The sequence below is a fragment of the Castanea sativa genome, chromosome 4 (assembly GCF_040712315.1).
Source record: "Castanea sativa cultivar Marrone di Chiusa Pesio chromosome 4, ASM4071231v1".
Taxonomy (NCBI): Eukaryota; Viridiplantae; Streptophyta; class Magnoliopsida; order Fagales; family Fagaceae; genus Castanea; species Castanea sativa.
In genome coordinates, this window is record NC_134016.1 from 5,746,956 (window position 1) to 5,819,044 (window position 72,089).

General features: G+C 35.5%; 3 protein-coding genes and 2 long non-coding RNA genes across 10 annotated transcripts; 2 read left to right on the plus strand and 3 right to left on the minus strand.

Annotated features, from left to right (window-relative positions):
* Positions 1-21,337: 21,337 nt before the first annotated feature.
* On the minus strand, positions 21,338-35,782 carry LOC142631448 (protein THALLO-like). Of its 5 annotated transcripts, XM_075805620.1 has the most exons (18): positions 35,455-35,777; positions 34,925-35,322; positions 34,697-34,789; positions 33,750-33,835; positions 33,142-33,193; positions 32,145-32,293; positions 31,638-31,790; positions 30,826-30,965; positions 28,860-28,947; positions 26,849-27,028; positions 25,356-25,526; positions 25,161-25,238; positions 24,736-24,875; positions 24,518-24,653; positions 22,307-22,575; positions 21,885-21,948; positions 21,721-21,789; positions 21,338-21,636 (listed from the first exon to the last, which is right to left on the minus strand). In XM_075805620.1, exons 3-18 carry the CDS (start codon positions 34,785-34,787, stop codon positions 21,505-21,507), a joined length of 1,998 nt encoding a protein of 665 aa, XP_075661735.1. In that variant the 5' UTR covers positions 34,788-34,789; positions 34,925-35,322; positions 35,455-35,777; the 3' UTR covers positions 21,338-21,504. The 5 variants fall into 5 exon arrangements, with proteins under 5 accessions (XP_075661735.1, XP_075661736.1, XP_075661738.1 ...); XM_075805621.1 differs by lacking the exon at positions 34,925-35,322 and having other exon boundaries at positions 26,849-27,019; positions 35,455-35,782; XM_075805623.1 differs by lacking the exon at positions 34,925-35,322 and having other exon boundaries at positions 35,455-35,778.
* Positions 35,783-37,859: 2,077 nt separating this feature from the next.
* On the plus strand, positions 37,860-38,586 carry LOC142631451 (uncharacterized). Its single transcript, XR_012843611.1, has 2 exons — positions 37,860-38,171; positions 38,260-38,586. It is a non-coding gene; the product is annotated as an uncharacterized LOC142631451 (long non-coding RNA).
* A 4,488-nt stretch (positions 38,587-43,074) lies between these two features.
* Positions 43,075-45,531, minus strand: LOC142632316 (uncharacterized). 2 transcript variants are annotated; one of them, XM_075806755.1, is made up of 4 exons: positions 44,993-45,531; positions 44,568-44,794; positions 44,125-44,185; positions 43,075-44,008 (listed from the first exon to the last, which is right to left on the minus strand). In XM_075806755.1, exons 1-4 carry the CDS (start codon positions 44,996-44,998, stop codon positions 43,370-43,372), a joined length of 933 nt encoding a protein of 310 aa, XP_075662870.1. In that variant the 5' UTR covers positions 44,999-45,531; the 3' UTR covers positions 43,075-43,369. The 2 variants fall into 2 exon arrangements, with proteins under 2 accessions (XP_075662870.1, XP_075662871.1); XM_075806756.1 differs by lacking the exon at positions 44,993-45,531 and having other exon boundaries at positions 43,075-44,015; positions 44,568-44,609.
* A 3,605-nt stretch (positions 45,532-49,136) lies between these two features.
* Positions 49,137-52,082, minus strand: LOC142631121 (uncharacterized). The gene is made up of 3 exons (XR_012843522.1): positions 51,939-52,082; positions 51,111-51,253; positions 49,137-49,223 (listed from the first exon to the last, which is right to left on the minus strand). It is a non-coding gene; the product is annotated as an uncharacterized LOC142631121 (long non-coding RNA).
* A 10,328-nt stretch (positions 52,083-62,410) lies between these two features.
* LOC142630828 (uncharacterized) lies at positions 62,411-64,947 on the plus strand. Its single transcript, XM_075804880.1, has 2 exons — positions 62,411-63,859; positions 64,724-64,947. Exon 1 carries the CDS (start codon positions 62,608-62,610, stop codon positions 63,853-63,855), a length of 1,248 nt encoding a protein of 415 aa, XP_075660995.1. The 5' UTR covers positions 62,411-62,607; the 3' UTR covers positions 63,856-63,859; positions 64,724-64,947.
* The last annotated feature ends 7,142 nt before the right edge of the window (positions 64,948-72,089 follow it).

Genomic DNA, 72,089 nt, shown 5'->3' on the forward strand with positions numbered 1-72,089 from the left:
AATACCACTATTTTTCGAAATTATTTGAGATAAACTTTGTGCATGTAAAAATAAAATTCTTCATGGATGAGATTTTTTCTATACCTCATCTTGACTGTTCGTTCGTTCTCTGTGTGAGATTTTTTTTTTTTTTAAATGACAAATCCATGTGAGAGTTTAAGAGTTCACAACTCATGTTCTCCCTCATAAATGGAAAAATCTCTCTATCTCTCTCTCAATAAACCAAAACTGAAAACCAAATGCAAAAGAATACCTCAAACCTCAGATTTTTGTACTCAACGTTGGGAAACATTGCCATTCTCTCCGTTCAAAGCATGAAGAAGAGATTTTTTTTAATCTTCCTTTGGAGCTGCTTTAAATTCATTATGCTACACACTATTCTTTTAGGTTTCTTGATTCTAAAAAAATTGTAGATCTATGTTATGCCTCTCTCCTCTATTTCTTTTTTTTTCTATGTAAGCTAAGAAAACATTGCTTTCTCCGATTTATCTGATTGGTAGTGGTTGGAGATAGAGAACAATGCTGCATATTGGAATATTATTTTATCTATGTAAACTTTGAATTAGAATGTGGACAGTAAATTACCAATTATCCTAAAATTTTAAGCTATTAGGAGGTGATAGATTTAATCATTTAATTGTAACAATCACCCTCACATGTGGGCTCAAACTACCTAAATTAGAGTGTGAACCGTTAAATAACCAACATTAGAGTGTGAACGATTAAATTATCAATTCTTACAAAAGTTTAAACTATTAGAAGATGATGGATTCAATCATTTAATTCAACACTCACCCTCACATGTGAGTCCAAACTACATTTTAATAGGTGGGCTTCACATATGGGCTTAAACTAGGGGTGTCCACGAGTCGATCGAGTATGTGCCCAACCTGGACTTGACATGACTAACTTCGAGTAGGGAAGAAAGGAGCCCACCACCAACCCACCAGGCACATCAGATCAAGCCTCACTGGGTGGTGGTCGAGTGTTGGGTTTGTCAGGTTTATGATAAAGGGGGGTGATTTCATCAAATTTGGCCAAGATCTCCTTATATTAGTGGAGAGAGAAAAATATTGCTGAAATGAGACAAAGCCACCGATATCTGACCAAAATATTAATGCAGATGTCAAAGGAACCTTCAAATGGTCGGAGAACTTGCCCAAAAAAGGGTGGAAGAGATGGTTTTTGGACGGGTTAAATTTGTCGAGTCTCAAGCTCTCTCACCCATCACTCGAACCGACTTCATTAGGTTTACAGCTTTCAAAACTATCGCCAACCGGTAGCTTCATCAGTCGGATGGCGGCAAGTCAGTCAGTCTTAGACAGTCCTAGGCTCAAACTACCTTTTAATAGGTAAGGCCTAACACTTGAGATTTTAAATGGAAGATAAAGTAGAGAAGACAGTGATTGAACTCAAGTCCTTTTGCTTTAATACAATGTTAAATTATCAACTTTCCTAAAATTTTAAGTTATTAGGAGATGATGGATTTAATCATTTAATTTTAACATGTTAGAAGTATATAGTTAAATAATATCATATCCAAACAGTTTAAGTTTTTGGGAGAATCAGTAATTTAACATAGTATTAGAGCAGAAGTTCCTTAAGTTCAATCCTTTTATATATATACACACTTTTTTTTATACAAGATAGAATTTCTACTCTAGCCTAATCTAAGTGTATATGTGTGTGAAACTCACTCCTAGAGACTTGAACCCCGGCCTTTACCCCCCACACCCTACAAGCATTTATACTTGTGGAGTGACCACCACACCAAGGGTGCGCAGTGATATATATACACACGTTTGAATTGTATTACTATTTATTATAATTTATTGCATAGATTTTCCACTGCCACATAGCACCACCAATTCGGCCACCAATCCAAACCCATAACCACTGATTCAAACCCACAACCACTAATTCAAAACCACAAAGAGAGAGAGAGAGAGAGAGAGAGAGAGAGAAGACAAAACCCATGCCACCACCAAACGTGGATCTGCCAAAAGATCCATGACCCACGATGGTTAACCCACGCTAGTGGCAAGGTCTGAGGTGGGAGAAGAACTAGAGAGAGGAGAGTTAGAAATAAGATAGAGAGAGAAGAGGAGATAGAGAAGGAAGGTCATAAATAAATAAAGAGAGAGAAAAGAGAGACAGTAAAATAATATATATTATTTTACAACCACTAGTACAGTAATTCCTAAAAATACCAACTCATTATTAACAATTGCTAAAAATCTTTAGCATTATCAACCCAAAAAAAGTTGTATTTGAGAGTATTTGGTTGTAAAATAGTAATTTGGGGATTTACAAATGCTTTTATTTAAGAGAGTGAAAAGTATAAAATGATGGGAAAAACATGTAAATTATCATGACTTGGAAGAGTTAACTGTCACTTTGTTAGCCTTCAAATTTTCAAAGAAAGCATGGTTCCTTTCCATTTCCGCCCAATTTGGGTGGATTGCAAAAAGTGGGTCAAGCAGAAGTTATATACTCATTTTTATGCATTTCTTTCCTACTTATCAGCCAAAAAGAGGTTACCCCTACTATTTAACCTATGTGCAAAATTTATTGATAGTATTTTTTTTTTTTTTTCCGCATAAAACTGGAAACTTTATGAAACTAAACACATAACAGAGTTTACAAATTACAACTACACATTACTGAATAACACAGCACATAAACAAAAACTAAAACAAAGACTAAACAGAAACCACAACTACACATTACAGTACAACACAGCACATAAACAACAGCTAATCCCTTGCACAAACTACACAGGATGAGGCAAAGCCCATGGAATCCCAGTAAATACATTGCAGCAAAAAAGCGGGGCATGTGTCATATAAAATTTCTCTCTCACTTTGAGATGCTTCCCTTTTTGCCAACCGATCTGTACATTGGTTGGCTTCCCTCCAAACATGCTCAATGTGTACCGTCCAAGGTCTGGCTAGGAGCTACCTGCAATCCAAGATTAAATTAGCGTGTTCAAGTGGGCACTCTGTATTTTCATCCTTTAACCGGGTAGTTGCTAAAAGCGAATCAGTTTGTAGATAAACATATCTGTGCCCCCTGTTCCATGCTTGAATTAAAGCCTCACGAATGGACCAAAGTTCTGCCACTGTGTTGTTTGTGTTACCTAAATGCAACGAGAAATCCCACAACCAGTTTCCGTTACGAGTACGAGCTAATCCCCCAGCACCAGAATTTCCTGGATTACCTTTGGAGCTGCCATCCGTGTTTATGGAGATATAAGGTATTGGACCGGAGTCCAGGAAAATAGGATCCTTGTTGAGTTCGTTGCAAAGCTGGTAGGGACATAGCTCAGGAAGTAGAATTCTGTAGCATGGGACAAAGCATTTTTCTTTATGATCTGATGAGGTATATCTTGATTATTAAAAACCAGTGAGTTGCGTCCTAGCCAAATAGACCAGATAGTGAAAGCAAATATTGTATTCCATGGAGTGTAGTTTGTAACAAAAGTGGAAGGAAAATTTAGTTTGCACCAGAGATTAATAGAAAGTATGAAGAAGTTAGGAATAAGGAACTGAGAAGGAAATGAAAGCCAAATATTTCGAGCAAAGATACAGTCCCTAAGCATGTGGATGGGGCTTTCACAATCATTGCAGCGTGGATAAGATTGGTTGGTGGAGTTTAGGTGAGGGAAGAGATGGCTCTTGTAGGAATTCTATTGTGAACACATTTCCATATAAATATTTTGATCTTGGGAGGTAGTTTAAGGTTCCAAATCCATATCCAAGATTCATCTCTATTTCTTATAACCTTTGTGTTCAGATTTTGGACTAGATGATAAGCAGATTTCACAGAGCAAATGCCTGAATGCAAATTCCATATTTGTTTGTGCTGAGAAGAGTTAAGAGTTATTATAGGATAAAGGTATAGCATGAATGAATTGGGTCACTTCATAGGGTAATATTATGCTAGTAAGGGATAAATCCCATTGGTGATTATCAGTAATCTGAGGACGGCTTTCCATGAGTGGGAGCCTCTGGTGGAATTGGATAGAAGAAATTCAGTATTATGGAAGTGTTTATGTTTTAAAAAATTTGTCCAAAGGCTGTTTGAGTTTTTCCATAGGCACCACGCTTGGTTGGTAAGGAAGGCATCATTACCGTATTTTGTATCTCTAATGCCCAAACCCCCAGAACTTTTAGTTTTGGTTATTGTTTTCCAGGCAAGAAGATGCACATGTTTTTGTGTTGGTGTATCCCCCCAAAGAAAACTACGTATTGACTTATCTATAAGTTCCAAGACTTCTCTTGGAAGAGTAGTAGTTTGCATCCGGTAATAGGTTAGTGGTGATAAAACTGATTTGATGAGTGGAAGTCTGCCCACTTGGGTCAAAAGTTTGGATTGCCAATGCCCAACTTTGTTGTTGATTCTATCAACTAGAGGTGCGAAAGCATTATTTGTTTTCCTAGTCGTAAGCAGAGGCATCCCTAAATATTTTCCGAAGTCTGTAACTATTGGCATTTGAAGATGGGTGGCAATGGTTTGTTGCACCTGTGCTGGTGTGTTCCTGGAAAAGAAAATTTTTTATTTTTCTTTATTACAAACCTGACCCGAATACAGAAATTATGAAAAAAAAAATTAGGAGAGTGTTGCAATCAGGAATGGTGGCATGAGAGAAAAGAAAAATGTCATCAGCAAATAATACATGATTAAAAAGGATAGGATGTCGACCAACTCTAATTGGTCTTACATGTTTAGAATGAAGAGCTTGATCAAAAGTTAAGGATAACTGATTTAAACAAAGAATAAACCTATTCTTTGAAAAAAACCAGATTGAGAGGGATGAATCATGGCAGGTAGAAAAGGTTTAAGCCTATTTACTAGTAGCTTGGTCAGGAGTTTGTACAAGGTATTACAAAGACTTATTGGTCGTAGGTGAGAGACAGTTTCCGGATTTGAAAATTTTGGAATTAAGACAATTTTAAATCCGAGTTAAATCCTCTGGGATACGAGTAGATATGAAAATAGTTTGGATAAATTTGCCAACATCATTTCCCAAACTATTCCAGTTGCATGCTTTGAAAAAATTGTGCATGAAAACCATTCGGCCCTGGAGATTTTAAAGGATGCATGTTCCATAGAGTAGCTCGGATTTCATTTATAGTAGGGAAATCTAACAAGGGGTTGTGAAAGTTTTGAGTATTAAAATCTGAAGAAGAATAAAAACTCTGGGGAGGAGAAAGTAGCGAGCGGGAAGAAGATTGGAAGATGCTTTTTAAGGTATTGAGGATGGGGGTGTGAAGTGTTGTTTCCTGGACCCAAAGGAGCTCTCTTTATTTTCGTTTGAACATGGAAAAACTTTGTGTTAGCATCTCCATAAGAAAGCCATAATATACGAGATTTCATTTGCCATAAGAATTGTTCCTGATAAAGTATAATATTGTATTGGTGGATGAGGTGCTGTTCCAGTTGCATTAAAATTGTAGAAGGCCTGTGACTTAAAGCTTTTTAGGCTCCCACTAATCTAGACCGGATTCATTTTTTGTTCAGGCCCACTTGACCAAACGTGTTAGAATTCCACACTGTGAGGCAGTCTTGTAAATGATGGATTTTTTTTTTTTTTATATATATATATATATATAGAAATTGCCAGTAAAAGTATTGGAGTTCATGACCTGTGGCTCACGATTGGTCCAACAGTTTTCCAGCGCTTGTTTAAAAAGAGTGTGAGTTTGCCACATGGGCTGAAAAAGGAATTGTTTGTAAAATTGGCAGTAAAATTAATAGTATTTCTTGACGCGTAAAGACCTCGAAAGGTTCACATTTCATCAAAAAAAAAATAAAGTCCTCAAACGTAATTTCGTGGAAGTTTCTAGCCGATTACCTCGCAATTGATTTGAAGTGTGTTGTTATATTGTTTGGTCAGTTCACTCTGGGGTCCACAAATGTAAAATGGTCGTACTATTTGCTCAGCCTTTTGCTTTCTGATGTCGGAAAGCAACAAAATTCCTACAATAATCATATTGTTAAATATATATCAGAGACTCACAAAAGGATTGCAATTCTTTAGCCCAAAGTTTAGTTGCACAGACTATAGCGATCCTTCGATAAGTCCGCAACTAATTGGTAAGTTAGAAAAAGCATGAAGTCTTCGGCACCATCGCTTCAAGAAAGACTTCTCCCCAGTTCAAAAAGATTTGTGCTTTCAAATTTGATTACCATATGCCCCATAGAATCAATCGTTTGCATCTCCTCCACCGCAGCTTCAATTTTTATGGTTCTTCCCCAGGTAAACGTGGACGGTAAGCCTGTTCCAGTCTTCTTCAGTGACCAACCATCGCTCTATCACATATTTATAATCTGTACCCTGTTCGCATTTTTGGGCGCCTTCAGTTCCCTGATGATCCAACACAAGCCAAGGGTTGAAAGGTTTTGCAAGATTTATGCAATGGCTTTCATTTTATCGGCACTAGCAATAGTCCTCTACGCCGCAGCTCTTTCTGCTTTCACCTAATTACTATGAAGATGAAGAAGATTTAGTAGAGTGAGAATATGGCGAACCCCAGTGTGTTCCAACCGCCTCTTAAGGTCAAACTATGGGTGGCCGACGTATGTGTCTCTGGTTTTTTTAGCCCCGCTCGTCAAAAGCAAATCAAATCCAACACCGCATCTGGGCTTGTTTAAAAGAATTGTAGTCCATTCTTAAAAAAATTTGCTCAATTACTATGAGCCATGTTTTTTTTTTTTTTTTTTTTTGGGGGTTTCCTAACTTGTCTTTTTCTTTAAGTTTATTGCTCAAGTGTTGGAACTTGGCAACGCTCTGTTTGATGTGAAACTATATGTTTGAATGTTATTAAATAATTTGGGCAGATTTTCACTGTACCTTGTGTGAGTCTAACCAATTTGGTGCCTCCGAATTAGTCTTAAAAAAAAATAAAGGGGGCATTTAAGAGGGTAGTACCTTCAAGATGAGACGAATGGCCATCTGTACAAATGGCATGTGGCAGCAACGATAAGTCATGTGAGAGCAGTGTCCAAAACGGTTGAATTGATGGGGAAGCTCGGACGAAGCACGAATGGTCGAGTCATTTTGGCAGATTATTGTTTACGGGTAAGTATATATATAATTTCTGATAAGTTATTTGGCTAAATACGGCCATTGTAACACCACAGTGTGTTCGAAGGAGACTCTAAATTAACTATTAGGTCCATAACAGTGGGAGACTCTCCCCTCTCACTCCTTGGTAACCTTGTTAAAGACTTTTAAGTCTATTGCTGGTTTGTTAGAAATCTACTTTATCTCTCGTACTAGGAGGCAGAAATTTTGTAGCCCATATCTTGGAGAGTTCGATTATCTTTCCATTCTTCAATCTCGATGGAGGACGCTCTTCTAGTCATTTTAGCTTTTGTTGTAATTTATTTCCCTTCTTAATCAATAATATCAGTGATACTATTTCTATAATAAAAAAAAGTTTTTCTAGAATTCAGTCTTCCGCTGCCAATATATAGAGCATTCGTATCATATTATACAAATCATCTATTTTATCATAAATTTTTATTTTTTTTGTTAACCATTTTGCAAGACAAACACACATTTAATTGTCTATTCTAGACTCTATTGTATTAGATTATTATTTTTTCAATTAATTTAAATTTCAGTCAAACCACATGTGAATATATTGTAATTTGCTATTTTTTATATAAACTTGATGAAAAATATATGGTAATTAGCCTCTAAAATAAATTGGGAGTATAGCCACCTCCAATGACATCTTCTAGACCTCATAAAAGTGGGAGTTTTGTACACTAGATATAAGTTAATTAAGAATATATTTATATAAACTTAAAATTAAATGTTTAAGTTTCTAAATAATTTCATATGATATTATTGATAATATAGATAGTCCCTTCATTGGAAGAAAAAAAAAATCATAGATTTGTGAAAGGATAAAATACTTTAGTAACGGGTTTACTGTGTATAGGAAAAGAATAAATTAATCAAGTATCTTGTGAACAATCTCAGTCTTTCTCGACAAGAAAATAAACCAAACTTGAACATGTTTAGTGATGAGTTCAAATTTTGCCTGTGTTCAAAATAGATATATACGAAGAAACCAAAAATTATAGTACTCGGCTCAAATAGATTTAAATGAAGAAGCTAAATATTATAGTACTCGGCTCATTTAAAAGCAATCACCAAGCAACAACACCAGACTCACCTATAACACTAGCAACAACCACGAGACCGTATTGCCATTAACAAAGCCAACGACAACAAGATGAAAATAAGAACAACAGTGGAGTCATCGTGACTAGGTTTAGTGAGGGCTAGACCATCACCACTTCTACTTCGAATTAGGATAAGGATGGGGAGGTATCACCCCTTTTCACTACTGTGATGTCTTTGATAAATGGCATCAATGGTTCTGGCAAATTTAAATGGGTTTAATGAATTTGGGATATAGGTTTAAGATTTGGGTTTTTGCCAGTAATTTGATCTTCAACGTTGGAAATGATGATCTCTAGAGGCCGCTATGTCCTGCCTGCCGAAGGAATTTTTCAACAATGATTTCGATTCCGCAAAGTTTTTGGGATGAGTGAGAGAGAGAGAGAGAGAGAGAGAGAGAGAGAGAGAAAATCTGACGAGGTGAGAAAATGAATGAATAAAAAAATTATTTGCATAAGCTATAGTGACTCTAAATTTGGACTAGAACTGTAGTAGAATCTCATTTTGCCTCACGGGTTCATTATTTGACGTGGGTGATCTTTTAGCTTCACTGGCTAAATTTTCAGTTTTAAGTTATTTTGCACTAGCTAATGTGAATGCTCTGATGTTATTTGGTGGAAGGAGGGGACATAAGGAATTAAATAAAAATAATACTAAATAGATGAGTCAGTTCGGAATTGACTATTGAAAATAACGCAATGGTTCCATTTTAAGTTGGCATTCGCAACGTATAATAAAGATTCAATGATTCTCTTACAATTCAACTGGTTGACATCTTATGGTATTTCTAAAATATCTTGGAGTTCAAATTTCTCATCACTTGTTATAACTAAAAAAAAACAAACAAACAAACAAACACTAAGCACTTATATTTTTGCCAAGAAAAAAAAAAAAGAGTAGGCATCTCTATTGTACAAATGTGATTATAATGATGTCAAGTATTACAAAACACTGAGTCCTTTATTATGGAACTTATAGTTCCAAAGAGAAGTTCCTAGCTAGTTGTTAGAGGCTACTTGCCCTATGTAGATGCAAATAAATCAACATTTTTTTATACCAATTTATGAAATGATGGAAAAATAATTAAAAGTTTGGCAACAATTTAGCCGGCCATTATTTTCGACTAGTGGATAGGATTTAGTGAAAATAAATTTTGTTATATAGTAACCACCAAGGTAAGGAGTGATACTAAAAGCAAATTATTTTATTGGGTATATGTATTGTTTTGAGATGGTAAATAATGTATTGTGAATTTTGAAATATAAAATATGTTTTTGTTAAATCCATCTAAATAAGCCTATGAAAAAAAGGTTGGTCGTTCAAAAATGTTAGGTTCATAGAATTGTATTGGCAAACCACCAATAACTGTAACACTTAGAATCTTATTTGGTCTTGGTTTAGTATTGAAAATCTATCAAAGAACTAGACAATAGAAGATTCAAGTTGTGAAGGACTCAAGAAAAATACATCTAGATTGTCACTGTGCTAGAATTCTACACAAGCTCGATCGATCGAGATTCATGTAGAATAAATTCTAAAGGATTTTCTATGAGCTATTTATTCTAGGGTTACTTGCATTTTGTTGAGGTACAATTCTTTCACTCATGCCACATGCCTCAATCCTATTTAATCACATTTATTTATTCATCAAAAAAATACCAAAATATCACCCATAAATTATTTTCGGCCTCTATGAATATTTCTCATCTCATTGGTCCACAAATATTTCATATCTCATGATCTAAATTAGATCATGGTATAAACTATTACAAAAAGCCCAAAAAACTTATATTTTATCAAATTTTATTATCATTATTTAGCTTAACTAAAAATCGGCCCTATAAACCCAATGCACACATTCCATTTTATTTAAAGTCCAAAAATACTTATGCTTGACAATATTTGAAAAGTCCATGATTCAAGTCCATAACAAAACAATTTTATTAATGGAATTCAAATCCATAATCAAAGCCCATGGGTTAAACCCATGGCAATTTTACCAATGGAATTCAAATCCCATAAGCAAAGCCCATGATTCAAGCTCGTGGTAATTTATTTATCAAAAGCCCAATTCACATTGGCAATATCAAAAGCGCAATTCTCATTAGCAATATAAAAGCCCAATTCTCATTGACAATATTAAAAACCCAATTCACATTAGTAATATTAAAAGTTCAATTCACATTGGCAATATCAAAAACCTAATTTACATTGGCACTATTAAAAGTCCAACCTAGTTACTTGTCACTATTTTTTTTTTTTTTGAGAAATACTTGTCAATATTTAGTAAAAAGCCCCAGGTTATCAATACTTGACAAAATACTATATCAAAAATATTTCACTTAAAGTCCAATGATGAACAATATTTTAAGTTCTTAAATCTATTACTATAATACTAAAAACTCATGGAATCTATGACAATTATCTAATTACAAAACCCATGGCAATTATCTTATAAAAGCTTATAGAAAGTTATGATTATTTATCTTAAACCCATAAAATATATTTATTCCATACCATATTATAAACTCATGGTAACTATTTATGTTACGTAACACTATTCATTTTTCTAAAACTCATGACAAACATATATCAAGCACATGGAGAATTATGAATTTGTGTTGCTAATATAAAAACTCATGGAGAATTATAATTATTTATCTTAAACCCATGACATTTATTTATTTCATTTCATATTATAAACCCATGGAATTTATATAAGAACCCATGGTCACTATTTATCTTATATTACAAAATTTACGATATTTATTTCCAAATCTCATGATAATTATTTATCCTACAAGCCCATTATGATTGTCTATGTAGATAATTAAACTTATATCAAATATTAAACTACACAAATTGTTATTTAAAACTCATGGAAATTAATATCCAAAACCTATCATAAATATTTATTAAATCTCATGAATATACTTCATTTTTACTAACAACTAAAGCCACAAGGATTAAAAATACATGATAATATATGGTAACTTTGTCCATTTTGTAGGGCTTACAATGAGAAAGCAAAATGATAGGCCTAAATGGAGAGAACCAACAAGGCAGCAGCCCACCAAAATACTCAGCCCTCATGGCTAAGCCCAAATTGAAATCTCAACCAAAACAATCCATATGTGCAAACTGGCCCAACAGGAGAACTCCCTTCAGCTCTGCCTTCCACTGAGCACCTTAAGAAGCAACTAAGCTCTCAAAAAAAAATTAGGAGCTAGCCACCAATCCCATCAGCCTCTCTACCACTGCCAATTCTAATGCAAATAGTACCAAAGGCTGGGTTAACACCTAAAAAGCTAATGAGCAATAAATACTTTTCTTCTCCAAGTTTTGGTCACAATTCAAGGAAGCTATAATCAAGACCTCCAAGCTCATAAAATCCTCAACTAAATAGTTTATTTTATTACTAAAAATGTATGTAATTGATTCATGAACCAAGCCCATGAAATCCTAAAAGGGAAATTTAGGGAAATGTGGTTTGGAGGGCATAAAAAGATCTCCAGCAGAGCTCCCTAAAGTAGGCTAAAAGATTGACACTTGGCTTGGGGTGATAGCTCCTACTCTTTGAAGCTCAACTTAGTTGTAGCAACCAAGTTCTAGGCCCATGTCTGTCTTGACCTTATTGGCTGAGATCAATCTCTAAATCCTAGCACTTAATGACATTACCCACAGAAAATAAAATAAAAGCAAATCACAATACCAAATCCTAGGTTAGATGCTTTGAATTTCAGCTCCATCTGACATTACCCAAAGGAGATAAACATTCAAAAAGGAGCTCACACCATTTTTGGCCAAATCTCATGATGGATACTCTGAAAATTCTCTTATTGATCAAACCCAAAGTTTTTGGATTTTGCTAATTGCTCCCTAAGGTTCACTATAAAAGAAAAGAACCATTACTCATCAGGGGGGACAAAATCCTCTCAAAGTCTCCATCAATCTTGCTATTTTTAGCCCTTAATTCATAAATAAATTCCTTTTTTAGTTCATAAAAGCCTATACCCATCAAGTCACAAACATTCCATCTATTTTCTAACAAACCTAGCACCATAAAGGCCACAACTAGTCTTTCTTCACCATGGCAAAAAATAGCCAAGTACCTTTGCCATTTTATTCCCACTTCACCATATATTTGCTCACCCACTCATATAAGAGTAATTTCTATCATTTACATACATCCTTCCATATATTCTATCATGGGCATAAGAACCTTAGATAATATTTGTTGCAGAAAATTGGGGGTCTTTCTCTTCCTTCATTCCATCCTAATATTTATTGACACAATTTTATGGTAGATTATAAGTGGTAAAAAAAAAGTAACAAATTCAAATGATAAGCTGATTTAGGATTACAAATTTTTGTTCCACAATATTTTTTATGTGATAAATTGTTAATAGAAAAAAAAAAAAATTGGATATCTCACTTTCATATAAATTTACAATTTATTTTTTCTACCACTCACTGTTTATCCCGGTAAAATTGTAATAAAGTTATTATAGCACAAAAAAAATTGTCATCCTAAAATGGGTCAAGCCGCGTTATAGCTAGACTTGACTCGGAATTTTCGCGGATAAATTTCAAAGGAAGTTTCGGTCCGTCAATGCTGGCCCTTGCGGGGTGCGTACTTTTGAAAGGTTACTTGTTCATTCATTAAAAAAAGTGGTTACTTGTTCAGTTGCAATATACTTTCAACTACAGCAAAAGAAATTTCCGCAGTTTCAGTACTTCCCATTCAAGAAAGCCTTCTTCCCCTTTCAATGAACGTCGTGGTGCACAAATCCTTGAACTTGTGCCCGATGAAATCTATATTGTACATAACCTCCACTGCAGCTACCATTTCTATAGTTCTTCCACATGAAAACGTAGACGGAAGTCCAGTTCCGGCTCTCTTCAAAGACCGACCTTCAGACTATCATATGTTTCTAATGTTCATCCTGTTCGCGTTTTTGGGCGCATTTAGTGCCTTGATGCTCCAACACAAGCCAAGGGTTGAAAAAATTTTCAGGATTTCTGCCATTGCTTCCATGTTGTCAGCACTAGCAATTGTATTTAATGCCGCAGCTCTCTGGTTTGTAGGCCCGCTCCTTAAGCACACCAATTAATTACAATGACTATGAATAAGATTTACTTATTATGTATAAATACAGTGTTATAAATAATTCTGTTAAGTCTTGTTGTATGGTTAGTTATTACGAATTTGTCTCTTTATTTATTGATTTATTTTTTATTTTTTAATTATTCAATAGGTGGGAATCGTAGATTTGAACTCTAAATATTTTTTCCATGCAAACACTAGCTAGTTAGTTGGTTGGTTATAAGATTCTTGAAAATTTTAAACAAAATAGTGTTTGAGTCTTTTGTTAGATTATTTCACTCACTACTTATAAGACATCTTGAAAACTTCACATACGAATAGTATGGTAGATTAAATTAGAGACCTCCGGGTTTACGTTATGCCACATACCAATGATCTTACCAACTAGGTAATCTAGTAGGGATTAATTTGTTTTCTACGAAATTTTTGAAAACTTTGGAAGAAAATTTTTCATATTATCAAGATTATAAAATTGGGATAACTTCTCTTTTCAATATGAAGGCCTTAATTATTAGATAAAACTTATCTATTATAGAAACAAAAACTTCATGAGCTCACAAATATATAATTATTTTGACTAATATAATAGCATAATTATTTTCCATATTTTTTATTGCGTTTATTATTAAATTTTCTTTTGTCTTTTATTGGTTTTTTGTTTCAATTTTTTTGTTGTCAAATAGAATAACTAATCAAAGTATAATTTAGGTATGAAACAAATTGGGGTAACTAGCTAGCACACCATGCATCCAACCCATGATTTGTTGATTTTTTGTTTTGTTTTTATTGTTGCTAAAGGAACTATAAACAAGAATGTCATTTTTTTTTTGTTATTTTTTTACCCCAATTAAATTAACTAATTACACAAATTAATTAATTAATTCAATTTATGAAAGTTTCAATTAAGGCATAACTACATCGTTAATCTAGAGTTTATTGGAGTGAAAAATCAATTTGACAAATGCAATTTGGTCACGGTGGGAGAAACACCCAATAAGTGATATATATGTAGAGGTTTCTAGACTCCATTTCTTGAAGATTATAAGTACAAAGAATATATATGCAGAAAAAAATCTATTAGTTGAGGACTTCTTGTTCTTTTCTTTTTTTTTTTATCTCTTTTTGAGAAACAAACATACACGTAAAACAAAATTATTAAGTAGCGAGAACATATAATGGACACTTTTAAAGGAGAAGCATATACTAAGCTTTACCAATTGACATGTTTTGAGCTTCCAATATTTGTCATGTGGAGTTTTCAGTTCATATAAAATTGGCAACGACTAAATCACCACGTGGCAAGCAAATGTTTTTAGTTTTTTCCACAAGTAATGCTACGTACAAAAAATTTGTTAAACATCTTTTATATAATTAAGTTGAGTTTACAAGTTTATATTAGTTCTTTATCTAAATCCAATACTAACATCATTTTTTTACATACTATTAACAATCCACCACGTCAGTAAATAACAAATTTGTCATCTCTTTTTACCTATCAAAAACAAATGGAACAAGAAACAGTAATTGATTTAGTAGAAATAAATACTATTATTATATGGGTTATACAATAATAATAATCAGGTAGCCTCGGGCTCTCACAAAAGTGTTGGGCCGGACCCATGTTTGAGGCCCACAACTTTTTGAGACTGCACCCAGGATTATAAGTTCCTTATAATGTCTTTCTAACATCTGACTTCTGAAGGGTTCGCAAGATAGAGAAAAAGAGATGAAGTCAGTATCTCCAGAAAAATGGCTTCAGGAAAGGGCTTTTTCAGTTTTTAAGCGAAGCTGGGATTCCGAATTTGATTGCTACTCTATGCTCGATGAAATCAATGGTTTACATCTCCTCCTCTACGGCTACGATTTCTATGATAACTCCACAAGATATTGTGGACAGAAGGCCAGTTCCAGTCTTCCGCAGAGGTCGGCCCACGATCTATTATATATTTCTAAGCTGTACCCTTTTCCTGTTTTTGGGCTCCTTCAGTTCCCTGATGGTCCAGCACATGCCAATTGTTGATAGAGATTTCAGGACTTATGCCGTGGCTTCAATGAATTCTGCACAGGTAACTCTCCTTTACGCCACAGTACTTAGGTTGTAGCCCCTCTTTAAAGTTAAAGTGGCAAAAAAAAAAATTTGGGGATGAAGTTTTTTTTTTTTTTTTTTTTTTTTTTTTGGGATGGAAGGGATGAAGAATGTTTTGAATAACTAGTAAGTTACCCTCTCGATGCGATAATATTGCAATGTTTTATATAAATTGTGATAATGTTTGTTTTTTATAAAATGTTTTTGAAGAATGTTTGTATTATAGCATAAAATGTTTTTGAATTATGAGAAAACATACGGTCAGGAGGTGGCGTAAAAGTGTTGATTTACGCCACCAATCAGTGTTTGCCACGTCACACATTTAAAGAAAAACCAATACACTCTATCACACACAATTTTAACTTACATAGACCTATACTCCGCACACACGTATCAGAGAGCAAGCCTAGAGAAACAGCGCCTAACCTATTCCGCCTCCTGCTCTCATCTGACCACCGGAGCTCCACCCCGCCGCGCCGTCGTTCTGGAGCTGGTGCCACCGCACCGAAGTTCAAGGTTCAAACAGAGTTTAAAGAGTAGAGATATACCCAGCGGTTTCCTCAAAATGTGTCTCCACGGAGGTGAAGCTGCGATGAAGGCGTGACCGTCAATGCTGCTTTTGCCGTTGGCGGCAGAGGCTCACGGTGGTGTTTGCAGAGTTAGAGCTTGCTTGTTGAGGTGTGAGTTTGGTCTTAATTAGGATTTTATGTTCTGTGGGTCTTTTTCTGGAATGAGGTTATGAAAACAATGGTTTTTGGCTTTGCTCTCTAAATGTTTTCAATCTCTCTCAAAATAAGTTTTGGGTAATGAAAAGAAACTAAAAAAGAAGAAAAAGAGGAACTTAAGAAAGTTTGAAATTTTTTGTAGAGGAACAGATTTTTGAAATGCCATTTTTCGTACAGATCTTGTTTTGTAAACCCTCTCCTCTATGAAACTCTCTCGAAGATTTTCAATTTACACCCACTAGAAAGGGCCCTTCTCTGCTTTTTTATTCCGCAATTGCTAGCCGTTGGCTTTGTCTCTTCCACACTGATCCCAACGGTTCAATGCAAAGACAGAGCATGCAAATGTTGTGTTTCTTGTTTGATTCCACAGGTTTGAGTACACTATGTGTTTGTCCAACACTACCTTCCTATTGGGGGAAAGATGTATTTGTCTAGATCGAACAATGTATTGTTCAACACTTTTACACCAGAACGAACCTTGAACTTCGGTGCGGTGGCGCCAACTCCAGAACGACGCTGCGGCGGGGTGGAGCTCCGGTGGTCAGATGACAGCAGGAGGTGGAATGGGTTAGGCGTTGGTGCTGTTTCTCCAGGTTTGCTCTCTGATACGTGTGTGCAGAGTGTAGGTCTAAGTGAGTTAAAATTGTGTGTGATAGAGTGTATTTGGTTTTTCTTTAAATGTGTGACGCGGCAAACACTGATTGGTGGCGTAAATCAACACTTTTACGCCACCTCCTGACTGTATGTTTTCTCTTGAATTATAGTATAATTGTTATAAAACTTTATTAGTAATGAAATTATTATAAAATGCAACAATTAAAAATTGCATATACATTCCTCCAGTGATGAGACTTACATTATTTTTTTATAGTATTATAATTTTTCATTTAAGTTTACAAGTTTTCTCGTTAATATTACTTATTTAGAATTATTAATACAACCAAAAATGTCACGAGGATAGCTTCAAATATTACAGGTTCATTTTGTAGCAAAAAAATTTTGTATTTTTATTTTATATATATAATTTAGAGACAAAGCAGAGGGGGTGATGTGATCGTGGAACCCAAGGAGCCTTTCAGTGAGGCGACTGAGGTGCGTTAAATACTGGAGAAACGGGGTAAGATAGGGGAGCACCTCTGTGGGATAAGGAAGCACCTCTATCGGAAAAATGGGTTCCTGGATGTGTGTTTGAATCCGAGACGGGATCGTATAAAGGAGATGTTGTGTCAGATAGAGATTGCTTCCCTAGCTTGTATAAAGGAGATACTGTTTGAATAGAATGATAGAAAAAGAAATTAACTAAATTTATTAAGAAATCTATCACGAGTCCACATTTTTCCCTTCCCCTTGATTCATTTTCTCTTCTCTTTCATTCTCTTCTTTCAAATCAAACATAGGTTTAACCTTTTCTGGATGGCTTTCTAATATTTGTATATCTTTTGTTATTGCATTTCCATGTTTTTGTTTTTCCTGCTTCTCTATGTCAACCTCAGAACACCAAAGTCTACCTCTTTACCGGAAAAATGGATCCGGTCTGTGGTCCATCTAATTCATGCAAAGTATTCACCATCGTAGAGGTCCAATCTTAGTTCCCTGTGACATCCAACGATGTGAATCGTTTGAATGAAATAGGAGGTCTGAAGTTGGGTTTGGTGTCTCACAAGCCAATGGCAGTGTTGAAAGGCGAGGTGGAAGTCCAGATGAATGTCGAGATGCAGAAGGAGAGGGGAGCAAATCAGGGGCAAATCAAGCTCGGATGGAGAAGGCAAGGGAAGCTCATCAGGTGAGAGTCAAGGTCAAGATAGAGGAGAGGGAAGTGCATCAAGAGAAAATCAAGGTGGAGATAGAAATGCAGAGGGGAGCGGATCAAGCGATGACGAAGACGAATGCAAACGGGAACGCCAACGTAGAGTCAGGGGTGACATAGAACACGGAAGACAAGAAAGTATCCAGGAAGAGATCGACTTCTCTAGTATACCAGAGATACTGATGGCCATAATTGGCGCGGTAACAATTGCTGTTGTTGACTTTCATAGCAGTGGAGCTATTTCTTCCACGATTCTGAGCCTTGTTATTGCTATAAACCGTCTCGGTTTCCTCTGTTGCATGACTTTTATGTTGCATAGGCATAGGAATCCAAGGGTTGCGCGCATCTTCGGAACCATAGGGGTTGCTGCTGCTGGCTTGGGGTTGTTACTACTAGTATCTGTATTCTTTTTCAGCTATTATGGTTGGATAATACTAGGCCTGGGAAAGTATACAAATACCAATAGTAACAACCCAAGCCAACAGCAGCAACCCCTATGGTTCTGAAGGTACACGCAACCCTTGGATTCCTATGCCTATGCAACATAGAAGTCATGCAACAGAGGAAACCAAATACATTTATAGCAATAACAAGGCTCAGAATCGTGGAAGAAATAGCTCCACTGCTATGAAAGTCAACAACAGCAATTGTTACCGCGCCAATTATGGCCATGAATATCTCTGGTATACTAGAGAAGTCGATCTCTTCCTGGTTACTTTCTTGTCTTCCATGTTCTATGTCACCCCTGACTCTACGTTGGCTCTCCCGTTTGCATTCGTCTTCGTCATCGCTTGATCCGCTCCCCTCTGCATTTCTATCTCCACCTTGATTTTCTCTTGATGCACTTCCCTCTCCTCTATCTTGACCTTGACTCTCACCTGATGAGCTTCCCTTGCCTTCTCCATCCGCCCCTGATTTGCTCCCCTCTCCTTCTGCATCTCGACATTCATCTGGACTTCCACCTCGCCTTTCAACACTGCCATTGGCTTGTGAGACACCAAACCCAACTTCAGACCTCCTATTTCATTCAAACGATTCACATCGTTGGATGTCACAGGGAACTAAGATTGGACCTCTACGATGGTGAATACTTTGCATGAATTAGATGGACCACAGACCGGATCCATTTTTCCGGTAAAGAGGTAGACTTTGGTGTTCTGGGGTTGACATAGAGAAGCAGGAAAAACAAAAACATGGAAATGCAATAACAAAAGATATACAAATATTAGAAAGCCATCCAGAAAAGGTTAAACCTATGTTTGATTTGAAAGAAGAGAAGAGAAAATGAATCAAGGGGAAGGGAAAAATGTGGACTCGTGATAGATTTCTTAATAAATTTAGTTAATTTCTTTTTCTATCATTCTATTCAAACAGTATCTCCTTTATACAAGCTAGGGAAGCAATCTTTATCTGACACAACATCTCCTTTATACGATCCCGTCTCGGATTCAAACACACATCCAGGAACCCATTTTTCCGATAGAGGTGCTTCCTTATCCCACAGAGGTGCTTCCTCAATACCGTCAACAACTCGAGGCTGAAATCCACCAAGAAGAACGGGATGAAATCCGCCAAGACGGGTGAGATGAAATCAAATTCTTGGGAACAATTTCCTCAAGAAAGTCCTCTTCGTTCAAAGGATGTTGGGCTTTCAATCGTTTGCATCTCCTCCATAGCAGTTGCAACTTTTACTGTTCTTCTGCAGGAAAACGTCGACGGAAGACCAATTCCAACCTTGTTTAGAGACCCACCGACGCTCTATCGCATATTTCTAGTCACTGCTCTCTGCGCATTTTTGGGTTCATTAGGTTCCCTGTTGAATCAACACAAGCCAAGGGTTGAAAGATTTTGCAGGGTTATTGGCGTGGCTTTTATGTTATCAGTACTAGTCATTGTCCTCTACGCCACAGCTCTCTGGTTTATAGTCATCCCCCTCCCCTCCTCAATGTAACCAAAAAAATCCGATGGGGATGAAGAATCTTTGTGTAATGGTATTCTAAGTTTGCTTGTATAAAGAATTTAGTTCAATTACTCAAAGCTTTTGTTGTTTGGATTTTCTTTTCTTTTAGTTTCCTAAACTGTGTTTGATGTGAAAATAAATATTTAACGAATCCAATAGTTGCGATTTGTGAATCTTTGATGACTTAAGTTTGTGAATCTTTGATGACTTATTTGGGCAAATTAACCTAGAAGGAACACAGGAAGTGTTATAACTAAAATTGGGAAAATCATTGCTAAGAACATTACATGGGCAGTAAATTAAACGAACCATCATGAAATTTTCCTTTCTTAGAAAAAGAAAACCAACCCAAAGCTTCTTTGTCAAAAAAAAATGAGAAATCAAACTTGAATAAGTAAACTAATTTCGTGATTAGGTCAAACTTAACTTGAATAAAATTAAATGAACTAATCATGATAATTTAATACTTAAGATTACCACCAATGCATTTCAGCCATTGACAACACTAAAATTATAATAATTACAGGATTATTTGAAGCCTGGGGCATTTCCTCTTGAATATTATAATTTAGTTTTGACATATGTTGAGTCTAGAGTTTAGGTTGGTAGATCGTGAGCAAAAGTATCTTGTAATTTGTCTTAGAAAGTTTATCTTTAAATTCAAGAATGCTAGTCAGGTTTCTGCATAACAAGTTCAAGCTTTAGTTGTTTGATAGCAAGACAATTGATTGAACAATTAAGAAGATGTTCGGTACATGTACTTAAAAACTGAAAACATACGTTTAAAAATGTGTGAAAATACGTGTGAGTGAAAAAGTATGTGAAAATACGTGTAATATTATTTAAAAACTGAAAACATGTGTTTGAATGAATATACCAAACAGGGCCTAAGTTTTGATAGATCGAGATTATTTTGAATCAATCGAACTACATAATTCAGAAATGCAAATTCAGCACCTCCTGGTAATACTGTAGAAGGAACAGAGGAAATGTTATAGTGGCTTTGCAAATTGAAATCAAGTAGCCTTGCTCTCGGGCAAAATTCTAGTACAGGATTGTTAGCTTTATTTGAGAAAATCATAGCTACAAACAATTCATGAGCTGTAAGTTAATTAACTAATCATTAAATTTTCTTTTATTAAAAAAACGAGCAACCAATTCTCTGCTTTCCTATAATAAAAAACACCCAATTATGTTCAAATAAAACTCAATAAATCAATCGTGATATTTTAATCCTAGGCTTGGCTCGTTTACAGTCATATCGATATTGACTATAGGGCCTACCTCCAAAATCACAAACCTAGCGCAAATATACCTCTAACCCCCTTTTCCTCCGAACCTCACCCTCCACTAACCTCACCCTCCACCAAATCTTGTGAAAAGAGAAAGTGCCATTGTGCGAGATCCCATTTTTTATGGTTAAAAATAATAATTTAAAAAAAAAACAGTAGATAAGTTAATTATTTGAAGCCTTGCCCATTTCCTCGTGAAATATTATATTTTAAACATATGTATATGAGATATCAAAATTTGGATTGGAGACGGACACAAACATGATACATGATCCAACTAGCGCTATGCAATTGACAAAGTAGAAAAACTGAAACAAAAAACAGTATTTAGTTCTTGAATCTAACACTCCGGCTGGTTGCTACATTAATTCCGGAGGCTTCTCCACCATAAGGACCAATAGGTTTCTTGATCTCCTGCACCTGCCCTTTCCGACGATTAACTTTTTTCTTGTGTTGTTCCTGCATATTTTACAAAAGAGAGAGATTAGTTACTAAATACAAGAATAAAGTGATGTGTTACATTCAAGCAGTCTGTCATAATACCTTGTACTTCTTCCTAGGATTTTTGGTTTGATTCTTGCGGTTCCGAGTCAGCCCTCTGTTCTTCTCCATCTGCAGCAAGTTTGACAGAAAATATATAATGAGAGTTTGGAGACAAAGATTATGGTCAAGATCTAACATGCCGGTAAAAATGGGGGTGTGCTCACCTCGTAAGTGATATAGCGTTTTCCATCAATGGGTTCAGGAAAAGATGGGACTACCGCTGAGGTCCTGCAGAAGCAGAAATTTTTTCAGAATACAAGACTACCAGAACCACAGAAAATCTAAGTGTGTAGCAACAGCAAGGAAAGATTTGACTGGCACTCATAAACCATAAAAATTGCAAGACAAATAAACAATAATAATATTAATAATCAAACATGCACACAAACATATGGACAGAAAAATCTATAGCACATGAGAGTAAACTTTAACTGTATAATACAGCACAAAGGGATTTGAACAAGTTATTCTTCTTATTCATAGATGTAATACTAAATACAAACCCATAGAGTGAATCCAGAAACCTGACTATAACTATTAGGAGGTAGCAAAAAGTATATCATCTAATCACAGTGCAGAAACACACCTTAAATACATCTCAGCTTTGGCGGCAAGTTTTGCAGCTCGTCGTTGCTCAGCTTGTTTGTAATATTCATCTTCTGAATCTCCTGTATCACCATCCCCCATGTCAGCATCCCCATCGACCTCAAAATTGTCAACTTCATCCACAACATCATCCTCCCCAACATCATCCTCAGATTTGATTCCAGCTCCAGCCAACACTCGGAGCTCATGCTTCCTCCGCCTTTCTCCAATATCATCCCTTTTAGGTAAATCATCATCACCAGAAACCACCTTCCATATAGATTGAATACAAATGTTATTTAAATAGAGATACTTAAAACTTCTCAAGAAAATCAACTAGCAATATAATTTCCCTAAGTAGAGAATTTTTTCTTTTTCTTAGCTATTGGAATATTTCATCAGAAAGAAGAATCTATTATTCACACAACACATTCAAATGTTTCTCCATCATATTACAACCTAAAATTCGATAGAACCAGAATCACATACATAAATCAACTATTGAATCATCCACACAAAAATGTAGGACGCTACTATAGTAGATAGATAGCAAAATACAATAAAGTTGTTGGGTTGCAATATGAAGGGCTATGAATGAACCAAGCCAAGCAACATGATGAAAACTCAGGATTGTAAATTTAATTGTATTTCGTACACAATACGAGCTCGAAATCATTACCAAACTAGATTACATGTTGGAGCTTAATTCATTTTCTTGTTGAACAAACTTGACCTTGTTCACGAGCTTACATGATTAACTTACTTTTTTTCCTATGACTAAAATATTTTATTCCTTCACCAACAAATATAAAAACATAAAAAAATAAAAAATAAAACTAATAACTTAATTATAGATTAAATTATATTATTTGAATTAATTAGAAAGATTGTTTTTTGTTTATGAACTTACAAAAGTTAGATTCACCAATACTGTATTGTTAAAATTATATATAAGTTTATTATAAAATGAATTTTTTATATTATCAAGATAATATAAAAAATAATTAGATATCATATGAACTTATTTACAAACTTACACAATCCAATCTAAAGCCTATTTAAGTATATTTTTGTACATTTACACTTACAAACATATAATATTATACATACTTATAGTCGAGCCTCATCCCCACAAGGTTGTTCACAAACATGTTATCATGTTTAAGCTCAGCTTGTTAATAGTCATAAATAGCTCAGTTCATTTACAGTCAGTAAGGCATAAATGACTTGACTGATGGTTGTCATTTGAGATATTAGGCAAATAGAGTCGTATCTTATTTGAGTAGAACATTTATGGCAAAGCAGTGGTTTCCAAATTACAATGTACATTCCTGCTTTAAAATGGGAGAAGAAAATTTTAAATGTGGTTATTTGTAACCAATGGCAAAACTTAAAAGTTAAGGTACTGTTGAGAAGCCTTAAAACTTAATGGTCCGTTTAAATTGAGGAGGAGGGAGAGGGAGTAGAGTAGAGTAAATTTAGCACAAAATTAGCTTATTTTTAGCCAACACTACTCTACTCCCCTCCACTCTCCCTTCATCCAAACAGGCCATAAGAATGGAAAATAATTGTTGCAACACGCACCAAATTAATTATTTTTTCTCATCAAAACATAAACCCTTAAGAAGCAAAAATGTATTATTAGACATGCACGGCACTCTACCCCCAACCTCATGCAACAGTTGAAAAGGACCCATGAAATGTCAGTATCAATCTTCTTTTTTGGGGGATACCCAACATGGACAACCAAACATTGATGCTCATGTTCAAAATATTATATTAAATTTATAAATATAAAATTAAAAATAAAATAAAAACCAGCTGTTGTATTAAAAAGATTAATTATTTTTTCCCATCAAAACAAAAATCCTTAACAAAAATATACGTTTTGACATGCAGGGCACTCTACACCCAACCTCATGCAACAGTTGAAAGGATCCATGAAATGTCGGTGTCAATCTCTTTTTTGGGGATACCCAACATGGGCGACCAAACAATGATGCTCATGTTCAAAATATTATATTAAATTAAAATTTAAATAAAATAAAAAAAAGAAAAAGGTTTGAGTAGCCTTAGTACCCAGCTGGTGTATGAAAGAGATCAACTATATATATGTGATGGTTTTCTTTCATATGCAGGCTCCTATTGATTGATGAAATTAATGTCCATATAAACTCACGCATACAAAGAGAGGTCCAATCAAGTTTTATACCTTGGGCTTATTCGTTTTAGCAGAAACAATTTGGGAAAGTTTACTTGTGCTCAATGAACTTGCATGACCATTACTGAATCTAGTAGCCCCTGCGTCTATAGCATCATCATCAAAATCATCATACGTCACAAGTCGTCTGTTCCATTCCAGCTTCAATGCATTAGTACTCAAAATTTCAGAAAGAAGCCAATACTAGAGAGCCTAGGAAGAAACAGTACCCATTAACTGGCTTCAGACGTTTTTGGGCTTTATCAGACTTTGAAGCTCTGGAACTAAGGATGCCCTCTTGCTTCAATCTTTCTTCGAGGGCAGCTCTTACTTTTAACATTTCCATGCTTTTTACACCAACTTGATCACTCTGCCATATTTCAACAGTTGCACATTAGCCAAATTGCAGCAACAAATATTTATGTTAAAAGAAAAGATATATGGGGACATGTCCTAGATAAGGCCAAGTAGCATAAAAAGAACCATGTAGCAGACTCAAAATAGTTAGGATTTATCTTAGTTGTGTTGAATTGATTTAAAATAGAAAAATAAAAATTAAACATAACAAAATTGATTGATATCAGAAAAGAAACATGAAAAGCATCAAACTTATAATCTCAAATTTGTGATCACATCTCCATCAAGAATAATTCACCTGGCGTTTGCGTTTCCCTGCTTTGTTCTCACTATTTTTCAAAGGCTCCACGTTTTCCAACTCAGCTGTGTTATGAAGCTGCAGTATTGAAAGAAAACTAAGACATGAACTAAAAAGAGAATCACTCGAAAACAAAGCATGTATTACTAAGTTAAAGAAGTAAAAACAATCATGTTTTGTAGCAAAAAGACCTACCACTGTTGTTTCTTGGGTTTCAGCTGAAGGATAGGGCCCCTGATCTTTTGTTACAGAATCACTTGACAATGTAGTATTCTCTCTACCCAACTTTACTACCATTTCAACCCCTTGATTGTTGTTCAGGAACTCCTCAAGTTCAGATGGAAGATTCCCATCAAGTTGTTTTGTCTGTTAGTGGAGCAAACATTAAAAAGAAGCAAGTTGTCAGGGAAACCAATCCGCATCTGAAATAACAAACCAGCATACCTCAATGACAGCACTGCTATAGTCATCTTTGTGCACAAAATGAGAAGAAAAATATGGGTAGAACACAGGTACTCATACGATCACAGAGGTTAAACATTGTCACATATAAAGCAATTTGATAAATGTAATACATAGAAAAATAATTCATCTTTTCCCAGTTGTTAACCAACTAGACCAGACCAATTTTTAATGATAAGCTTAGATCCTATCCACATCTTTTTAAAATTTACCAATAATATATGGTGCATACCATATCAGATATGAAAGTACTTAGTTTTAACTTGTACAACCATCTATTGCAGCTATGTTGGCATTGCTTTTTTTTTTTTTAATTATATGCAGTTTTCATCAAAAGCAATAGATAGGCATACTTCGAGACAAAGGCCACCATTCAACAATTGCCCTTATCTGAAAAAAAAAAATACATATACATATATGTGCGTGTGTGTGTGTGTACGTAGCAATTAAAGCATAAAAATTTAAGATACATATCTATATGCAAGTTTAAGAAGCAACGCCCATCTATATAGCATTGCAATATATCCTAACAATGACAGATTAGCAAAATATTTTAAATATTCCATTATGTCTGGACACTTATTTCAATTTTTGTCAAAGATGAATTAGTTTTAGATAGTGCATTATCATTTGGATCTTTCTAGCAACACTGATAGCAGTTGACCTATCGGAGTGCCAGTCCATCAGAAACTTACACTTTTTAGTTATAATGAATGAAGTGAACCCCAGGACAAAGACATGTTACCCCTCCTCTTACTAGACCATTTTAAGTGGGCTGCTGGGTTCTTAAGGCATTCTCTGGCCCAACAAGTATTAGCTCTCCCAGCAAAGGAGATGATCCAGCTCCTACACTCCAGGTTGCAGAAATTACATAGATCACTCAAGGACTAAGTTATGAAGGTATCTTCCAAAGGTTTGACTATTATTCTAAAAATGGTAAAACAGACAATAATAGTCACAGTGCACCAATTTAACTAATTTGAGAGGGGAACCTGATTCCTGAAACAGAGGCAGAAATACAAAACATGTATAAAAATATTAATGTACCATCAATAGAGAAGCATAAGCCACATTGTGTACAAATTATGTAAGTACCAACTTTTTAAACATACTAATACAAACAAATAATCGTTTTAGGACCACAACACTTACTGTTATAGAAAATAATTACCTACTTATCAAAAAATAGTAATGTTAATTTAGCATTTTGATGGAGAAGAGAAGACCTTATCCAATAAGCTCTTGATCTCTACAAGGCGAGCTAGCACAGGATGATCACGAATGGGCTGCCCTTCAGACTTGAGAAGGAGATAGAAAGTTATAGCTTGGCAATACAAGAGCAAAAGAAGCTGCTTCATCTCCAAATAACGCACTCCTCCTTCCATCATGATTTCCTCCTTTTTAACCTTAAAACATCAAAGCATTTACAATGCTGAATGCTAAGAAACCAATCAAAAGCATCTTTACATGTTATGACCTTTTGTGTGTGTGCGTGTGTGTGTGAGTGTGTGAGAAAGAGAGAGAGAGAGAGAGAGGGGGGGGGGGAGGAGGGAGAAAGAGAAACTGTAAATGAAAATTGGTGTGAGGAAACTGGCAGGATGTACAGGGTGAAGAGTAGGAACCACAAATATATGAACCCAGTTGGGACAACGTAATGAGTCAGATCTACGGGCATTTAATCATTCAAACATTTTAAAATCTTTTAAAAGCTAAAAAAAATTCAAGGAGCATCACCTATCAAAGAGAAACCTATTACCAACCCCCTGCAGATACCACAGATAAACATAGAACAAAACTTAATATAAGCCCCTCAAAAAGGAAAAATTGAGAGATAAATCAATCCATTTCTAGGTAGACTCCATTTAAATCATCCTTCACTAGTCGCTAATCCGTGCGATGCACGGGATTGTTTTAAATTAAATCAAATGTTAACATGTTCAGGTTTAAATATTTCTCAAATTTCAATTATTGAAAGCTAAATTGGCTCTAATATAAGATAAAACATGTAATATTATGAAGTAATATTAAAAATGAGATAAATACAAATATTATGAAGTAATATATTACTATAATCATAATGGGCTCTTACATTTGGTTTAATAAGTATTACAAAAGACCCAGTAAATAGAATAAATATACAATTGTGCTTACATCTTCAAGCTTTATGCAATGCTTTTCAAGAATGTATTTCCTCCCTTTCTTAGGCTTTCTCTTTTCTCAACTTTTTCAAACTACTTAATTTTTTGCCAATTAAATTTTCTAAAATGGTTTACTAATATATAGCTTAAAAGCATAATTTAGTAAAACAAAATTTGTAATATCTCTAACAATATTTTTGTTACACTAATCTCATCTCAAGTACCGAAGTACCTAACATTTGACAGCAAAAAAAAATTTTCATTTTGTATAACTAAAGTTTTTTCACCTCCACTCATTCTCTGTTGCTTTTAGGTTTTATTTATTTTCTTAATCTTCATATTATCTCCTCCACATGTTCTCTTCCAATATGTACTTACATTTCAAAATTTACAAAATAAAAGACTTGGCAGTTGGCTCTATTTACCTTTCGTCATTCATAACTTGATAACCCAAAGCAAAACTCAAAAACCAATAGAGAGAAGCGGTAACCAACAGAGAAAGATCTGATAGAAAAAATGAAGAAGACCAAGAGTGGAGGAACACGCAGAGACCACGATGAAAAAATTGTATTGCAAAGCTCACAAGAAACAATGGAGAAGAAGAGAAGAGACCAAGATACAAAAAGAGAAGCATCAGATTGGCAAATTTAGGATAATTCTAAGGAAGTATTTCTGGCTTCTGAAGTTGTCGAAAACTTAAGAAGTTATCAAAGAGCATAAGAGACATTGGACAGAAAAAAGTCGGGTTTTTCAAAGCTTTTGTGTCTGTGGGTCTTTAGATGCGATGCGATGCTTTGCTGTTGGTTTGCCGTGGGTCTGATCGAGGAGCAGCTGGTAGAGGAAGGCAGGGAAGAGATGGCAGAGCATCACGAAAGGGAAAGGCAGAGCATCAGGTTTTAGAAAACTTTTATTATGTTTTTTTTTTAATATTGTGCTGATGTGGGAATTTGTGGGAGCTTCAAAAGTTTCGGTTTTATATATATATATATATATATATATATATATATATATATATATATATTATATATATATATATATTGATGAAGCCATGCACTTTATACCACTTACAATAAACTAATCAAAGAAGAAAATATAATACCATGCTTAGAAGTGGATCCACTTTTTTTTCAAGCTGTTCAATTGCATCATTCAGCTCCGACAGCAAGCCAACTAATTCTGGAGCAGAACTGTGGGATAAAAACATTATTAACAAGCATGCAGAAGCAAAATTTATCACTGCTAATGATAAAAAAAATTTAAAAAAAAAAAAAGAGAGAGACAGACATTTTTAGCAAGAAGCAGTGATTAGAGGCCTCCCCCAAAAAAATAGAACTCAACAAAATAGCTTACGAGCATATTTAAGCAGCAATAAGTGGATCAAGATCTAAATAATAGAAAATCTACAATTATCACAGTCAAGCATGTATTTGATATATACAACAACCTATGTAAGAAATTCAATGCCTTCATAGCAAAACAATCACATTATACATGCATCCAATTACCAGTTAACAAGGTTCAAAATTGCAAACAACATGGAGAAGGGGCATGATGAGGAGCTCAACAGAAACAGTCTGAAAGAAGAGCATGCAGGCGGAAGATCCCTTAATAAACCACCACAAATACTAAACATCTTTAGATTTGGCAGCACCAGATGAGTTCACGGAACCAAAGCCAAATGTAATATCATAACACATTGTTGGGGAGCTAACACCTTAAAAAGCCACCAACTGAGTAGTTAATATAACATATAAGGACGCCACTTATCCCGAAAGACTTAAGCTTGTATTAATCACTCCATCTTGACTTTCTTATTCAATGCGGAACTTCACTCACACGTGTATTCCCAACACACATTCTATTAAATGTAGGTTCCACCTCTAGAAAGTGGATGGAACACCTTTTTTCACATGTCCTTTTTTACTACTTCTATAGGCATTATTTTTTGTCTTCCTCTACCTTTTTTGTTCCCTTAACTTGAATCAACTTATTATTTCTCACCAGTGCATTACTTGCTGTCTTTTGAATGACCAAATTATCTCAAGAAAACCTCCCTCACCTTTTCATCAATATGGGCCAACCCTATCTTTAAAGGGAATTTCCTCATTTTGAACCTTATCTTTCCATGTACTTTCACTTATCCAAGCTACAAAAATCCATTACTCTAAAGAAACTGTCAACTTAACTATCTCTTTTCTTTTCTTTTTTATAGAATATAAAAGTTTTATTGATAGCAAAAGTACAATGTGTTTACAATTGTAAACCCAACTATCTCAACACCTTCAGTTTCACTTAAATATAGTGAATAATGGTTGCCAACTTGACATCAAGCAACAATTGCTATAATCCAACGGCATTTCAAATCTCCTTTTAAAAACCTCATTGCAAGTAAAGGCCCACTAATAAATCCCCCAGACACCCTTATTTTCATTCCTAGAAAACCCCTCCCCCTCCCTACCCCTCAAAAATAGATTCAATTTCTTCATATAGTTGAACCAAGATTTTTTCTATAGATAATATAATTGCAAGCATAATTTTCCCACAAAATTTGGAGCTATGAAAGCATAAGAATAGGGGAACCTCCCTAGTTGAAGGAAGCAAAATAATACTGCAGACCCATCTGCAAATATTCCTGTGGCATATCCTATGCTGTTACTTTGAAGTAAGAAGAATGGATAGGCCAATCTGGTTACTCCATCATGTTGAAAGACAAAATGAATCTATTGTGCATCTTGTATTAGTTCCCTCCATCAGATTTCTACAATTTCTTACTCAATCTTTGGCTCTCTCTAAGATAGCTAGACTAGCTCAACAAAATAAATTTCTAAGTAAAAGTACCCCATACTAGATTTCATCTCTGATCATAATCTTATTACATTTCTAACACCACCACCTATTTGAGCTCTGGAATGGCTATTACTTATAAAGCTACAAAACCTTTGTCCTTATCATTTTCTTCTGAGTATTACATTTAGCCTTGACCAAAAAGAGTCAGCTCAAAAATATAACACACAAACAAGTGCAGAAATATAAGAACTATACAAATAAAAATTGAAAAACCTTACCTATATAAAACATCCATTTGTTCCTCCTTTGATAGAGCACTCAAATCTTTCTTAACCTCCTCATAAGCTGCTCCCGTGTCATCAAAGGCTTCTTTTATCCCTGGATATTTTTTTCTGCCTTTTCTTTTGGCTGACATTTCCTGTACAAGCAGCGATATTGGGCTATGTGTCATTCAAAAGAATTAATAGTCCATACACCCCTTTAAAAGTAACAAACAATAATATATGGATAAGACATGTACACTGGTAACATATTGGTGTTATACGTGCAAAGGGAGTGAACAATCTGTGGATAACTTAATGCTTCATTGTCCTATAGATTCTGAATTGTGGTGCATCATGTATGGTATCCAGGTTCATGGAATTTCTTGGGTGATGCCAAAGTCAGTTGTGGATTTATTAGCCTCTTAACAAGGTCATTTTCTTAGACATCAGGATACTGTTATTTGGAGAGCCATTCCTCATTGCTTGAAGTGGTGATTTCGGTGGAAGCAGAATGCTCAGTGTTGTTTGAGGACAGTGAATATTAGGCTGTTTTTCTTTAAATGTTGTTTGAGTGGATGTTAGCTGTGGGTTATCCTTCTTTATGTTCATTATATGATTTTGTTGATCATTGTAATCTGTTAGATTGATTGTATTGCTCCCTTTGTATACTTCTTGTATACTTGGGTATTTGTTTTCTATCAATAAAATTTACTTACCAAAAAAACACAAGAGGATAACCCAAGCTTGAAAATAAATACCAAAGGTTTAACTTACTTATCTCTTTACTTCCTTTTTTCATTAACAAGGAGAGAATATTGAACCCTCACCTCTAGAGTTAATTCCCTATCACTCCGATCACTACAATCTTCAATTACATCAAGGCCAAAGTCTTCAATTGTATAAGATTCTGCTTTTTGCATCTGTAGTTTCTTAACCGCTTCCTCCTCCTTCAAAGGTCCGTCATCATCGCTTGATTGTGCCTTCATCAGAAACAAAAAGGTTAGAGTAACTACAAAGACAACCTCAACTACACATGATTGCATTAAGAAATTAGTTTGAGAACAAGATAGTTTCCATAGGGGCAGTAAGTGATTGTTGCTGAAATATATATATATATATATATATATATATATATATATACACACACACACACTAAATACAAAGGGGAAAAAATGAGAAGGGGTGTGGAGCATGATTGGACAAATAGCAAATAATATTTTTTTTTTGATAAGTAAGATGTTTATTGATATAAAAAATGTAACACCCTAGTACACAGGGAGTGTACAAGAGTTAAACAGTCAAGAACAAATAGCAAATACTATTCAAATCATCACCTCGTAATCAGCATTATCACCATGATAATATTCCTTCTTTTTTCCACCCCATAGAGACTCTTGTTCTTCTTCATCTTCTTCATCATCTTCAAGCATAGCATCTTCGACTCCACCAAATTTTTCCCGTAAATATTTCTGTGTCCTAGCCACTACAGACAATATGCATAATTAATCATACAAAACGTTACTCAAATTGTTGTAAGAACCAAAGGGGATAACAATTGAGAGTTTTTATGTAAGAAAATATGTAAAGAACGATTTAGAACCCATCCCCGCTTCCCCTCTCCCTCAAAAAAAAAAAAGAGAGATTCTCATCGGAGTCCATTCTATCATTTCAGCCAAGGGAATACCAAGAGATGAACCTAGTGCTACCTAAGGTCACTTAGCCCCATAATAATTCCAAAATAGCCAAATACCAAGTAGCCAACTTGAAAACACCCAAAATTACACTTCAGAGATATGTAACCCTGGTGCAGGTGTAAAATTGCAGAATATGCATGAGTAGGATGTATCATTACTTTTTCTTAATGAATTAATTTACTTGTCCCAAAAAAAAAAGTTATAGGAATATGCATGAAACACAATGACATAGAGAGTTGGGTTGGTATGCAATAGCATTACTACGATGCTCATTCTTTTATTAATAATTTGTGTTTTGCAGTTTAAAGCAGTCAATTTTTTGTTTAATATATATTATATACATCTACATCAATATTACAGGCTCTTGTACAGAATAATGGTATTTTATTTAGCGAACAAAATCTTTTACAAATGTAGGTGATTCTTTTCTTTTTTTTTTGGAGGGGGGTCTTAAGCAAGAATTTTTTCTAATTCAACTTCACATTTTCTCAATTAGAGCATCTTTATTTATGTAGATGTAGTTATGCAGTTGTTTTTTATCAAAAAAAAAAAAATCAAAATAAATAGCTTCAGATATACTTTCAAAGAACAAAACTGATTAAATGCAATGCAAGAAATTGCAAACCAATTTCCTTACTTTTTGCAATATCTCCAGATTCATCATCTTCATCCTCATCATCATTGATACCCTGTAAGCAATATTAGGATTGCCAAGTGGGAAAAAACAAAGATACAAACAAAAATCACACTGATTGCTACATGCTTATGCTCAATCAAACAAACTTACAAAATAAGAATTCTGCCTTAACATGTTTGTTTCAGTTATGCAGAAGAGATCTATAAAGTTTTTTTTTTTTTTTTTTGATAGGTAAAAAATATATAGAAGAGATTTGTATAGTTTTCACATATAGAAGGCTCTCTTAAAGTTCACAATTCTTTTTAGCATTCTTTTCCAAGATCTTTTAAATGTTTAAAACAGTTATATGCTTTCACAAAACTAAACAAAATGTAGCTTTAATCCTAATTCACACATGACAAGGATTTTTTTTTTTTTTTTGATAAGTACACATGACAAGGATTTTTATTCAACTAAAGTTTTTTTTTCATATATATATATATAAGTAACAACATTTAATTGGAAAAGAAAAAAAAACTAAAGTAAATCCTACATTATTCTCAACTGGAAGAATCTATTTTAAAATTTCAAAGCAACTATTACAACTTGATATAAAAGGGGGAAAAAACCTTGAGATCAAAGACAGGTATCTCATCATCTGAGTCCACAATATCACCATTCGCATCCAGCGGGATAATATCCCTCTGCTTATGAACTGCAAACACAAATAAACATTAGAAAACCCATCAATTTTTCCCAAAAACTAAAACAATAGTACAAATACAAAATAAGTTTGTCACTGACTCCATAACATTGAAATGGTAAGCAACAGAAAAACAAGAGAGCTTAAAAAAAAGAGCATCAAGCACAGTGTACTAAAATGCTCTCAGTCACATTGAAAAAATATAGGCCAAAATACATTGTTCGACTCTAAACTTTAAGCGTTGAGCAATTTTAGTCCTTGAAGTTTAAAGATATCACATTTAGTCCCCAAAAAACTGAAAGTGATCGCTTTTAGTTCCCAACAAACTAAAAGTAATGGCTTTTAATTCCTAAAAAGTTAAAAGTGATCAATTTTAGTCCATATCAAACTTAAACCGATGGCTTTTAGTCCCTAAAAAACATAACTTTAGTCGTTGAAAACATAGATTGATCGCTTTTAGTCCTTAAAAAGACATAAACTAATCAATTTTAGTTCCTATGAAGTGACGGTGTATCATTTTAGTTTGGCCAAGGACTAAATCCGATCACTTTAAACTTCAAAGACTAATATTGCTCGTGAACTAAACTTCAGTGTGCTTAAGCCGAAAATATAAAAAGAAAATACTAACTGCACAAATTATTCAAAACCCATCAACTTTTTCTCTCTCTTTTCTCAACTAAGAATACTACCAATGCTAAAATAAAAATAAGTGAATCATCGTCCATCTCCAAGTTCCAAATTGTGAGCAGCAGCACCCAAAAAAATGAATACAGAATCTCAAATTCCATCTCCAAGTTCAAGTCTTTGTTTAATAATTACACGAAGAATTGGAAAAAAAAAAAAAAAAGGAAACAGAGAATGAGCTTTGCTTACAGGCATCAATTTCATCATCCATGTCATCCGAGGCAACGCCACGGTTGCGTGAAAAACTCTTAGGGTTTATGACCTTTCCTCTCTTACCCATTGCTACAGAGATTCAAAGAAGTAAAATGAATAAAATTAAATTAACAAAACCCCTACATCATAAATTCGTAGTTCTATTTATTTACATAGCAAGGGGTTACTAAAAACAAGGTGATATGAATAGAAGAAAAGTATTACCTGAAGTGAAAGGTGGCGCAAAGAGAGGGAGAGTTTTATGGTTTGAAATAATAGAGTTGGTCGGAAGCAAAGGATGAAAGGAGGTTGGTAATGTGTAGAGCGGTGGCAGATACCCAAACACGTCTCACATCCCAAACTCAAAAGTGTAAAGATTTTTTTTTTCTTTTTTTTTTTTGAGAAACCAGTCTGTGAGACAGACCGATGCTTTTATTAAAACATAAGAAAACTAATGAACATCAAACAGAGCAAGGGGGATAATGTCCCCAGGAAAGTCTTCAACCCAAACCTGAAGTTCTAACCCAACCCAAGATTTCTTTGCCAAAGCATCGGCAACCTTATTACAATTTCGTTTCACATGGCAGTAGTGATCCAGGCAATCAATGGTGGACTGTCAAGCCCTTCGGTATAAAGATTAATTTGTCAAATACATAAGAACCGAAACTCAAACACAACAATAATAGCGTAAACCCACAAAGTTTAGAGAAATAATATAAACCCATATCAGCGTTAAACATATGTAAAGAGAGAACCTGAAGATTGTGGTGGCGCCGCCGATTTAGAATGGAAGAGAAGAAGCGCCGCCGAGTTGGATTGGATATGAGTGCGCCGCCGATTTGAGGATGGATTGGAAGAGAAGAAGCTAGAGAGCGGCGCCGACGAGTTGGATTGGATGAGAAGAAGTGCCGCCGATTTGAGGTTGTGAGTGCGCCGCCGAGTTGGATGGAAATTTGTGGGTGCGCCGCTGTCTGGTTCTTCTATTGTGGGTAGGGTTTTGTTTAGCAGCTGTCTGGTTCTTGTGGTTGGATTGGAGGAGAAGAATCTAGAGAGGCAAACGCAAGACAGTGTAGAAAAAGATACCGATATATGTTATTATTTTTTCTTTATATATAAAACCTGTTTAACCGGTAACCAATATCTTCTAAAATTACATAAAAAGATGAAAACAATATTAAATCGTGCTAAGAGGCTCTCCCTTTTCTAATATGATGAGATTATTACAGTTTTCAATAAAAAAAATCTAGGATTGAAATGGATAAATTATTTCATTTAAAATGTAAAATACTCATCACACGTATTTCTATGATTAAAAAATATAGTAATTTTAAATTTTAAAAAATATAGTAATTTTAAATTATAATAGATGCAAATTATTAATTTTTATAAAAAAAATAAAAATAAAAGAGTAATTTGAAAACAATCAGGAGAGTGGTCCTATTTTATAGGCAACATTTGAGTGCTTGCTTAGAGAGTCTTCTAATTTTTTGTAAAAGTTAATAATTTAAATCTATTATAATCTGAGATTATTACATTTTTCAATCATAAAAAAACCTAGGGGTGTGATGAGTAAATTATTTCATCTAAAATGCAAAACACTCATCACATCCCTAGGTATTTCTATTATTGATAAATGTAGTAATTTCAAATTATAATAGATGCAAATTATTGACTTTTACAACAAAAAAAAAATAGAAGAGCAATTTGAAAACCATCACGAGAGTGGTCCTATTTTGTAGACAACGTTTTAGTGGTAGTTAAAGATATATCTACTTATCAAAAAAAAAATGTATAGTTACTTTGAAGAAGTGTACTATTAGTAGTTTTTTTTTTTGATATATTGTTTTATTTTTGGATAAACATGGTTTTTTTTAAGGAAAAAAACAGTAGCAAACGTGGGTTGTTTAACTTATTTTTTTATTTAAAAAAAATATAAGTATAATTACTTTGAAGAAATGGGTTAGTGGAAGAGTGTTCCTATTTTGTATGTAATGTTTTAGTGCAAGTTAGGCATGTATTTTTATCGGAGTATCATATAGTTCTGTCTTTACTTAAACTTAAGGGTGTAGGGGTATTTTGGAATATAACAAAATTTGGTCTAAACAGGGAAAGCCCCTTAAGTAGGGTATAGATTTTTTTTTTTTATTTGAGCTTCCTCTTTTTTTTTTTTTTTTAGAGAGTTTCAACCTATGGCGTCCGCTCCTCGCTTTTTGTCATCAGACCAAGACACCAATTAATTTTTGGTGTAGACAGAAATTGAACCTTAAATCTCTTATTCAATCATCAGAGACTTTACTAGTTGAGTTAATTGAAACCCACACAAATAGTAGTATAGATGAATCAGATTTTTTTTTTTTTATGGGGATATTTTCAGAGTAGCAGTGTGAGAAGGATGTATATCGTAAGTTATGATGGGTTCGAAAGAAAGTTACAAACTAGCATCTCGAGTTTCACAAACTCGATTTCAATCTAAAACTCAAGGGTTAAAGACTCGATTCCTACTTGGTGAGTTGGCAGTATAACACCACATAGATCTCGAGTCTTAGAGAGTCGACTTCCAAAAAGTAAAACCGAGTCTCTAAGACTCGATTTTGTACTTGAAGAATCGTGTCTGAAGAAGAACAGAGACAATTTGAATTTGAAGAGGCACGATCTGGTCTTCAGATTTGCCGTCGAAGAATGAAGAAGAAGGAAAAAATAAAACGCAAGGAAGAAGAAGGAGAAGAAACCCAGCAGAACGTTGAAGAAACCCAGCAGAACGTTGAAGAAACCCAAAGATTAAGAACGGTGAAACTCGAGTTTTTAAAACAATAAAACTTGAGTCTTAAAAGCTTTCACGTAGATTTTTCGTCTACATCAGCTCCCACCGTTTACAAATTGAGACTTAAAAACTCGAGTTTTATCTTAGAACTCGAGTTTTAAATACTCAAAATACTATTTTTTATCATTATTTTGAAACGTGACAACTAACTAAATTTTTTTATATTTAATGTTATTTGAAAAAAAAAAAAAATTTTATGAAATGGTTCATATTTAAGTGGTACCGTACCCCACGATTAACAATAAAACCCAAACCCTGTTTTATTTTCTTCTTTTTTTTCTCGTTTATTTTGGGGATGAATAGGATCCTTTCCTTCAAGATTATCCGGTGTGGCATTTTTTAAACACGGTAGACTGATCTATTGGCTATTCTGGTGTGGGTGGGGGTCCTATTACTTTACTCTCTAGCGTCTAGAAGGCTAGGAAATTTCCTAGAAACGAAAGGTCTACATTCTCAAACCCTAAATTGGCGAGATCTGAGAAGAAAGGGATGAAGTCAGTATCTCCGGAACAATCATTGCTTCAAGAAAGCCTTCTTCCCCGTTCAAGCAAAGTTGGGGTTTCAAATTTCTTTACCTTATGGCCCATGAAATTAACTCTTTACGTCTCTTCCTCGGCAGCTACAGTTTCTCTGCTTCTTCCACAACAAATGGTAGACGGAACGACAGTTCCATCCTTGTTCAGAGACCTACCGAATCTCTATCAAATATTTCTAATCTCCACCGTGTTCGCGTTTGTAGGCGCCTTCAGTTCCCTGATGATCCAACACAAACCTAGGGTTGAACGATTTTTCAGGATTATTGCCGTTGCTTCCATTTTGTTTGCACTAGCAATTGTCCTCTACGTCACAGCTCTCTTGTTACTATGAGGGTAACCCAATGACTCCGGCCAATCTCTCAAAAGTCCATCGACAATCTCCCATGCTTTATTAAAATGGTATTTTTCTGCTTATTTAATAAATAATTTAGCTTATTTGTGGGTTTTCTTTTCTTTCAGTTTGTTGTTTATAATTTGCATTTTCTGTTGGAAAACAATCTGTTTGATGTTTGAATGTAAATATTTGACGAGTTCCAGAGTAGTGTAGGAGGAAGCATCTTGAATAATTTTACCAGCTTCACCTCCACATTGCATGGTGCATATAACACCTACACTCCACCCCCAATAATTCTTATGCCTTCAACCTTGACATTAGTATCAACTTTAACACCACCCTTCCCATGCCTTCAACTTTGACATTAGTATCAACTTTAACACCACCTGGGAGGGGAACATGAGCAATTCTACATTCACACAAAATTAAATTTCACAACATTTGAGATGATAGGCAAGCTTTTCCTGTTTCTTATTTAGATCCACCATACTAGTGACTTTATTTTTTTACCTACCATTAACAATCTATCACATTGACTAGGTATGAAATTTTTTGTCGAAGTTTTTTTCTTTAGACTTTCTCAAGAATATAGCAAATAATTAAAAAAATGTATACATTTTATTTTTTATGCCTTTCCATTCCCTCTCCTCCTCTTCCTTTCCTCCACCCCCCCTTCAGCCTAACCTGCCCCTCCCCAAATCTTGAGATAAGAGAGAGTGCCATTCTGTGAAAGCTCATCTCATTTGCTTCATGCTGAACTCTGGCTTTTAAGACCACACTAAAATGATTACTTTATATTAAGCATCCAGCGTTTCCTCATTTATAGATATTAAAACTTAAAGATTAACCCCAGGTGCAATTTAAATAATTGATAACACTAATATAATTACGTTATTTGAATCCTTGGGCATTTTCTCTTGAATTATATTAATTTGAAATATATCCGCATACATACATATCAAAATTTGGATTGGTGACACAAACACGGTACAAGATCCAACAAGCACTATGCAATTGACAAAGTAGATAAATTGAACAAAGAACAGTATCTAATTCTTGAATCTAACACTCCGACTGTTTGCGACATTAATTCCAGAAGCTTCTCCACCATAAGGACCAATAGGTTTCTTGATCTCCTGCACCTGCCCTTTCCGGCGAAGATCCATCTATCTATTCTTTCACCCACTTTTAATTATCTTATACTTGAGAGGAAATTTTACCACCAAAACAGTAGTAGATCACCACCTGCGATGTTAGAGTGATTTGAGCACATAAACAACAACAAAAAATTTAGTAACCTTGAAGTAACAGAGAAATCAATTTTGCAGCTGGAGGTTTGTAAATCAACTTATATCACAATTTTTTCATAGTGGATTTGACAAGCTAGGCTAGCCCTTGGGAGTCTTTTTTTTAATTGGATTTTCACTTTGTGAACAATACCTCGTCTCTAATGTGTGGTTGTTCTTGTGAATTTTTTTTTTTTATTACTGTCTCATCCGTATCACAATTTTTTCTAATGTGTGGTTGTTTTTTCACAGTTTTATTGGGAAAGTAGGATCAGCATGCTTTAGAAGGGTTAGCTGTTACAGACTTACAGCATGGAATGTTCGGTATCTACAAAATACTACTCCTTAAGAAGCAAAAATGTATGATTAGCATGCTCTGTACTAAAGGTATCTCAGTTGTAAATACCAGTTTACCTTCGCACCGTGGAGCTGCAACTTGCTTATGAGATTTTTTTTTTTTTTTTTTTTTTTTAAAACGGATAATTACACTTTACCCACTTGTGGTTTGCTTTTAATTTGGCTTGCCTACCCGTGGTTTTAATTTTGACACTTTACCCACCCGAGGTTCAATCTGTTACTGCTTCGTAACCCACCTTCCTGTCTGCCGTTACTCTAACACGTTTTCTTTCAAAATCAAAATACAAAATAGATCAAAAAGTTAGGGTTTTAAATGAAAATATAAGTTTTTACCATCACATCCCATGGCAGCAAGCCCCAACCAAAAAGGGAGAAAAGAAAAAGGTTGAAAACACATTAGAAGTTTATCAATAAACAAGTACCCACTCGAATAAAATTCTAGCAGCAAATAATCTTGGACTTCCAGACCCAAACCACTCAAAATTCCATCTACCTTCCAGAAAGGGTGACCTGGATAGCTGAGGAAACGAATTAGCATCTCACACTAAATACATTCATCTGAAAATTCCTTGTTCAAATGGGCACCTACGTTGTTGGTCTTGGTGTCGGATTGAGCTGCTCCAGACCAGTTATCCTCTCATTCACATCAATGCGCTGCATTTTCCTCGTCTTACCAGTTACTAAGGCTTCAAAACCCCCAGAATCTTTAAACTGAAACCATTGTTCCACAAACAAATAACAATGAGCTTGAGCATTTGCAAAAGACCCAAATGTCCAGAAAATCAAATATTTACCAATGTAAAAAATTGAAATTAATATAGGAGCCTTTAATTGAAATCAAATATTTGCTTAAGCAATTTCTTTTCTCCCTTTTTGGTTGGGGCTTGCTGCCTTGGGATGTGATGGTAAAAACCTCAGATTTTCATTTAAAACCCTAACTTTTTGACCTGTTTTGTGTTTTGATTTTTAAAGAAAACGTGTTAGAGTAACGGCAGACAGGGAGGTAGATTACGGAGCAGTAACGGATTGAACCTCGGGTGGGTAAAGTGTCAAAATTGAAATTACGGGTAGGCAAGTCAAATTAGAGGCAAACCACAGATGGGTAAAGTATAATTATCCAAAAAAAAAGTAAAAAGGTTAAAAAAAAATTATGCTCCAAAGAACTTTTTTATTTTATTTTTTTAAATCTCAACCTTTAAAACCCAATTGCTACCAATTGCAAGGTGGGCTTGTAATATATCTCAATCCGAAAGACTCAGAAATGTCACTATTTGGGAAGGTTTTTTCTTACTTGTCTGTTGCCAAACCCAACTGTATAGCTCCCTGTTCCTCTGGTGTGCGGATCTGGGTGCTGGTCACAACCCCAACCCCTGTCACTGTTTAGGGTCGGCTCATCATTTGGACCTTGCCTACTCCATTTGTCCCCTTCACTCGAACCAATCTTCCCCCTTGACCTTTAACACTGTTGTTGCCTGTTGGCAACTATGATGACGGTAGTATAACCATAATTCTTCGTGGTAATGTCTATGACGCGTAGAGGAGGACGCCTGGCAAGATCGCTTTTTTTGAGCTCGAAATATGAGAAACCCTTACGAGTTTGGTACTGCACTTTCGGACCACGACAATTTATTTTCATATTGAGCCAACGCTAATTCAATATCCGCCAATAGTTTTCCGAAATTGCTTCACAATACTTCCAGAAGTTGAAACTTCTTTCATGGTAAGAATCCATGGTAATTGTAGTGTTTCTTTTTCTGATTAGTGAGCAATTGAAAAAAGCTTTTGTGTAGAGAAATCAACACAAAAATGGAGAAGAGATTTTCTTATCCAATAAGCTCTTGATCTCTACAAGGCAAGCAATCACAGGATGATCACGAATGGGCTGCCGTTCATACTTAAGAAGAAAACAGAACTCATAGTTTGGCAATACGAGATCACAGGGAGCTGCTTCACCTCCAAATAACGCACTCCTTCCATGAGTCCCTTCTTTTAAACCATCTTACAACATGAAAGCATGTACAATACTGACTGCTAAGAAACCAATTAAATGCAATTATACATTTTACAACCTTTGTGTGTGTGTGTGTGTGTGTGTGTGTGTGTGTGAGAGAGAGAGAGAGAGAGAGAGAGAGAGAGAGAGAAACTATACATGAAAATTGGTGACGACTCTGCAGGACGCAAAAAATGAAGAGTAAGAACTAAGAACCACAATTATATAAGCCCAAAACTTTATATTGGATGGTTGGGACAATGTAATGAGCCAGATCCACAAGCATTTTAACTTTCAAACATTTTAAAATCATTTGAAAGCCAACAAAAATTCCAGGACTTATATTAAGCATCCCATATCAAAGAGAAACCTATTTTCAACCCCCTCTAGATACCACAGATAATCAACATAGAACACAACACAACGCAAGCCCCTCTAAAAGGAATAATTCAGAGCTAATTCAATCCATTACCAGGCACACACCATCTAAATCATCCTTATTGAAGCAATGCACATTATACCTCTTACATTAAAATGGTCAAAGAGGAACAGATAATAACCATACTTAGAAGTGGATTCACTTTTCTTTCAAGCTGTTCGATTGCTTCATTCAGCTCATACAAAAAGCCAACTAATTCTGAAGCAGAACTATGGGATCAAAACTTAACCAAACATAAGTTAGTTCGGCTGGAGTTGAATAACAGAAACAGACATTTTTAGAAAGCAGTGATTAAAGGCATCCAAAAGAAATGAAACCCAGCAAAATAGCTTATGAGCATATGTAAAGCAAAAAAAAGTTAGATTAAGATTAAAAAAATATTAAAATCTAAAAATACCAAAGGCAAGCATGTATTTGTTCCATACAACCAATATAAGAAATTCAATGCCTTACTCTGTAGAAAACCGACCACATAAGTAAAACACCTCCTATAAATACTTAACTAGGCTCAAACATTGAGAACAACATTGAGCTGAGGGCACGATGAGGAGCTCAATAGAAACAGTCAAAAAGAAATTGGATGTGGATGAAGCATCTCTTAATCAACAACTACAAATACTGAACATCTTTAGATAACATATTAATATGATAATACATTCTGTTTCTGCCTCTAGTTAGCTGTACAGAATCAGCACCAGACACTAAAGAAAAAGTCCATCCATAGGTATATATCATGTAGAGCTAAATAGAAGCAGAATGTCAATGGAGGAGCACTTAAACAACAACCTCAAACGGTTAACATCTTTAATTGCAGAATGAGTTTCTTTTCTTTTTTTCAAATCAAACGAGAGGACGTACAGACGTGAAATACAATATAGGTAAGGAATAAATTCCACCACAACCTTGTTTATGGCATGAATGATAACACAGAGGCAGCCAATACAACAAGACAAGCCAGGATGATGATCCTGAGCGAGAGTTTTATACCCATCATTAATAGGAAACCAATAGCTGCAGCAGCTGCTCCTACCCCGCCCAAAATTTCGGCAGCCCTTCGGCTTATATAACGACTTGGAAAGAGAACGACATAGAGGCAGAGGAAACCCACTAAGTTTGTAACCAATACAGCGGTAAATAGTTTCTGAGCCAAAGGTGATAGCTCACCTAAACTGAGGGCAAAGATAGCAGAAGTTGATTGGACAGCGACAGTAATGAATGTGGCAACCAATGTCATGTTGCTCGAGTTCCTCACTCTCCTTCTAGTTCCACTTTCCAACTCACCAACCCTGCGTCTGTCTTCATCATTTCCTTCATCCCTATCGGCCTCATCATGTTCATTTCCACCTACGCGTCTGCTTATCCCTTCATTTGTGTCTGTGCCACCACTACCTGTACTTTGACCACTCTCATCACTTCCACTTCTGGCTCCACTTCCTCCATTATGTCTGCTTGAACTTGCTTCTTGGCCCTCAACAGTAGTACCCCCGGTTCTTCCAATGTGTGGAGTCAGATCAAAGTCCCGATCAATTTCCCCACCATCTCGGCCCTGAACACTGCCACTATTCTCCATTAGCAGCAAATTTGGCAGGAAAAATATGATAAGAGTCTGGACACAGTGATCAATAACAAAGATCTAAAAAATGGTGAAAATGGGGGGGTCACCTGATAAGTGATCTGGTGAATTCCATCAACTGGTTCAGGAGAAGATGAGCCTGCTGAGGTTCTACAGAAGCAAACGTGTTTTCAGAATACAAGACTACCAGAACAAGGGAGAATCTAAGCATGTAGCAAAGGCAATTAGACATTTGACTAGCACTCATAAAACATAAAATTTGCAAGACAACATAACGATAATGATAATAATAACATTAATAGTGAAACACATGCACATAAACATATGGAGACGGAGAGAAATCTATAGCACATGAGATTAAATCTTAATTGTATAATACAGCACAAAGGGACTTGGACGAGTTATTGTTCTTATTCATAGATGTAATAGGAAATAAAAACCCATAGAGGGAACATTGTAATCCGAGCAACCTGACTATAACTATTAGGAGGTAGCAAAATGCACAGCAGCAAATCACAGTGCAGAAACACACCTTGAAGCTCGTCGTTGTTCAACTTGCTTGTAATATTCATCATCTGAATCTCCTGTATCACCATTCCCCATGTCCAGATTCCGATTAGCCTCAAAATTGTCAACTGCATGCCCAACATCATCCTTAGATTTGGTTTCAGCTCCAGCCAATGGCGGGCGAAAATTCTTCCTCCAGCTTTCACCAATATCATTCCTCTCGGATAAATAAACATCATCACCAGAAAGCACCTTCCAAAGAGATTGAATACAAATGTTATTTCAATAATGAATTTATGAGTATCCTTTAAAACCCAATTGCTACCAATTGCAAGGTGGTATATCCCCAACTTGTAATCTCAATCTCCTGAAATGTCAATATATGCAGCGACAGTTGATTGAATAAGAAAATTAATGTCCGTATAACACTATTTAACGGTTTTTCCTTACTTGCATTTTGCCAAACTCAACTGTAGAGCTCCCTGTTCCTCTGGCGTGTGGATCTGGGTGCTGGTCGCTGTGTAGGGTCAGCTCATCATTTGGACCTTCGCCTACTCCATTAGTCCCCTTCACTCGAACCAATATTCCCCTTGATATATAACACTATCATCGGGGACTTTGATGACGATACCACCATTGGCAAGATCGCTTTTTTTGAGCTCGATATATGAGAAACGCTTACGAGTTTGCTTTGGAACAGGAGGACTCACTTTAATATCTTGCCAACCCTCATCCAATATCCGCGAACTTGACGTTTCCCCAATTGCTTCCGAAAACTTGTCAGCCCCAGACCCATGCGACATCCGCCAGGTAATTCCCGGAAATCGAGGATAAGAGCGGTGGGGCTTACGGGAGTCGAAATGCCTCTTAAGGTATGAATACATGGCAATTGCAGTGTTCCTTTTTCTGATTAGCGAGCAATTGAAGAAGAAATGGCTTTTTGAGTATAAGAAATCAACACAAAAATCTGAAATATTTTTCAAAACAACACCATCTTTTGTTTCGTTAAATCGAATGCTATAAATGATATTTTTTAAGCATCAAATTTGTAAAAAGCTGACTCCATCATGCATGCTAAATGTTATTAATTTTGACATACTGCTACAGTGCGCTCTCATAAACTGTAGCAGTATAATTTTTTAATGTTTTCTCTATCCTGAGATCTCTCCCCCCTCTCTCACTCTCTTTCTTTCTAAACTTTCTACCTGTTCACTCTTTCTCTACCTAAGAGCATCTACATTAGTTGGTGAATAGTCATGTATAATACAAAAATTTCTCAATTTTACACATTTTGAGCAAAAAATCTCCTACATCAGTGGAACTAAAACTGTGTAAAATCATTCAAAATCATCCACGAGTTACAGTAACCGTGTAAATATACACGGCTACTGTAGCTCGTTTATACAATATTTTATCATTTTCTCATTCGCTCTTTTTTTTCTCTCTCTGATCCGTGCTCAACCAACTCAATTCTCTCATCTTTTTCTCAACACAGAATATACACAGAGATACACTTTGCACAAAAAAAAAAAAAAAAAAAAACACAGACAAACACAATCACAGATTGGTGCTTGACTGGTCGGAGCTCGTGGGTCTTGTCGTGGATTGGAGCAGATCGAGGATCGGAGCTCGCGGACACTGGATCGGAGCTCGCGAATCGAGATCGGAGCTCGCGGATCGCGATCGGAGCTCGCGGATCGCGATCGGAGCTCGTGATCGAAGAGGGAGAGGTGATCGGAGCTCGTGATCGAAAAGACAGAGCTGATCTGAGCTCATGATCGGAGAGGGAGTTGATCGAGAGGGAAAGGGAGACGGAGACGGAGAGTTGATTGAGAGGCAGAGGGAGAGGGAGAGGGAGAGTTGGAGAGATGGGTATGGAGAGAGAGAGTAAAAATCAGAAATGAGTAGGGAGAGAGAGAGAGCGCGCTAATTATATCCGGTAGTTAGGAAAATAATAAAAAAATTGAAGAGAATTGATTATTTAATTAAAAAATGTGGTAGGATAGATGAACTGATGTGGGTGTTTTGTAAAATTGGATGTGTAAAATAGAAAAAGTGGATGTGTAAAATGAAAGAACTGATGTGGATGCTCTAAGAGAGCTGGGGTCCTATTACTTTACTCTGGATTGAGGTCCCGCATTCATGTGTAGGTATTGCATGGTGTGCAGTAGCACAAATCTCAACCCTTCTTCATTTAATGACTCAAAACTTTGGGATTTTTTTTTTAAATTTCATGGCCCAAACCTAATCCGATCTACTATTAAATTTTTTTTGTAACCCAACCCAACTTAATAAGGCCTAAAAATCGACCCAACTCGCCGGGTTTGGTCGATTTTGGTAAGTTGGTGGGTTGGCTGCACACCCCTAGTCTGAGTTCATAATTTCATAAAATAAAATAAAAATTCTCTCTCCTGCGCAGCTATCGTCCTCCTTGCACTCTGCATCTCCTTCAACCCGTTGCCACGACAACCCCAACTCATACCCTGATACCCATCAGCAAAAGTAAAGAAAAAACTGAAACTTATTATTTGAAACCAAACCCCCCAAACACTCACACTCTCCCTCTTTCTCTAAAGCATCTTGAATAATTCTACCAGCTTCACCTCCCCATTGCATAGTGCATATAACACCTAAACTCCACCCTCGACCTCTTCTTTCCCCTCCAACCTTCCTATGCCTTCAACTTTGACATTAGTATCGACTTTAACACCACCAGGGAGGGGAACATGAGCAATTCTACACACAAAATAAAATTTCACAACATTTGAGATGATAGGCAAGCTTTTCCGGGATCTTATTTAGACTCACCACTAATAGAGTGACATTATTTTTTTACTTACCATTAACAGTTTATCACATTAACTTAGCATGATATATATATATATATATATATATATATATATATATATATATATATATATTGCGAATAAACTTTCTCAAGAATACAGCAAATAATTAAAAACTTATACATTGTATTTTTTACGCCTTTCCATATATATATATATATATATATATATATATATATATATATATATATATATATATTGCGAATAAACTTTCTCAAGAATACAGCAAATAATTAAAAACTTATACATTGTATTTTTTACGCCTTTCCATCCCCTCTCCTCCTCTTCCTTTCTTCCATCCCCCTTCAGCCTAATCTGCCCCTCACTAGTTTATCAAAAAAAATCCTGCCCCTCACCAAATCTTGAGAGAGTGCCATTCTGTGAAAGCTCATCTCATTTGCTTTAAGTTGAATTCCGGCTTTTAAGACCACACTAAAATGATTATTTTAGGCATCCGGCGTTTCCTTATTTATAGATATTAAAACTTAAAGATTACCCCCAGGTGCATTTTAAGAGGGTGTTTGGGAGAGAAGTTTGAGTTATGTTGTTTTGGTGCTTTTGATATATGTGTGAAAATATATATAATGTTGTTTAAAATGTGAAAATGTGTTAGAATTAATCTACCAAACACCTCTACATAATTGACAACACTAATAAAGTTACGTTATTTGAAGCCTTGGTCATTTTCTCTTTAATTATATTAATTTGAAATATATCTGCATACATACATATCAAAATTTGGATCGGTGACACAAACACGGTACAAGACCCAACAAGCACTATGCAATTGACAAAGATGATAAATTGAAACAAAGAACAGTATCTAATTCTTGAATCTAACACTCCGACTGGTTGCGACATTAATTCCAGAGGATTCTCCACCATAAGGACCAATAGGTTTTTTTGATCTCCTGCACCTGCCCTTTCCAACGATTCAACTTTTTCTTGTGTTGTTCCTGAACATTTTGCGTGCGCGAGACAGAGAGAGAGAGAGAGAGAGAGAGAGAGAGAGAGATTAGTTACTAAATATGAGAATAAAGACATTTGTTACATTCAAGCATTCTTTCATAATACCATGTACTTCTTCCTAGGATTTTTGGTTTGTTTTTTGCGGTTCCGAGTCAGCCCTCTGTTCTTCTCCATCTGCAGCAAGGTTGGCAATACAAGATCAAAAGAAGCTGCTTCATCTCCAAATAACGCACTCCTTCCATCATGATTTCCTCCTTGTTAACCTCACAACATCAAAGCATTTACAATGTTGAATGCTAAGAAACCAATCAAAAGCATCTTTACATGTTATGACCTTGTGTGTGTGTGTGTGTGAGAGAGAGAGAGAGAGAGAGAGAGAGAGAGAGGGGGGGGGGGGGGCGGGGGAAAGAGAAACTGTAAATGAAAATTGGTGTGAGGACACTAATGTACAGGGTGAAGAGTAGGAACCACAAATATATGAACCCGGTTGGGTCAACGTAATGAGTCAGATCTACGGGCATTTAAACATTCAAACATTTTAAAATCTTTTGAAAGCTAAATAAAATTCAAGGAGCGTCACATATCAAAGAGAAACCTATTACCAACCCCCTGCAGCTACCACAGATAAACAAAGAACAAAACATAATATAAGCCCCTCAAAAAGGAAAAATTCAGAGATAAATCAATCCATTTCTAGGTAGACTCCATCTAAATCATCCTTAATGACGATGCACTTTATACCACTTACAATAAACTAATCAAAGAAGAAAATATAATACCATGCATAGAAATGGATCCCTTTTTTTTCAAGCTGTTCAATTGCATCATTCAGCTCCGACAGCAAGCCAACTAATTCTGGAGCAGAGCTGTAAGATAAAAACATTATTAACCAACCATGCAGTAGCAAAAGTTATCACTGCTAATGATAAAAAAAAAAAAGAAAAAAAAAAGAGACAGATTATAGCAAGAAGCAGTGATTAGAGGCCTCCCCCAAAAAAATAAAACTCAGCAAAATAGCTTATATGCATATTTAAGCAGCAATAAGTGAATCAAGATCTGAATAATAGAAAATCTACAATTATCACAGTCAAGCATGTATTTGATATACACAACAACCTATGTAAGAAATTCAATGCCTTCGTAGCAAAACAACCACATTATACATACATCCAATTAACAGTTAACAAGGCTCAAAATTGCAAACAACATGAAGCAAGGACATGATGAGGAGCTCAATAGAAAGTCTGACAGAAGGGGATGCAGGCGGAAGATCTCTTAATAAACTACCACAAATTCTAAATATCTTTAGATCTTGCAGCACCAGATGAGTTCACGGAACCAAAGCGAAATGTAATATGATAACACATTGTTGGGAAGATAACGCCTTAGGGAGCCAGCAACTGAGTAGTTAATATAACATATAAGGACACCACTTATCCCAAAAGACTTAAGCCTATGAGTTTGAGCCCAACTATGTTGTATTAATCACTCCATCTTGACATTCTTATTCAATGTGAAACTTCAATCGCAAGTGTATTCCCAACACACATTCTATTAAATGTAAGTTCCACCCCTAGAAAGTGGATGGAACACCTTTTTTTTAAATGTCCTTTTTTACTACTTCTATTGGCATTATTAATGTCTTCCTGTACCTTTTTTGTTCCCTTAACTTGAATCAACTTATTCTTTCTCACCGGTGCATTACTTGCTGTCTTTTGAATGACCAAACCATCTCAAGAAAACCTCCCTCATCTTTTCATCAATATGGGCCAACCCTATCTTTAAAGGGGATTTCCTCACTTCGAATCTTATCTTTCCATTTACTTCCTCTTATCCAAGCTACAAAAATCCATTACTCTAAAGAAATTGTCAACTTAACTATCTCTCTTTTTTTTTTTTTTTGCTAGGTAATAAAAGTTTTATTGATAGCAAAAGTGCAATGTGTTTACAATTGTCAACCCAGCTATCTCAACACCTTCAGTTTCACTTACATATAATGATTAATGGTTGCCCACTTCGCATCAAGCAACAATTGCTATAATCCAACGGCATTTCAAATCACCTTTTAAAAACTTCATTGCAAGTACAAGGCCCACTAATAAATCCCCTAGACACCCTTATTTTCATTCTTAGAAAACCCCTCCCCTTCCCTACCCCTCAAAAATAGATTCAATTTCTTCACATAGTTGAACCAAGATTTTTTCTATAGATAATATAATTGCAAGCATAATTTTTCCACAAAATTTGGAGCTATGAAAGCATTAGAAAAGGGAACCTCCCTAATTGAAGGAAGCAAAATAATACTGCAGACCCATCTGCAAATATTCTTGTGGCATGTCCTATGTTGTTAATCTGAAGTAAGAAGAATGGATAGGCCTATCTGGTTACTCCATCATGTTGAAAGACACAATGAATCTATTGTGCATCTTGTATTAGTTCCCTCCTTCATCAGATTTCTACAAATTCTTACTCAATCTTTGGCTTTCTCTAAGATTCAACAAAATAAATTTCTAAGTAAAAGCACCCCACACTAGATTTCATCTCTAATCATAATCTTATTACATTTCTAACACCACCACCTGTTTTGAGCTCTGGAATGGCTATTACTTATGAAGCTACAAAACCTTTCTCCTTATCATTTTCTTCTGAGTATTACATTTCAGCCTTGATCAAAAAGAGTCAGCTCAAAAATATAACACACGACCAAGTGCAGAAATATAAGAACTATACAAATAAAAATTGAAAAACCTTACCTATATAAAACATCCATTTGTTCCTCCTTTGATAGAGCACTCAAATCTTTCTTAACCTCCTCACAAGCTGCTCCCGTGTCATCAAAGGCTTCTTTTTTTATCCCTGGATATTTTTTTCTGCCTTTTCTTTTGGCTGACATTTCCTGTACAAGCAGCGATATTGGGCTATGTGTCATTCAAAAGAATTAATAGCCCATACACCCCTTTAAAAGTAACAAACAATAAAATATGGACAAGACATGTACACTGGTAACATATTGGAGTTATACGTGCAAAGGGAGTGAACAATATGTGGATCACTTATTGCTTCATTGTCCTATAGCTTCTGAAATGCGGTGTATCATGTATGGTATTCAGGTTCATGGAGTTTCTTGGGTGATGCCAAAGTCAGTTGTGGATTTGATAGCCTCTTAACAAGGTCATTTTCATAGACATCGGGATACTGTTATTTGGAGAGCCATTCCTCATTGCTTGAAGTGGTGAATTCGGCAGAAGCAGAATGCTCAGTGTTTTGAGGACAATGAAAGATATTTGCGTGAAATTAAGCTGTTTTTCTTTAAATGTTGTTTGAGTGGATGTTAGTTGTGGTTCTCCTTCTTTATGTTCATTATATGATTTTGTTGATCATTGTAATCTGTTGGATTGATTGTATTGCTCCCTTTGTATACTTCTTGTATACTTGGGTATTTGTTTTCTATCAATAAAATTTACTTATCAAAAAAACACGAAAGAGGATAACCCAAACTTGGAAATAAATACCAAAGGTTTAACTTACTTATCTCTTTACTTCCTTTTTTCATTAACAAGGAGAGAATATAGAACCCTCACCTCTAGAGTTAATTCCCTATCACTCGGATCACTACAATCTTCAATTACATCAAGGCCAAAGTCTTCAATTGTATAAGATTCTGCTTTTTGTATCTGTAGTTTCTTAACCGCTTCCTCCTCCTTCAAAGGTCCGTCATCATCACTTGATTGTGCCTTCAACAGAAACAAAAAGGTTAGAGCAACTACAAAGACAACCTCAATTATATACACATGATTGCATTAAGAAATTAGTTTGTGAACAAGATAGTTTCCATAGAGGCAGTAAGTGATCGTTGCTGAAATATATATATATATATATATATATATATATATATATATATATATATATATTAAATACAAAGGGGAAAAAGTGAGAAGGGGTGTGGAGCATGATTGGACAAATAGCAAATAATATTCAAATCATCACCTTGTAATCAGTATTATCACCATGATAATATTCCTTCTTTTTTCCACCCCATAGAGACTCTTGTTCTTCCTCATCTTCTTCATCATCTTCAAGCATAGCATCTTCGACTCCACCAAATTTTTCTTGTACATATTTCTGTGTCCTAGCCACTACAGACAATATGCATAATTAATCATACAAAACATTACTCCAATTGTTGTAAGAACCAAAGGGAATAACAATTGAGAGTTTTCCATGTAAGAAAATATGTAGAGAACGATTTAGAACCCATCCCCCCTCCCCCTCTCCCCCCAAAAAAAAGAGAGATTCTTGTCGGAGTCCATTCTATCATTTCAGCCAAGGGAATACCAAGAGATGAACCTAGTGCTACCTAAGGTCACTTATAAGTGCCCCATAATAATTCCAAAATAGCCTAATACCAATTAGCCAACTTGAAAACACCCTAAATTACACTTTAGAGATATGTAACCCTAGTGCAGGTGTAAAATTGCAGAATATGCATGTGTAGGATGTAGTGACCTAAAAGGGAGTCTTGCAATTCATGGAATCCCACATCGCCTAGGGAACCACATGGGGATGTGCTTATAAGGAGTGACCTTCCTTTAATGTGTAGAGGCCTTTTTCCTTATTGCTGTGTGCTTTGAGGGAGAACAAACCATGAGGGGCATGGGTTCCAAAGCGGACAATATCTACATAGTTGGGGTTAGGTCGTTACGTATGGTATCAGAGCCGGCCCGATAACCCCGTGTGGGCTCAGAGACACTACCCCACAAAGTGAGCCCTAATGAGGACGTTAGATATTTAAGTGGGGGAGATTGTGATGCCCTAATTTGATTGATTGTGTGATATGTGTGGGTGTGTGATGAGTCTTACATCAGATATTTACTAGGTTGAACTGAGTTTTATTAACAACTGCAAGGAGCCTTAATTGTAATTAGTCATTTTAAGGTATAGTGCAGATGTGACTAGCGCTTTTTCTTAGGTCATTATAGATAGTATTAGAGCCATACCCTATCCGAAAGTGTGGGTCCCACATGTAAGGACGCGTGTGCCCCGCAAGGGGGGTGGATTGTAGTGACCCAAAAGGGGGTCTTGCAATCCATGGAATCCCACATCGCCTAGGGAAGCACATGGAGTTGTGCTTATAAAGAGTGATCTTCCTTGAATGTGTAGATGCCTTTTTCCCATTGCTGTGTGCTTTGAGGGAGAACAAAACCGTGAGAGACATGGGCCCCAAAGTAGACAATATCTACACAGTTGGGGCGGACAACATAAAAGGGTATAGATCACCTTATTTGCATGTCTATGTTTGCTTGCTACTATACTTTATGCTTGTGTTAGCCTCTCTAGTTCTAGGCTTTGCCATGTTTGACGCCCTTCATGGGCTTAATCTTGTTTGGTTACACCCGATGCCCATGAGGCCTTGTTCGGATGTAACCATTTGGGAGGCATCTCTAGATTCCGGATTGCTCCTCGTGTACCCTTCCCTTTTCCGCTTCGTGCGATGATATGCTTACCATGCTTGTTTGTGCCACCCGTTGGCTTTATATGCATCTTTACACACTTGCTTACATGTCCATGCATGAGTCTTGCTTGCTAGTGTGTTGTCCATGCTTCAATATAATGAAGTCATGGACATTCGATCCAAACCTACATTTGTCCCTTGTGGACGCCCCCTTTTGTTTGCTTTCTTGTGCTTATTTGTCTTCTCACTTGTTTGTTTGCATCCTTTTGTCTGCTAGTTTTTTTTTTTTTTTTTTTTTTTTTTTTTTTTTTTTTTTTTTTGTCTTTGCATGTACGCACATAGAGCGAGGACGCTTGGAGCTAGGGCACAGTCTCCTAGGCACAAGCAAAAAGGGCACGGATGCAAGCATGTCGATACGAGCCTAGCGGTGGTGTTCAGTAGGTTTAGAAGTCCATTTTTTCCCATTTGGTTATGTACTCTTTTAAACCCCTCTCTTCCTCCTCCCTTTCTCTCTTAGATGGTCTGTATTAGATATATCATGCCGTGTACAATTCGTCCTCATCTTCAGAGTATGGTGACCCCTGTTTACTTTCCTACACCTATACTTTGGGCCATGCTCTAGGGATGTAAGCATTTACTTTCTTGCTATGCGTACTTGCATTGTGCATGATATATGTATATATGTGCCTGCTCGCCCCTTCCGATGTGATTGTCACAGTCCATGTCACCTAAGGAAAGCGATGCCTAATTTTCGCCACAAAAGTAAGGTGACATGTCGCTGGATTTTTGCCGTGGAAATCCGGTATTTTGCTCGAATGCCTTAGGAAAGCATAGATTGGGACCACACCCATTCAAAAGCCAAACCTCAAAGCCCCCATGAATGCGAAGCCTCAAAAGCCACTGCTGAAATCATGTTTTTACTGTCAATTTTCGAAAATTAAGGTTTTATAAAAATAAAGGACTGTCCTTGGACAGGCATTGTGGGGTGCCTAACACCTTCCCCATACGTAACCAAACTTCCGGACCTAAGAATCAAGATTTTTTGTCATCCACATTAGATTAGGAAAAAGTCATTTTTCTTAACCTAGGTTGGTAATAAAATCAACTAGAAATAAATGACCAATCACACCTTAAAAAAACTAATGATTGGTGACGACTCCACTTACCTTTGGTAATCCTTTACAATTTGGCCCAGATTCCTACTATAAAACCAAAGGTAGACCTACCTTCCTCCACCGAGAGAGAGCACCCGAAACTCCGTGCGAACCACACACTACTATCAAGAGAGGCCCTCCAACAGGGTCCCGCTCGCGCGGGAGTTGTCGGCACGTTGGGTGGTTGAACGAGGGCCCACACTCATGTGGAATAAAAATCCATGAAAATATATGGTAGTTTTCCATTTTGTAGGGCTCACAATGAGAAGGCAAAAGAATAGACCCAAGTAGAGAGAACCATCAAATTAGAGGCCCATCGAAATACTCAGCCCTCATGGCCAAGCCCAACATAAAATCTCAGCTAAAATAGCCCATGTGTGCAAACTGCCTTTTGCTGGAGAACTCCTTTCAGTTTTGCCTTTTGCCGGAGAGCATTTCAATAAGCAACCAAGCTCCCATACCAAATTAGTAGCTGACCACCTATCCCATTAGCCTCTCTGCCACTACCAACTGTGACATGAATAGTACTAGAGGCTGGGCTGACACCTAAAAGTTAATGGGTAATAAATACATTCTTTTCCAAGTTTTGGTCACAACTCAAGGAAGCCATAACCAAGACCTCCAAGCTTATGAAATCCTCAACTAAATAGTTTATTTTATTACTAAAAACATATGAAATTGATTCATGAACCAAGCCCATGAATCCTAAAATGGGAAATTAGGAAAAAGTAGTTTGGAGGGCATAACTAGTGTCTAGCAGAGGCATCAGTGGTTGACACCTGGCTTGGAGTGTCAACCAACCCTCTTAAGCTTTGATCCTAGTTGCAGTAAGTAAGATCTCTAGTCCTCATACTTGCTCTAATTCTATTGGACAAAATTAATCTCCAAATCCCATAATTTAATGCCTAGATTAGGAGCATCTCAACCTCCAGCTACATTACCCAAATAAGCAAAACACTCTAAAAGCAAGTCTCATCAAAGGGGACAAGATCTCCTCACAAAATTCCTCACCTATCATGCTATTTTTAGCTTATAAATCAGTCATTTAGTTCATAAATAAGCTTTTGATCCATAAATACCCATGTACACTTACCCATAAACATCTCATTCTATCTTCTCAGAAAATCCAAGCACCTTAAAATAGCCATAAACAGTCCCTCTTTACACCATACCTGAAAATGGCTAAACACCACTTCATCTGTCTTCCATATTTTCGTATATTCACTCTTACTTTCCATAAAGTCACTCCCACCACTTACTATACACATATATTCATCATTATGGGCATAATATGGCACATAGAGATCTTGTTTAAACATTTGCTGCACTAGATGGACACTCTTTCTCTCCCTTCATTCCATTCTAATTTTCCTCTTTTATTTGTAATTATGAAGCATTTAATCCTTGTTTATTGCTATTATAATGAAGGCCATAATGTCTTGGATACTATGGAAGTTTTTACTCATGTTGACTTAATAATAATGAGAAAAATATATGATTTTTATCATGTAAACACATTTATTGACTAATCAAACATTATCATTGGAGGTCTTTCATATTCACGGCTGGACCATTTTTCCTCTTGTGTACTTGTTATAATGAGACCACCTTTATATTAACTGACTATGGAGGAAATGCATAATTTTTGCTACACAAATACATTTATTAATTTTCCAGACATCTACCGCTGGGCGTTTCTCCTATTTACTGCTGAATTATTATTTAAGTACTTCTTGTGGTGGCCATCCTTTGTGCTGGCTTATCTTTGCAGAAGGTAGCTTTGGAGCCTTATTATAATCTTTGTTAAATGCAACTCGGACTTTGAGCAAAAATTAGCCTTTTACACTTCACCGATAGCCTTTGGGCCATATTTTAAGCCCAAAGTCGAGTCTTGGTCTTAGCTTCCCAAATATCATATTGGCAATGAAAACATAGCCCTGACAACTTTATTGTCATTTATTTTTCTGCTATTTACTTTTATGTCATTTAAATTTAGCACTTTACTTACCATACTATTTATTTTTTTGCACTTTGTTATTATTGCTCCTTTACTTTTCTCATCAATAATATTGCCATAAATTAAAATTGCTTGGGTAAAACAATTTCTTTACACACTATTCTACGGAAATGCTTTTTTTTTTTTTTCAAAAAAAAAAATCTTTTCTTCCCTTTTTCCTACAGATTTCAAAACAAAATGCTTTCTCTTTAAAATCCGAAAATAAGGTGTTCAAAAAAAAAAAAAGTTATCAAAAAATGTTTTTACCATGTTAGCGAATATGTTTTCAAAAAAATGCGCTTCAAAAAAAATGTTTTTCTCCCCTCCTTTCAAAGAAAATCCCAAAATTTTATAAAAAAAGAGGATTGTTTTAAAAAAAAAAGTGTTTTTACCATGTTGGAAAATGTTTTTACCACGTTAGATTTTCTTTCAAAAAAAAAAAAAAGCTTTCTCTCTTCCTTTTAAAAAAACCCAGAAAATAATGTCTTCAAAAATGTTTTTACCATGTTAGAAAATGTTTTTACCACGTTAGATTTTCTTTCCAAAAAAAGAAAAAAGCTTTCTCTCTTCCTTTTAAAAAAACCCAGAAAATAATGTCTTCAAAAATGTTTTTACCATGTTGGAAAATGTTTTTACCACGTTAGATTTTCTTTCCAAAAAAAAAAAAAAATGCTTTCTCTCTTCCTCTTGAAAAAACCCAGAAAATAATGTCTTCAAAAATGTTTTTACTATGTTAAAAAATGTTTCAAAAATATTTCCCTCTTTTTCCAGAAAATCCCAAATTTATGTGTCTAAGTAAAAAAAAATGTTTTCAAAAAAATAGTCATTTTACCACGTTGGCACTCCTTAAAAAAAAGAAAAAAGAAAAAAAAGAGAGAGTTTTTCTTTAAAAAAAAATGTTGGAAGATGTTTTCTTAATACTTATAAAAAAAAATTCTTTAAAAATTATGTACATTTTCCAAACTTTCTTTTCAAAACAAAATAATAAAAGATTGACATTCATAGTTTGTAACTCCATAATTTTCCCTAGAATAGTGTTATTAAAGATTTGTGTCCATGATTCATTTTCTTGAGTCCTTGGATACTTATCAAGCTCATATTGACCCACTTATTTCTTTGGCACTAATATCTTTTATTTGTCATCTTTTTTGCATGATAAAAATGAGAAATTGTGGATGACAACAAGGTGCTACTCCTCTAACTTTCTCCTTTTATTTTTGTTATCATTCGTTGTGTATAGTAGATAATACTCATATGCTACTGTGGGGAGTAACAGGACTCAAGTGGGCATATGGGCCTTTGGACTGTAGCATGGAGGGCCGACCTGCTCCAGAATTAAACTCTACGAATTGACCCATACGCCGAGGATCCGAGGATACAGCCGAGGGAGAGCTTCTCCTCGGACAGATACAAGAGAACTCAAAACTTCATTATGAAGGTCGAGGCACAACTCTGGAAAAACTGATGGTTAAAGGGGGACACCCTGAACCTTCTAGATGCACCAGTGTTAAAGAAAATATCAAGAGCAAAGGCTGCCACCTCCGCATTAAAGGCTCTGCACCTACTTCCCTGGCTGCATTAATGGGGAAGTGACCCTTGAACAATAAGGTGGAAACTTCTAGTCATTGTTCAAAAAGTATCAAGGAAGGAAGTATTTAAGGGGGGTAAATGCCAAAAAGGAAGAGAGGGGGATCGAAAGAAAGAAAAAAACTAAGAATTGTAACTTTTAAGAAAGAAATAGAAATAATACAGAAGTAGTCCTCGGCTTACGTCTGAGGAGGCCTATTTACAATTGTCTTTTGTTATCTACATACGTTTATAACTCTTAGCCCGTTATCAAGTTCTCAGCACTTCTAATCTAGATTTCATACCCCCACTCTACAAATTTCATTGTTTAAGGCTCATTGGGCCTGAGCCCATAACCTTCTTTGGGTCCAGGTGCAATTGTGCACTTACAGCTACCTACCTATTAAATACTTTATTCACATGCTCTTGTAAGTTTTCTTTTGTAGGCTCCCTCACATATTACCTATGTATATACCTCACATGTTTTGTTTGTAAATATTCCTTGAAGTTAATATTCACATACTAGCTATATGGTAAATAATTACTCACATGTATATATATATATATATATATATATATATATATATATGTGTGTGTGTGTGTGTGTGTGTGTGTGTGTGTGTGTGTATTGTAAAACCTTTTTTCAAAAATCAAAATGCCAAATATTCTATTTCTTCAATAAAAAGATTACGTTTGAAATAAATTAAAATGAGGTACTATCTTCGGATAGGCATTGTGGGTTGCCTAAAACCTTCCCCACACGAAACCAAACTTCCAAGCCCAAGATCTTTGGTTTGAGACTTTTCGGTTTGCCTTAATTAATAAACCTTTAAAATTTGGTTTAGTTAATTAGGCAACTTAAAATGAATTAGACCCCTAGGTGATCAATCACACCTGATACAAAACCAATGGTTGGTGGCAACTCCTAAAATAAAAATAAGAAAAAGGAACTCACACACACACACCCCACCCTAGAGACATAAGCACACAAAAGTCATGTCACCAAGGACCCAATGTGCGACCAAACCTAGAAAAAATCTGAATTTTTTAGGTGTCCACACTAACAATGAGAGTTCAAGACATTTGATTGGACTATACACTAACAGTAACACTACTAAGTTACTAATACTACTTGTCTACTTACACAAAGTGACAAAACTTAAGTTGAAGTTACTAAATTAAAAAAAAAAAAAAAAGTTCAAACCACAAACCTAAGAGCTTTCCATCCTCTCCCTCAGTGTCCTAAATAATCTTTTTAAATGATCTGACTTTATTATTATTTTAAATACAACAAGAACATGTGCACTTACAGAGGACGATAACTTGATATGGTCCATCACATTTAGTTTTTTTTATTACTTTTGTGGGAATGATATTGTTAGTGGTGTAAATTTAAAAAAAAAAAAAAAATGGTGATCCTTAAGATTTATCTCTTTTTGAAGTTGTATATTTGTAATTACAAGCATTTTGGCAATGATTTATTAACATTGAAGACTTTGTCATCATGAATTCATGACTGTAAAGAATTTTAGTCATACATAAAACTATCAAATTGGAATGATATTAACAAGTGGCATTAGATGCAATTCATTTCCTTGATTGATTTTATTCATTCTCTCTAAAAAGGAAGACATTTATTTGTTTTTGTAAGTTTTTTTTTAAGTTTGTTTGAAAAATACAGGTCGACCTAACCCGACCTGACCCGACCCAAAACTCGATTGACCCGCAATCTGACCCAAACCCGACTCGCTTGTTTGCCACTTCTAAGTCTATCTTTTAACGTTGTTTAGCTATACGGCACAGTGTGTCACAAGATCAAATTTTTCACTCAAATTTTCTACCTACGATGGCACTAAGTCCCTGACTTAGTCTCAACCAACACCACACACACACACTGCAAGAAACACTTAGAATAGATATATAGGGACTCTCTCTCTTTCTCACACACACACATCACAACACAACACACTATGTTTATAGGGAACCCACCCCCAACCTTTATTACTTAATCTCAAGTACAAATTGAACCTTTTACAAGCCTAGAAAAACATACAAAATTCTCCAAAAGGCAAAATACACAATCTGTTGTTGACACCCCAACAACATTAGGTTCATATACACAGAAATAACTACTATGGCAGTTACTGCCTAGTAACTGTTTGGGTCTTGGACAATCTGTCACTTGTGGTCTGACTTAGGACACCTTGAACTGCTACTGTCTTGGTTTACTCTCCATGTTTTCATCCCTTACACAGTAACTCTGAATATCAAGAAAACTGGAAACTGCTTGGTAACCGCTTCTGCACATCAGCATATGCATAGCTCATGCCTTAACAGATCATAGGGCTTCTACCCATCACTCAGTAGCCTACATATCATCTGAATAAACGTTTTGGGATGCTTGGCCCATGCCTAAGCCATCTCCCATCAACTAACACAGCCTACACAGCATGCCTACATGCAGCACACACACAAGGTAACTGCCATCAACCCACTAGCATTTGTCCATGTACTAAGCTACCACCCACTAACCCATGCCTTTGCACACAGCATCTGTTTGCACATCCTCATGTAGCCTAGCCCTGCCTTCACACAAGCCATCAAGTCCATACACAAGCAATCAGCCATCAAGCAACTAATGTCATACACATCACTCAAGAGTTAATACCACCTGCTGTCACCCATCTTTAAACTAACTCTACTCGCCATGGCTTTACTCTGCGTTTGGTACGGGGAATCCATATTACTCTTGGCATCTAGATTCCCAGGAATGTGATTCCTAGGAATCACATTCCTAGGAATGTAGCTATTCTTATATTTGGTTTCATTGGGAGATTTCCAGGAATGTGAGATGATAATGTTTGGTGTATTCCCAGGAATCTTAAATGAATTATTTGTTTTTTCCATTTTGTCCTTAGATTTGAATGTGAAGTACCAAGCCCATTAAAAAAAAATCTTCCTTTAAATAAATAATGAAAAAATATATATAAACTATTAATTAGTCCTTTAAAAAAATATCTTACTCTAAATAGATAGATAAAAAACATTATATAAACTATCAATTAGCAACACATTCATTAAAACTGTGATCTAACATTTCAAAATGACAAGAATAATACAAAAATAACTATTAGCAGAGTTATTTATCCTGTTTATGTTGTTTTGGCGGGAAAAGATAAAGACAAGAGAGAAGATATTGATAATTTGTTTTATAGTTTATCTTAATTGCTTAAATGATAAGGAAAAATGGTTAAAATTGTCAATTTATAAAAAATACAATTTCTTTTAAGTTTGGGAATCTGGATTCCCACCTGTTTTAAAGGGAATGCACATTCCTACTTAGAGGAGTTTAAGGATTCTCCTGGCATCTGATTCCCTAGCGTAATTTGCAACCAAACATGGGAATCTTTAAACATTCCTGAGAATCCTAAAATATTACCCCATACCAGACACCACCTTAGGGTATCATGTGGAGCAAAGTGCCTCCACATGCTGCATCCTCACCCTGCTCATTAATCCAACTCAACCATGGAGATCGGACATGTCCCCTTCAAAGTGCTCTTAGGAGCATTACAAATTTGGAATAAGGGACTATCAATTTGTTGAAGAGACATAAAATCATGTGACTGGTCCAATATTGCTCAGACACCATCCTCCCTCGTGCCAACGTCATCAAAAATTAAAAGCTAACGGGAAACGTGATTTTTTTTTATAATTATGCAGTTACTTTACGCGCATATTACGCGTAACTACTAACTGTAAGTGAGCTACAGTGGACTCTCTATATCTATAATAATATGGTCGTAAAAACTTCAAAAAAGTGAAAGAGATCGATGGATCGTTTGGCCTTTGATTGGTGTTGGAATTCCGAAGACGTTGAACAGGGAAAGAGGTTGGAAGCTTTCGCCAGTGGTCCTAGAATCTCTATAAAATGGGTCCGGATGCGGACACGTGTTCAAGACATCCGCATCACACGTGTTCTAGTGGTTGCTTCTTAAAATAAAGGGCAATACTCCATTTTCTTCTTCCTAAATTTCATTCCATAAAAAAATTTCCTTGTTCTCAATTACTGTGTTTTCAGTATGGAGAGGCAACTCTCCCTGATACTATGGGCAATTGGAATCCTTCTACTTATTTCAACTGGGTATGGTAAAATAGCCCCCCAGATTGGAAGTTGTTCAGGTGAATTCAAAGATGCGGACCCAGAAATTCATAGTTTAAGTGATTCATCAGCTCTTGGAAGTTCTGTTATGGTGGATCTGGCTGTGGATGTTGGTGATAAAGATGGTGTGGAGCTCCCGGAGTTCAATCAGCATGTTGGTCTACAAGTGGAAGCCCGAGATGGTGGGGTGGATCTGGAGGGGTTAAGTCAGCACTGTGATCCACACAATGTTGGCGTCAGATCTCGTGCACCGGTTCTGGAGGGAGTTATTGATGATCGAGACGGGCTCAATCAACACGTTGATCTGGGGCCTGGTACATCCCTTGCTGAAGTTATTGAGTCGGAAAGCAGAAGGCAAACGGGGTCAGGTGGCCCGGGAGCTGCTACATCCTCTCAAGTTATTGACTTAGAGAGCGAAAGGCAAAGGTTCTCAGATGGTGCCCTTGTTATAGTTCCAGACTCTGAAGTTCCTGACTTGGAAAGCGGAAGGCAAAGGGGATCAACCACGGGGGCTGGTACATCCTCTCAAGTTATTGACTTATTAGAGAGCGGAAGGCAAAGGTTTTCAAGTGGTGCTCCTGATATAGCTCCTTACGGAATACGGTGGGCTGGTACAGACTATGAAGTTCCTGACTTGGAAAGCGGAAGGCAATGGCGGTCAAGTGGTGCCGTTGATGCTGTTCCTTATTCAAGGCTAAGGTGGTCAACCCCGGGGGCTAGTACATCCTCTCAAGTTATTGACTTAGAGAGCAGAAGGGAGAGCGAGAGGAGGTTAAATCAGAAGTTTATTAAATTGGGTTTTGCAATTCTTCTCGGATCAACTTTTGCTAACATTTCCGTCAGTGTTGGTGGTCATGGGCTATCATCTCGAAACAGATTTATATCAAATTGTGTATTCGTTACAAACATAGTGAGTTTTGTTTCTCTCACGGCAGCCAGCATGGCTCTCTCCGTCGTGGCTCCCTCATCAACTCCTTCTACTGAGACTCATACAACCCAAACTGCTAACACAATTTTAAGCATGTTTGGATTGGCTGCTAGCGCTTTTGGGTTTATATTAATGATAGCTATGGGCCTCGCAGACCTTCTTCTCTGGCTCATCGGCGCGGCTATAATTGCTCTGGTGTTCATATTTGTCTCAACTTCTTTGGCTCATCGTCGTATTTAATTAGGTATATGTGTATTTGTTGGGAGCAAATTTAGAACAATATTGCTAGGAGTAGAATTTAGTATTTAAGTTGCTGTTGTGCTAGATATGAAAAAAACAGAGTATTGCAGAAACTCTATTGCTGAATTTTGGATGTTACAACTTCATTTACAACTCACATCTATATATAGATGTGTTCGGAGTTTAGGGTGACTACAAGCTTCAAGAATACTACAGAAGTTTGCTTCATTTCTCTTTAATTGACACTTGTCCATGAGGTGTCTACTTTCATGCTTGCTTGGTGCTGGATTCTTCATTGGTTGACACTTAGATTTCAGTTGCTTCTTTCTTTGACACATAGGGAGCCACTTGTCCATTACAAATTACATTTTGACAGTATTGTGTTGACACTAGTAAATTTTTATTTTTGTTTCTTGAAATGTTAGGGGACACTTAGAGGTTAGATGGTGTGTGCCTGGATATGCATTGATTATATGTTGTATCTGCTGGGGGTTGATAATAGGTTTCTTTTTGAAGCTGTTCCTTCTACATGCTTTGTATGAGTGGATGGCTATGTTACCCAACCATTGCTCTTCTACTTTGTTTGCTTGCATTCATAGCTGTTCCTGTTCTTGATGTTGTTTTTTCTCTTATTATATTTCTTGTGTACTGATGGTCTCTTTTATTAATAATAAAAATTTTTATACATAAGAAAAAAGATATGAGATGCTTAATAATATATGATTTTTTTGGCTTTCAATAGATTAGAATATTTGAATGTTAATGCTTGTTGATCTGAGTCATTTTATTCTTTCTACCATGTGTTACAAAGTTCTTGGTTTTTATAATTATGATTCTTACTTACTCTTCTCCTTGTGCATCCTGCTAGAGTCCTCTGCCCCTAAGCTGCCGCCGTCGTCGAGTCCCTTCAGTTCCGTCGAGTCCTCTTCTCCTTGTGCATCCTGTATTATTTTGCTCTTTTTTTATTTGTTTAAATTTTGTTTAATAGTTGTTGAGAAACAAGGAGTTTTCTTTTGCTGGAAACGGAGTTTGGTTGTCGATAAAACAGGGTGAGAAAAATTAATATGATATTTCTCTGATGCTTTTTCTCCACATTATACATTTATAGTTTACGTGAATATGTGATTGTGCTGTTTTTTTTTTTTTGGAAGAGCCGTGAAGGAGCCAACTAGGTTTATTTTAAATTTAGATATGGTTCTGTCTTTATGTGATTCACATGTATTGTGTGAATGCACATAAAGTGTTTGACAAAATGCTCTACTGGAATTTCCTTTGCTTCTTTAGAAAATTGATAAGGGAAACTGGATTTTGAGGTAGCTAAATGAAGTTAGCTCTTTTTTGTGTTGGGTTTCCTAGAAAGTAGATGAATGCAAATGGCAGGAACAAAGTCAGGGTCGTCGTTTTTCCAAAGCCACCTCCTGCATTGCTTCCTTGGGAACAACTTCCTTGCGAACAACTTTCTTACCTTCAGAAACAGCAACATCTTTGCCATCTGAAGTCTTCTCAACAACTACCTTATCACTAGCTGTTGTAGTAAACCTCTTAACAATCTCATTGCCCCACCTCTGCCTTTGCACCCCACCAACATTTCTCTCACAAATACCTTCACCCAGCAAAGAATAAGCACAAGATGGGGAAGCCAACACTCTTTGTTGCAAACTCTTCAAAGCCAAACGAGCCAAAGCCATTTTGGTGAGCTTTCTGCTTAATTCCTAACTGTTAGGAATCTTGGTGAGAATTGTATAAAAGATTTCTGCAGGCCTCTTGTTGTTTGTTTCTTTTTTTCCCTTTGGTGTTGATGGAGAAAAATATTAGCAAGAGAATTTAAAGAGGGGAGCGGGTGTGTTGGATCCTTTGGTTAGGACAGTTGTAGAAGTCTCCAAGAGGTTCTGCGAGGTGATGATGACACATAGGAAAGCATGACATGAGAGAGATGGTTCTTGATCTTTCTCAAACAAACTACACTTTTGATGAATAGGGAAGGAAGAGAATTCCAGAGGAAAATGCATCTGATGCCACGTCTCACTTTCGGTCCTACCAATAATTTGTTTTAATGTGGCGTTTGGTACGGGGAATCCACATTACTCTTGGCATCTAGATTCCCAGGAATGTGATTCCTAGAAATCACATTCCTAGGAATGTAGCTATTCCTATGTTTGGTTTCATTGGGAGATTCCTAGGAATGTGAAATGATAATGTTTGGTGTATTCCCAGGAATCTTAAATGAATTATTTGTTTTTCTCATTTTGTCCTTAGATTTGAATGTGAAGTACCAAGCCCATTAAAAAAAAAATATTCCTTTAAATAAATAATGAAAAAATATATATAAACTATTAATTAGTTCTTTAAAAAAATATCTTACTCTAAATAGATAGATAAAAAACATTATATAAACTATCAATTAGCAACACATTCATTAAAACTGTGATCTAACATTTCAAAATGACAAGAATAATACAAAAATAACTATTAGCAGAGTTATTTATCCTGTTTATGTTGTTTTGGCGGGAAAAGATAAAGACAAGAGAGAAGATATTGATAATTTGTTTTATAGTTTATCTTAATTGCTTAAATGATAAGAAAAAATGGTTAAAATTGTCAATTTATAAAAAATACAATTTCTTTTAAGTTTGGGAATCTGGATTCCCACCTGTTTTAAAGGGAATCCACATTCCTACTGAGAGGGGTTTAAGGATTCCCCTGGCATCTGATTCCCTAGCGTAATTTGCAACCAAACATGGGAATCTTTAAACATTCCTGAGAATCCTAAAACATTACCCCATACCAAACGCATGGGTTTGCACTTTGCACTAAAGTTATTGTTTGATATGTCACCAAAGAATTCTGTTGACTTATGGCATTGTTGGAGATAAGGTCCAATAGCAATATAATAATAATAATAATATATAAAAAAATGGTAATATATTAGAATGTATATTAGTAGTATATAAAATAAGGTAGCCATCCCAGGTAGACTACAAAATTACAAGCGGTAGCTCACGTGCTGCACTATATGTCTAAACTGTCTTTCAACTTACGAAATATTTGTTATTTTTGTTATATGTCTAAATACTTATATTGAGTATTATGATATAACACTGGGCATTATATGCTATTGCTAGTAATGATGATATAACTTGTAAGTGTATTGACAAACTCTTTATAAATTAAACTTTTCTTTTACAGGTTAAATACTCATTGTTTGTGATAATTTTGGATTTTTTTCTTAAAGGTGTACGCTTAGCTTGAGCATAGTAAGTAAAATTTGTTTAAATACTTAAAAAACTCTATACTTGTAATGTTGATAATTGGTTTTGTGGTGGATTGTTGTGTTAGAGCAAGCGGGTGGCATGCATGCATTGTGATATAAGGTGGTTCAATATTATATTGGAAGTGTTTCTTATTTCTTGGAATTGTGGATGGAGTTGTTGAGTTACTTTTGTATGATTATATTAATGTTTCTTTCAATACTTGTAAACGTTTTATATTGTGATGTTGATGATTGGTATTATGATGGGTTGTTGTGTTGGAGTAAGCAGGTGGCTTGCATGGTGTTATAAGGTGGTATAAATTGATATTAGGAATGTTTGATTGTGCAATGTATATTTGTTTAAGTATTAATATAGACTTGTGTATTCATGAATGTGATAGAACTTTCTCTAAGTAGCTTATAGACTTAGATGTTAGAATACATTATGCATGAGTTGTCCTTATTTCATTAAAGTAGCATTCATCTTGCAATTGTAGTCAAACAAGGATAAAGTTTGATGAAAATGGGTAAGACACTGTTCAGGGGCCTTTTTCGGTTGCTTGGCCACGTGTTATCCGCTAGATTAGTGACCTTACTAGGCCCTGGTTCTTTTTGGGGAGTTGTATTCGAAACTCAACATTGGGCCACGTGGTCTAATGGCTACCGGCGTATATTTAAGCTTACAAAACCATTAAAGCTAAAGTCTAAGAATCATGATAAAGGTCGAATAAATATACAATATGCGTTTGATATGATAGTTTTGATTAGTAATAACATTGAAATAAAATAGTATTTACTTAGAGGTAAAATAATCATGTACTCGATGAAAATTTAAAGATATGGAAGCAAAGTCATTTATCTTTGCATGATTTATAGCTCCAGCTGTGTAGCATCAGTGAGCTGATAAGATTCCAGCAGAATGCCAGCGATAGAAACTAGTTAAACTTTCCCCTTTTATCATGCATTTAAATGAGTTTAAGCCTTGGTTAATAGTTGTAATAGTAGTTGAAATAAAGTAATATGTATTTAAATGTGAAGTAATCATGTACTAAATGATGTAAATTTGAAGATATGGAAATAAAGTCACTTATCTTTATATGGTTTGTAGCCCAGCTGTACAACTTCTGTGAGTTGATGATATCTCAGCAAAGTGACTCCAACAGTATAGAGACAGTTTGCCATGATAACTTCAAGATTGAGGGAGAAAAATGGGTGCAACTAGAGGGAGAAAAATGGGTGCAACTAGAGGGAGAGAGAGTATGTCCAGCTATGTGTAGGGGCTGGTTAAGTTTGTCTTTCTTATCATGCATTTAAATGAGTTTTCCCCTTAACAATGCTCTTTAAGTTGTTGTGAAGTTATAAATAGTGTTTCCTTCCATAAGAAGGGCTTTTGTATGAAGTATTTGTGCCTTCTAAGAGAATGGATTTATGTCTCCCATGAGAAGGGCTTTGATATGAGATCTTGGTGCCTTCTAGGAGAAAGGCTTTAGCATTAAAAGTTTATGCCTTTCATGAGAAAGACTTTTATAAGAGAGATAGAGAAGAGTATTGATATGTGTTTATGAGCAGTAAAACAGTAGAATTTCAGAGTGAGAAAGTATAAGAGTGGAGTTTAGAAGAGTGTAGTGTGTTATATGTAATGGTGTAGTAAATGTATATGAGATTGTGTAAGAGAAGTGAGGAAAGAGATATTTAGAGATATGAGTGTTTTGTGGGATGTAGTATTTGTAATATGTCTGATATATGGAAGTATGAGCGATATAAAGGTTAAAGATAGTAAAAATATGAGATTATAACTGTTGAAGAAGTTGTAGAGATTGTTTTCCAAGATGAAAGATTTTGTAAGAGAAGAGTATGGAGATGTGTTTAAGTATTTGGAGATAGGAGCAGTAAGATAGGTGTATTTTTTGAATATGGAGAGTGAGATAGTGAGTATAAGAGGGGTAATAGTGCTATAGTGTGTTAAGCAAAGCTACTCAAATTTGCTACTGGGATGTATAAGGGCTTATGAAGGGCATTTATGAGCTAAGGGCTGAAGAGTTTAGTTCTTGATTTGGAAACTAAAAAACCAAAAACTCAGAACTTCATTAAGAGAATAAGAAAATTATTAGAAGGAGAGAGAAAAAGAAGCTTATGAAAGAGTTGTTCTTCTTCCTTTTGTTTTTCCCCTTGAGGTGTTGATCAAGGGCTCTATTTAGCTGAATTTAAGGAGGTATTTTAGCAAATAATTTCAGCCAAAATCTGTCCTAAAAGTAATGAATCTTCAGAAAATTCATCTTAAGATTTGGGCAAAAATGGTATGTTTAGCTTTCAGATGTTCTTGTTGTTTTGGGTAAGAGCTGCTGGGGAAAGAACAGCAGAAAAAGAATGTATTTTGGCAAGAAAAAGATAGTTACTTTAGTTGGTTTTGGTTTTAGTTAAATGTGGAAAATCAGTTATGACAACTATTACATCTGTTCTGAAAAAGCTGTCCCAACTCTTAGGAAAAACTATGATAGCTATCATGAAACAGTTATCACAACTGTTATAAGACAGTTATTGCTTTGGGCAAAAGCAGATGAAGTTAGCTGGGTGATTTTAGACTGCTGGAGAGGACATTCAATATTTATTTTATGGATTTGGTTGAAAATGGTAAGATCTCTTTCAAGGGCATCTTGCTATTTTGGGAATAGCAGCTAGCAGCTGGGATTTCAACATTAAATGACTGGTGATATCACTTCTAGTTAGATGTCAAGTGCTGAATACACTGCTGGGGTTCTGCTGGAAATGTTTCCCCCTTTGGGTGTTTGTGTTTTTGTGCAAGGTTCCATTACAACACATTTCTAATAAGTAATAGAAGGATTGGTTGAAAGTTAATGAAGCTTTAGAGATTTAGTTAAGGTCTCATTGTGTTGTGACTTAATCTTGGTGAGCAAGAAGAGTATTTAATGCTTTGCTCTAGCAGCTGGCAGAAAAATATATAGTCTGATTGTGGTAGACAGCAGCTAGGTATTAGAGATTTCATAAATATTTAGCATATAGTTGGAGATTAAAGATAGCTAATCAGATTAGGTCATGTGTTTGAGTTGGATTTTAGCTTAAAATAGTAATAAGATTTATGTAGAATAATATAATGAAGTTTCTAAATTTGCATAGCAACAGCTAGGGATTGAATGAACAGTTATTTTCTCAGCATTAATATGGCTGGGGATATTGAATATTTGTCGTATGATGAATATTAAGTTTTAGGAAAAAAGCAATGGAGAATTTTATGCTTATCATATGTTACCCGCTACACATGGACTCATCAGAGTTCAGGGAGTTGGAGAAGACATGCCAAACAACATGTCTTTTATCAACTTTAAACCACTAAAGTTTTATTGAACATACCTCTTGACCCTTTAAACCACGACTCCCAAAATTTTCGCAAAGAGACTTATGAGCTTGGATCATAAGCCGAAGATGAGATGACCTACTTCGAGTTTTGTTCTCATTTTATGTAAATATGGGCTTTTGTTGAAGAAACCGCTTGCCATGAGGGTAAGAGAGGTAATATGGGCCGTGAGCTTTGATTCATTGCTTAAGTTCGATCCATATGTTGATGTTGATGATGTCGTGGGGTTATGATCCTAATTGATGAATAGGAAATGTGGACCATGAATCCGCCTCTTGAAGTAAGAATCTCACGGGCCATGTAAGCCCAATCCATGTAGTTGAATGAAATATTAGTTTATTTTGGGTTTTAAAGAGATTTACCCAAAAAATGAATAATATGTTGATGTGGCATAGGTTGGCAATGAAGTAATGCCATGTGGGCCGAAAAAAGAGTCATCAACAGACACCTGATGGCAGATTAAGTCATCCATATATTGAAAGGGTCAATGCATTTATTAATTTTGCAAGGGCGCTTGTGGACTTGAGTGGTAATTGACACTCTTACCTATGGGGGCGGTTTGTCTTCAAGTTAAAACACTTATTGGTTAGTACTTTATTTTAGCAATTGACCCATACTACATGGTGTGACTACTTTTTTTAATGCATTATTTGAAACTAATTGTATTATATTACACTTGAAAATCTATATTTGCTTTCTACAATTTATACATTAAGAGTTGTGATTTTAATTCATTGGTGTGGCTACTCTTAATGTATTATTAGAAATGTTTCTTATAACATAGTTAATGTTTTTACTTTATGATTTTAATGTAGTATTATTTTTATATTTGTGCAGATTTCTTATTGGTGGCTCTTAAGGCATTTACTTTTAGAATTACTTGAAGACATTTGAAGACATCTTCTATTGGTCCAAATTATATTACGCTACACTTTTTGTATTGTTATAAAACATCTTGTTTTAATTGCAAACAATTATTGTATAGAAGGAGTTTGAATTAGATATTTTTTTTATTTTTTACTTGTGGAATGTATGAATCCTTTTTTTATAAATGTGTTGTTGAAATAAATGTGTTATTCAAATGTGAGGTTTTAATAATGTAATGACAGGTTACATGTTAATATCAAAGGCATGAAAAAAATAAAACAGAAAATAAGTTTTAGTGAAGAATTTTTCTGTCACAAATATAGCAACAAAAAATTGTTTTAGTGACAAAATATTTTGTCGCTAAATGTAGCAGAATATTGTAAGAAATGGTTTTAGTGACAAAAATTTTCGTCGCTATATGTGCCTAGGTTTTCTTAAAAATAATTTTAGTGATGAACTTTTTTGTCACTATATGTACTCGAAAATAGTTTTAGTGACGAAATTGTTCGTCACTAAATATGATTTAATAAACCAAAGTGTTTTTGGCGACGAAATATTTTCGTCGTTGAATAGTGTTTTTAGTGAAGAAAACATTTAGCGATGAAACGTTTTTTACGCTAAAAGTTTTTTTTTTCTAAAAACAAATCAGACTTTTAGTGACGAAATTGTTCATCGTCAAGACTTTCAGCGATGGGGTTTCAGGGACGAAATGAGTTTCATCGCTAATTAGTAGATTTCGTCGCT

Coding starts and splice junctions, on each gene's coding strand:
- LOC142631448 (XM_075805623.1), bottom strand. CDS start 34,787: ATGGGTAAGAGAGGAAAGGTCATAAACCCTAAGAGTTTTTCACGCAAC. Junction 32,294..33,141: donor ATCTGGAGATATTGCAAAAA/GTAAGGAAATTG, acceptor TATTGTCTGTAG/TGGCTAGGACACAGAAATAT. Junction 27,029..28,859: donor TGGATCCACTTCTAAGCATG/GTATTATATTTT, acceptor TGATGTTTTAAG/GTTAAAAAGGAGGAAATCAT.
- LOC142630828 (XM_075804880.1), top strand. CDS start 62,608: ATGGAGAGGCAACTCTCCCTGATACTATGGGCAATTGGAATCCTTCTA.
- LOC142632316 (XM_075806755.1), bottom strand. Junction 44,186..44,567: donor GAACAACGACGAGCTTCAAG/GTGTGTTTCTGC, acceptor TTGCTTCTGTAG/AACCTCAGCAGGCTCATCTT. Junction 44,009..44,124: donor TTCACCAGATCACTTATCAG/GTGACCCCCCCA, acceptor GGCAGTGTTCAG/GGCCGAGATGGTGGGGAAAT.